Below are 70,148 nucleotides of genomic sequence, written 5' to 3'. Positions count from 1 at the left end.
CCTCTCCTCTTCCTCTCCTCCTCCTCCTCCTCCTCCTCCTCCTCCTCTCTCCTCCTCCTCCTCCTCCTCCTCCTCCTCTTCTCTCTCTCTCTCTCTCTCTCTCTCTCTCTCTCACACACACACACACACACACACAAATACACCCACACAGGCACACACACACACCCACACACACAAACACATCAGAAAATCTGCTTCTTCCAGGATTATCTGAAGCTGCTGCTGCAGGATATAAATCAAATAAATAAAAACTAAAGCAGTTTTTCATTTTGGTCACCAGCTGGTATTTCTTGGCTGTTTTAGAATCTTAACTTTGTTGTTGCCTCCTATTAGAATCTTCAGTGTTTAGAATACAGCAGATGATTTGAGTGGTTTGTGTATGTGTGTGTGCACGCATGCGTGCTGGGAGTTGTATTCATCTATGTTTGCGTTCATCCACCCACTCTCTGAAAATTGTAAGGAGTTTGCTTATTTTTTTTCCTTCCCCAATATTGGATGGATTGCTTGTTTTTAGTAAACAGACAACAAACTAGAATCAGCTAATGAGTGAGCAGGAAGGGAAAATAACATATTCTCAATGTGCTTGTATTTATTTGTTTGCTTGTTCTGCTAATTATGGTAAGTATTTAAGGAATTTGTGAACAAAGTTAATTTGTCTTTGTTTTTTTTTAAATGTCCCGGTTCTATTTTTTTCTCATTTAAATAACATAAATTAGATATATTAAGCCCATCAGTGATATGGATGTTATTTCTTCTTCTTTATCCCCAGAAAGAAACGCAGATCACATTCAGTTTTTTTTTCACTAAATTAGGAGGTGCTTTGAGAATAACCACTGAGTCCAAATACAGTGTCTGAAGCAGTGGTGGCGAACCTACGGCATGGGTGCCAGAGGCAGCACTCAGAGCCCTCTCTGTGGGCACGCACAGCGTCACCCCAGTCCTAGGCCTTCAGCTGAGTTTTATAAAACCTTTTCGCTTTAGGCCTCCGGCGCCATGTACAAAAAAAAAAAAGGTTCAATCAGTCAGTCAATTTCAACTTCTTGGGGAAAAAAAAAAGATCTTGCAAAGTTAGAATTGATTGATTGAACTTTTTAGTCCCACCCAGTCTACCGTTGCCACCGCAGCCATGCCCACCCAATGGGTCACACCCACCCAATGGGCCACACCCACCCGGCATCCGACGATGCATAAATGGGTTTTGGTTTGCAGTTTGGGCACTCGGTCTGTAAAAGGTTCGCCACCACTGAGGTCTCCTATGCTTCTGGGTATGAAAATTATAAAGCGAGGCCAAAGGACACCCCCCCCCACATCTGCAGAATTAAAGATACAAATAACCATCTGAAGAAATGTCATGGATTTGTTCCAAGTCAATGCATATTAACCATATTGGGGGGGATAAAAAATAGGAGCTGCAATCCAGTATAACTGCAAGGCACTAGGCACTATGCTAAAAAGCAAAAGACCACGAGTCCAAGTCCTGCCTTGAGGCATGAAAGCTGGCAGGGTGAACTTTTGGCCAATCGCCAGGAGATGTGATGAGTTCTAGTCCTGCCTTGGACATGAAAGCCAGCTGGGTGAGCCAGTCCCTCTCTTATACAGAGTGGTTGTTGTGGGGAAAAATAGGAGGAGGAAGTGTGTTGGATATGTTTGCCGCCTTGAGTTATTTGTACAAATAATAAAGGCGGGAGATAAATAAATGAAAATGAATTTTGTTTCCTACAGTGGCCAACTAGATGCCTTCAGAAATCTCCCTTCCCCCCTCCCCAAATGGTGACAGGAAAATGAAAAGCTCGTCCCTGCTGTTTACTCTGCTTAGCAACTGATTTCCCGAAGTCTGCTTCTTATGGATATGATTCCATTAATACTGAGAGGCAGAACCTCGGATAGAATAGCTACTTTCCCTTTGAAAACTAGGGAACCGCAGCTTACGTGATGTGTTTTTCTTGCTAAATGGAGCAGACTGTCCAGTTCTACTCTACTAGTCAATTAAAAGGGGGTGGGTGGTGGGATCAAACCCTGGCATTGTTCAGCAGCCATCTCCCTCCTCGTCTTCCTCCCATCCATCTCCACTTCTCTTACATGCCCTCTGCTTCTGAAGTAGCCTCAAGTACCTGTGTCTCTTGCATTGGGAATGCATAACAAGGCACTCAGCTGAGGGGAGAAGAGAACCAGCCAGTAGCCCACAAATGGATCTGAAGAGACTTCTAATATTTATCTTTTCAAAGGAGGGAAGTGGAGATTGAAGATGAGGAACTGAAGTGCAAGATAGATAGCCTTTTTGCTCCAGCGCTCTTGACTCCTGTTTCTTTTTCTTGTGATCCCTCTATTTCTGCCATCCCTTCCGAATGCAAGGCAAAGGGGGAGAAGAGGGGTAGGGGGAGAGCTAAAAGCTCTGGTGTATAATACTTGGATGAGGCATAGCCTGGAAAGTCCAGAGCTGTAGGTTAGAGTTGAAAAACAAATTACTAAGAAAACTCCATGGAGGTTGCAGGATCCAATCTGGATTGGTCACTTGGGGGCCAGAAGCTTTTGGACTGGTGCTGGAACTCATCCTCTCTAGCAGAATGACCAACCTAGATTGGATCCTACGTCATTATTCTGGGACACGTGTATAAGCCTTCATCCACTCCATGGATGTGTCCAAACGCTCACCAGGAACAAAGCTTGACTCAAAGATCGTATTACTTTGATCCTAGTTTCATATACATCTCAAATGAACAAACAAATTTGGGCATTGTCCTCTAAATTATGCTTCTCCAAGACATCTGCTATTCCACAAGAGAGATTCAGGTCCAAAGCGGGAACTGTGGAGAGCTGGCTAAGGAATTCTGGGAGTTGAAGTCCACAAGTCTTAAAGTTGCCAAGGTTGAGGACCCCTGCTCTAGACAAAGGATCTAGAACTGAAAAAGTCTTGCCCTCAAGAAATTATAATGAAAGATGGCACAATTTAGTCCTTGATTCACCATTGGTGAATAATGTGACACCATGGAAAGTATTATGTGGATCCTATCATCTGAATGTCATCTTCAGAAGATTGCTCCTTTTTTGGGCCCTAGAATGGAAGCAAATGGAGAGAGGGCCCATCAAAAACTATTCTGGTGGAACAAGGAAATGTGGATAGTGGTGTGAAGTATCTTATCTGTACATTACTGAATGGTGGGAAAACATCTACTGAAGTCATCCTTTGGAGTCATTCCTGGACTAACTTTTCTCCCATTCTCTACTTCTTTTTTTATTGTGCTTGGAAACACAGTTTCATATGTTTTATGATGAATAGGCACCTATGAATAGGTGCCTAAAGTAACTTATTCCCACTGGTTATGATAAGAGAAGACCAACCTGTAGCTCTGGCTTAGTATGTCCTGGTTAGCTTCCCTTCCCTTCTCCTTTCTCTTCTTGTCCCTGTCCCTGTCCCTTCCCTGTCCCTCTTTCCTTCAGCATCATCCCTTTTTCAGCAGCATTCCTACAAGTGGAGACTTTGTCTTATTGATGCTTGTGGATGGCTGAGAATGAGAGATCAACAGATAACAAAATTGTGACTAAGTGTACCGGTACGACTATGACTATTCCGAGGCATGTTTTTTTTTCTAGCAAAGTTGTTTAATGGTACGTGGAGTTAAGATGGTTTCACTGCAAGCCAGAGGGAACCAGATGTACTAAAGCCGAGACATAATCTTCAAGATTTCTCCAGACCAGATTTGCCTAACCCTCATCCTGCAGGTACATCGCACCGCAATCCTTCTGACTTCCACTGGGGAACGATTAGCTGTGGACAATGGGGACTGGAAGGCTCATTGCCTTCCTGGAAGAAGGAGTTAAGCTCAAGAAGTACAACCTTCATTTAAACTCAAAGAACAATGAGCCAAAACCAGTTCTTGGAAACTATTGAAGTTGGCTCCAACAATAGAAACACAGCCTCCGGATTCGGCTCACTTGGGAACAATGCAAACAACCAGTGGGCTGGCAATGCAGGTTAGAAACAGCTGAGAGGGGAAATCTGCAAAGAAATCAATGGATTGGGAAGCTACACTATCTGGTTGCCATGGGAGTTGGCACTGATACTCTTCTGTGGCAAATTTATCCCCTGCGTTGCCCCGCAGCTCATTTGTTCCTTGCACCTGTTCTAACAACAGCACTTATCTCTTCTTAATGCCCCCACCAATGCTATTGACTTGTGGGGTATTTGCCAACACAATTGGCCAAACACCATTTAGGGGGCTTGAGATTGTATGAATTGGAAGCCATTCAGTTGGCAGTGTCCCACAAGGCTCAAAACGCTGGTGTTTGTTACTGAACCTTCTGACGCAAAGGCATCTGTCCAAGGTAATTTGCGCAGGGATCTTTTAGGAGATAGGTAAACTGCACGGGCTGTACATTGCGGTGTTTGAAATTGCTTGGACTTTTTAACTAGCATCTACTCTATGCAGGACCTAGGTGCAAAGGCCATTTAATCTATGCAAGACCTAGGTGCAAAGGCCAAGTAAACACTGTTTAATGACAGTCCGTAAAGGAAAAGGAAGATCGGCACTGTGAGAATGGTTGCCCTGTGTTTGTGCTTTCATCTCAGAGCTTCTGCTCTTCTGTGTTAGAGACTGGGGGCAGAGTTGAGAGGGCAAAAGACACCCCCCCCCTTTTAAAAAGTCATCAAGCCCTACATAATTTAATGCTGCTACCAGCCTAGCATTTTTTCTTTCTGTTTAAAAAAAAACCCGCACTTCATCTGATTAATAGAGCTAACTTACGATGCGCGGAACTGTAAACTAATGAAATGGGCTAGATCTGTACAATGTTCAAAACACAAAATATTGAAAACAAAGCAATATGGATACAAAATGAAGACTAAGGGTGAACACAAACTTAACGCATTGTGCTTGCGTTCAACTGAGAAAGCTTTACCTGCTCTGGGGAAGGGCACTGTGCCACCATCATCAGCCCCAAGACCCTCTGACCAGGTGGTGCATGACATGATGAGGTGGAATTAAGTTGGGTTTTCTGTGCTCAGCTCTGTCCTTGAGAGGAGATATTCTCTGCTGGCTTTGATTTACTGAGAGAAAACTGGGGATGAAATGCATCAACAGGCAGCTGCAGTTTCTTGTATCCAAACAAAAGAATCCATTCTATAAGCTATTGGGGGGCGTTATTTGTATACCAATATCAAAAACTGCTCAAAGGGAAGTTTTCCAAACTAAGAAAGATCTAGGCTGATTTCCCCAAGTTTTGAAAATTAGAAATTATTCAGGTAGTGATTCGTTCCTTCTCCTCCACCACCACCACCCTTTATTTATTTATTTTTTTACCAAGATGACTACCAGTGCTGGTTGCTAACTTTATAACCAAGATTAACTTGAACTTTTCCATGAGGGCCCTCCTAAACCATGGTCCCCTGAATTGGAACCGCCATAGATAGGAACCCTTACACCTTTGATTTCCCTATAGTTTGAGACTGTCACAACTGCTGCTCCTTCAACACAGGGAACCGATGGGTCACTGTATTATGGATAACCATGAATTTGAGTAAACCTTAATTAACTGCAAGTAAGCATCTTCTGCAATTTGCCAGAAAAGCCTACAGATGTCTGTCATTTTCCCTGGTTATAATAATGCAGCAGCAGCAGCAGTAATACAGTTCAATATCCTTGGACTGTCTTTCTTATGATACTAAAATATTCTGCCTATGATAAACAAGAAAGTGCCTTCCCTTACTTTCCATATATAAAAGTCAGCAGATCTGCCAGTTTAATCTTTGTTTGATCATTGTATTGGAACAGAGTCTTTGCAATTCCAGAAATAGTGTTTGGGTTCAGTGGGCACATGACAAACTATAAAGTTCAGAGCTATTTCTCCTTTGGCATATTGGTATTGCTTTCAAAACCTGCCTCCTGAAGCAATTGTTTCCATTTGGCCAATGACAGGGTTGGTCTTATATCTGTTATCATTAATAGCTAATGGCCTCTGAGTGATGAATATGCATGCTTTTTGGTGCTTCCTCAAGGCCTGGATAGAGCTGTGATTTCTTAATTTTTTCTCTCCTTTTTTCCCACTCCATAGTCACTGTTTGGCCTTTTTATTAAGGGTGTGAAGATCAGTTCAGATCTCATTGGATAAATTGATTCAATTCAGGTCAGCCATTGATTTGATTTGGGCTTCCAAAATGGATGGTTGAATTCAGCAGATCTGATTTGGATTTGATAGAGAACCTTTCTTTGCACAGAGAGAAGACATCAAAGCCATCTGGATGCTACTAATTTGATTCAACAGTTTCATCCTCCAAATCAATGATCCAATTCAGAAAGTCAAGAGAGTTTGTAAAATATGTATCGAAACAAATCTTCACATGGACTTTTTTTCTTGCTCAGAAACCTTGTCATAATCCAGTGGGATCTCTTTGTCCTCTTGACTCACACGGTCACTTTTATAGGATCCTATATTGCAAGGGTCCCGAACCTTTTTCGGTTGATGGCCCAGTGGGAAAGGGAGGGGCAGGCACTTTATGTGCACATGCGCAAATGTGAACATGGTCACATGTGCACATAGGCCACAAGCATGCACACCACACAAACAGGGCTGCAAGCATGCGTGCGAGGCTCTCAGCAACACTGGCGCCTGTGTAAGGCCTGTGGCTCTGCCACCACATGAGGCTTGCGGCAATGCTACCACCAGCACAAGGATCCCGCCACTGCCCTGATGTGAGGTTTGCACTTGGCCCACAGTGATGCTGCCACTGGCGCAAGGATCGTGCCACTGCCCACGTGCAAGACTGGCAACATGGGCCGCCTGCCACTTGTGGCGCTGCCACAGACTGCAAAATTCATGGCAATGCCTCCACCTGCGTGTGGTGCACCTCCACTCACCTGCCATTTGCAGCGCTGCTGCCGCCCACACAAGCTTTGTGGCAATGCCATGATGATGTGTCCATCGTGGCAATAGTGGCATGAGGGGAGGGGAGCACACGCGCACATGCACTGCCCAGCTACTCACATGGCTCAGTGGCCAGCCCTTAGTTTGGGGACCTCTGCTATATTGGCCTGGCTTATTGTGAGGGGTAGCCAAATAAAAAACCTTGAGAATAAGGATGAAAGCATGCTGGTAGCTGCTTTGCCTTCCCTGTCCCCACACCACATGCTGAGAAGAAGAAAAGAAAGAGAAAATTTGCCTGGAATTTATGAGGGTTGACCTTTTCTTTCATGCCCTCTACCCATCTAATCTGCTTAAAGAAATCTTCCCATCCCCACATCCTTTGTATTACTTTCAAGTGTCATAATTTGTTAGAGTTCTCTCTCTCTCTCTCTCTCTCTCTCTCTCCCTCTCCCTCTCTCTCTCTCTCTCTCCCCCCCCCCAACAAATTCTCTTTAAGAAGAAAAAGTGAGGGAGATGGTATTTCCAACTTTTCATATTTGAAGAACAACAGAGGTGGAGACGTGGATTTGCAGCTGGGCTATTTATTCCCTAAACTGGACCCTTACAGTATTTTTTTTTTCTTCAAAAAATGCATCTTCCACTCTTATCAAAAACATTCTGCTCTGGCAGAGGGATGGGAGGCCTGCTTGAAACCAAGGACCCTTATTGTATAGTTTAGAGCAAGTTAGAAGTAAACAAGTGAGGTCAACTGTGACTAGATGGGCTCATCTTGAAAAACTATTCCAATGTCCTTGGCCCTGAATAAAAGAGGAGAGAAAGGAGTGAATTAAAGCTGCACGCATCCACAAGTAGTTCCTCATCTCTCTTCCTCCTACTCTCTTACTATTCAACTATGTTGTTGTCCATTCTCTTTTCTCCCTCTAATGGTGCATTGTTGTTGTTGTTAATTGCGAAGTCGTGTCTGACCCATCGCGACCCCATGGACAACGTTCCTCCAGGTCTTCCTGTCCTCTACCATCTTCTGGAGTCCATTTCCATTAGCAATCTAGTTTGGTGTAGAAGCCACAACTTTGCACATATGCAATTGTACTGGTTTTTCAGGTATAACTGAGAGCCAGTTTAAGGTAAGGGTTAAGGTGCTGACCTAGAAATCAGGGGGCTGTGAGTTCTAGTCCCATTTTAGGCATGAAAGCTGGTTGGGTGACTTTGGGCCAATTATTCTCCCAGCACAATCCACCTCAAAGGTTGTGAGGAAAATAGGAGGAGGAAGGTATATTATGTAAGTTTGCAACCTTGAGTTTGTTGTTGTTAGTTGCAAAGTTGTGTCCGACTCATCGTGACCCCATGGACAACATTCCTCCAGGCCTTCCTGTCCTCTGCCATCTTCTGGAGTCCATTTAAGCTCAGGCCTACTGCTTCAGTGACTCCATCCAGCCACCTCCTTCTCTGTCGTCCCCTTCTTCTCTTGCCCTCAATCTTATCAAGTAATAAATGTGGGATAAAAACTGAATAAGAAAGAAAGGAAGAAAGAAAGAAAGAAAGAAAGAAAGAAAGGAAAGAAGGAAAGAAAGAAAGAAAGAAAGAAAGAAAGAAAGAAAGAAAGAAAGAAAGAAAGAAAGAAAGAAAGAAAGAAAAAGATTCATTGCAGGATATTCCAAATCTAATTTCTTCAGAAAGCTGCTTCCTTATCCACTCTAGCTGATGGTAAGACCTCAAGAAGTGAACAACAAAACAGAAACACACATCAATAGCTCTCAAAAACTTTCTGAGGAATGTTGTTGACCTGACAGTTTTATACATGCATTTTACATAAGGTTCTCAAAACATTTATATAGTTTTCACATTAGGTATCCTTTTATGACAGATACATTTTGAACTATTTATATTCCTCAAGACATGCCTACATCACAGGTATCACATCACAGCTTTTAGAAATGGAACTGAAGCAATGTTGAAAAAAAGCGAAGTTTAGATTTTTTTTTTAGTTAGATGACAAGAAGGAACACTCCATAGTAGAGGTACTTTGGTGTATATGTGTGGGTATAAATGTTCTCTAATGTCCTATTTATTTCTCTGTACACAAAGAACCTATCTGTAAATAAACAGGTGTTAAAAATTCAACGCAAAAAAGGTGGCCATGGAACTAAAGAACTGTAGAATAGCAATCACATGATTCTTATTGGCTATTAACTTCATCTTGCTTTTTTATTTTGGATAGAATCAATGTTGATCAAACTGACATAAGTATAAAACACTGAATTAAGATTAAACATATAACTCAAACAATACATTTTCTAAAGAGTGGGGGAATCAATTATGTTTTCTTTGCTACTATGCCTGAATGTTCTATATAGTTGGTGTCCATAGACAATATTTTTTTTTTCTTTATTTGCTGTACTTCTGACCACACTTATCTTCTTTAAAGACAGGCAGTTATGCACTTAATAATGAGCCATTTGTATGTTTAGATAAATATAGGTGTAGAGAATCTCAAGTCAAGTGTAAATAGGCCATCCATTGATCTTTTAGAACACCTGTGGTTGGAGAATTAAATGACATGGATGAGCAGAATCTGACAGAGCAAGCTGGATCTAAAAATTGCTAGTTTGGGCTATCTGTAATATAAACCCAGTTCAATTGTTGTTTTGTTTCATAATATTTAAAAAAAATGGAAGTCTTTGATTTAAGTCACTTGTGATCAATGTAAGAGAACCCTGGTGTTTTGCAATTGGATTCTAACAGTCAATACACAGCAGGGATATCGATTCTGCTAACTTCACATGAAAACATATTTTCCAAACACTAACCTAAAACAAAATTTGATCTGTTTCATTGACAGATCAGAGAGCAAAGTGAGATATATTTTTTTTAATTTTGCCTTTCTTTTTCATGTATCTTCAAATACTTTGGGTGTTCAAGAAAACAGTAGAATTTCAGCAACTCTGAATCATGATCCCAAAATTGGTTTGGTAGACCTTTGGGGGGGGGCTTGCCTAAAATAAAATATTATATAATATAAAACTTAGCTCAAAAAAGAAGATATGAAAGATAATAACATTGTGAGCAACACACGATAATCAAATCACTTTTTTTTTTGCTGAATTTAAATTGCAATCCCAACTAAGTCACATTCATCTCTTAATACTTTCTTGATGCCTTAATTTGGGGGTTTTCTGCAGAGGTTATTGTACTATAGTGACAATGGTTGAGCTGTGTTTATAGTAAGTTCTTCAGTCTACATAAAGGAAACATGAGACTAGACTCTTAGAGTGCACTGATCACAATGGGAAAGGAGCATGGATGATAAAAAAAATGAAATATATTTTCAAGTCATCAAGCTGGGAGAGATATATTATAGTCCTCAAAAGCTTCAAAGTCCAAGTTGGCAATAAGCCTTGTGTAGTGTGGATTGTACCCTTCCATCACAGTCTGTTTACGTGTTACCGGTTTCAACTTTATGTTTCCATACTCAACATTTTCTAGTCTGCATAGCAACTACTGCAGAGGTTGGCAGGTGTAACATGTGGAAAATACTAGGCTGGTGTGCATGTGTTCATGTATGTATGAGATGTGGCCGTGATGCATTAGGTTGTCATGGTACCCTGCTAGGTAGCAGCTGTGGTGGCAAGGCATCCAACTGATGAGAGTGGTTGGCATGGCAACCTCAAGGGGCCTGTCTTTATTCTGCCCATACTTAAAGGTTGGAGTGGGGAAGGTCTTTCTTGGAGTGATTATCCAAGGACCACGTCTCTGGGTTTGTCTATTGCCCTGAAGCACATGATGAAGCCCATCTTCAGCCACTGAGGTGCCTTCTGGAGGAGAGGGCGGCTCCTTAGATGCCAGGAGCCCTCTTCCCTCCTAAGAAGCGGGTTGCCATGGCGCCAAATTCAACGAAGATGCGGTTGCCATGACAGCGATGCAGAAGGCGAGATGGAGGGAACCAACGCGCGTCGCGGCCTCCAGACGCCAGGGGACGCTGCCCGGTGCAGAAGAGACGGAAGCGTAATAAGCCGTAACGCGGACTGGTCACTCTATCATTCCCGTCCTTTACTCTATGGCATCTGTGCGAATTTCGGGCTTCGGAGTGGCGCGGCCGGTCGGCTGCAGCGGACTCGTTGGTGGGGTTAGACCCGCCTCCTCTGGCGGAAAGATGGCGGCGGCCAGCGCTGTCGACTGAACTGTGGAAGTTCGCCCCATGAGGAGCGAGTTGGAGCGGAAAGTATCGAGGTGGGGTTTTCTCTTGCCGCATCCTCCCGGGATACGCGTGGAAGCGCTGGCCCCGTTGTGTGGGGAGGGGGAATCACGCTTCTCCAGGCGTGGAGAAGCGTGTCTTTAAGAAGAGGGTGGACAGCCACTTGTCTGAAATGGTATAGGGTCTCCTGCTTGAGCAGGGGGCTGGACTAGAAGACCTCCAAGGTCCCTTCCAAGTCTGTTATTCTGCCAAGAGACTGGGCAGCCCCTTGTCTGATGTGGTATAGAGTCTCCTGCTTGAGCAGGGGGCTGGACTAGAAGACCTCCAAGGTCCCTTCCGGCTCTGTCCTGATTAAATTGATTGAAGATAGGGATGGATGGATGGATGGCTGTTGTGGGTGCTTCATCACTGGAGGCTTGAGCAGGGGGCTGGACTAGAAGACCTCCGAGGTCCCTTCCAAGTCTGTTATTCTGGCAAGAGACTGGGCAGCCCCTTGTCTGATGTGGTATAGGGTCTCCTGCTTGAGCAGGGGGCTGGACTAGAAGACCTCCAAGGTCCCTTTCAAGTCTGCTATTCTGCCAAGAGACTGGGCAGCCCCTTGTCTGATATGGTATAGAGTCTCCTGCTTGAGCAGGGGGCTGGACTAGAAGACCTCCAAGGTCCCTTCCAAGTCTGTTATTCTGCCAAGAGACTGGGCAGCCTCTTGTCTGATATGGTATGGGGTCTCCTGCTTGAGCAGGGGGCTGGACTAGAAGACTCTGAGGTCTCTTCCAGCTCTGTTCTGATTCTGGTTCTGGTTCGCTGTAGCCAAAGGGCTGCTCCTGCCTCTTTCACCTGTCCTTCAGGGAAAAGGGGCTTCAGCTGCCTCTTTTGGGCTCTTTCTTAAGACAACAAACTGGACAAATGTCGATTAAAGCCAATCCCCGAATGTCAGCATCTTGCGAGCCACAAATGTATTTCTTTCCTTATATATCAAACTTCTTAAACCACCCATCTCACTCATAGAAGTGCTCTGGGAGGTGTACAATTTAATTGATATAATAAAACATTTAAACCCAAAGAATTTAGGATTACTTTTTTTTAAAAAAAATGTAAAACAAAGTGATTGAAATGTCTTCCTAATCATTAAAATAACTGAAGGATGCCATGAACCCAAAGGACTTGTGGGAGTTGGCTTTTGTGGTCCTTAATTTCTCAGACCCAGTGGCCATGACATTTATATTTCTTCACCCTCATTTATATTTCTCTCAAGTGGGGGAATTCCCCTTAGTGGATTAGCTAGTTCTTTGTTAGTGGAACTGCCCACCTCTATAGGTGGCTACCTCTCTAAATTTCCTTCTTTCCACTTAGGTGGCATGAAGTCTGCAGAAAGGGGGAGTGCTGGCTGATTATTATTTTGTTTCTATCATTAAATTTGTCATTTGGATACGTTTGCCATCTTCAGTTACGTGCAAAAATAATATAGGCGGGATACAAATTAAATGAATACATTTATTTGCCACCTGTCTCGCACTTCGAGGTGACTATGAGCGGCTTACCAATGTGAAAAAAATGTATTAGGTGAGGAGTGAAGACCTTTGAATACAATGAATTCAAGAATGCCATTTATTTATCAAGCTTGTATCCTGCCTTGCTTCCAGGAGGTTAAAATGGCACAGACATTGCTTCCTCCTCCAGTTTTCCCTGCAACAATTACCCTGTGAGTAAAGTTGTGCTAAAAAAGAATAACTGGCCCAAAGTCACTCAGTGAGTTTCTGTGCTTGAGGGTGGACTTGGACCTCCATCTTTTTGCCTCATTAGCTTTACTTACCTACTTGCCTAAGAAATTCTCTTAGGCCAGATCAGCTCCGTATGGTCTACCCTGACTTAAAGCAGACTTTCAGACAAGGTTCAGAAATAGTCCAAATGTAAGATATGTATTCCACCACTGAGTTGTGACTGTTTCACATGTGCTTAAGAAAGAAAGGGGGAAAAGAAAAGAACAAGAAACAAACTAATAACATTCAGCTTAAAGTCAGCTGAGATGTACTGCATTCTGCCCCAAATTTAGAAATACTAGGTAGAATGGTTGGGCTTGGATTTAAACTTGTGTTCAGATTCGATTTCAGTCCTATCTACCTCACTTTGTTACAAAGGAAAAACAAATACAGGAAAAGCATCCTTAAAAGAAAGATGGAAATCAATGCTATTGCAGAGGCATTGCTACTATCTAAACCCACTCATTCTTGTATCAGATTAGATCATATTTCATAAGAGATTGAGTCAGTAGTTTGAACTGCTCTTTCTAATGGCCTTCTTGAATATATCATTGGTACTTCAAGTGGAATGGAATACTGGAATACTCCCCCCCAGTTCTCAGTTATTAGCTCTTCTGAGCAATTTATAATTTACATTAAATATTGCCTTGTTTCATTTGGGAAACAAATTCCTAAATTGTAAAGTATTTCCTTAATTGTTTAAGTGTGATATTTTAAGCTCAGTTCATGTGATAGTCATTCTGGAAAACAATACAAAGTATTGGAGAATCTTGTAGCAGCTTAAAAATAGCAATTTTTTTTGTATTTGTGTGTGTGCGTGGGGCAGAAACCAGACGCTAATTCATACTGCCATCACAGATTTGAATTGCTTTCCTTTTATAAGAACACTAATGTGTTTCATCTTAACTAATAATAATAATAATAATAATAATAATAGTAATAGTTCCTAAATAAGGTCGCTATTAGTCAATTGCAAAAGGCGGCCTTATTAGGAACTGCTTCCATCCTGCGACGATATCTGTAATACCATCAAACATCCACATCTGCCTATCCCAGGTCCTGGGTAAGGACTCGATAGGTAGACAAAATGCCAAATCCAGTCTGAACATCTGGCTGACTGTGCGATGATCCATAATAATAGTAATAGTAATAGTAATGGTGATAAAGTTGGAAGATACCTTGGAGGTCATCTAGTCCAAACCCCTGGTCAGGCAGGAAATCCTATACCATTTTGGACAAATGGCTGTCCAGTTTCTTCTTAAAAACCTCCAGTGTTGGAGCATTCACCACTTCTGGAGGCAGGTAGTTCCACTGGTTAATTGTTCTAACTGTCAGGAAGTTTCTCCTTAGTTCTAGGTTGCTTCTCTCCTTGATCAGTTTCCATCCATTGCTTCTTGTCCTGCCTTTAGGCACTTTGGAGAATAGCTTGACTCCCTCTTCTTTGTGGGATTTAAGACTAGATGTGGGTTTAAGACCGACGTCTCTTTTTCTTGAATGTCTCCCTTCTCTTCTACAGTTTTATCATCACCGCCTCCAAATGTTCCATTGCTGGACAACATGATTTGCCCCGTGTCTTCCTCAGAGCTCAGTATTCCTGGTATGTTCCCTGTTGGAAGAAATTAGGATGGAACATGACAACCCGACCATCAGACCTCGTCGGATCCAGAACCAGAACGTCATTTACCGTTTAGAACGTCGAAGGATCACCTCTGGCAAAATTGGGACACACTGGCACCAGGTCCGCATTTTTCACCAGAACATTTTCCCCAATTTTACCGTGGTCAACATTGAGAAGCCGCCCTGCTTCTTGCGAAAGTTTTCCCCCGATGGAAGGTACTTCATTGCTTTCTCCTCAGATCAGACGTCTTTGGAGATTTATGAATATCAGGGATGTCAAGCGGCAGAGGATCTCCTCCAGGGTTATGACGGAGAGATCTTGGCCAATGGCAACGATCAGAGGTCCATCAACCTCCGCGGGCGGCTCTTTGAGCGGTTCTTTGTCCTTCTTCATATCACCAACGTGGCCTCCAATGGGGAGCACTTGAACCGTGAATGTAGCTTGTTTACAGACGATTGTCGATACGTCATTGTTGGCTCTGCTGCCTACCTGCCCGAGGAGCCCCATCCGCCATTTTTCGAGGTTTACCGCAACAGTGAATCGGTGACGCCTAACCCCAGGTCTCCTTTGGAAGACTATTCTTTGCACATTATAGACCTTCACACTGGTCGGCTGTGTGACACCCGGACCTTCAAATGCGACAAAGTCATCTTATCCCACAACCAAGGCCTCTACCTATATAAGAATATCTTGGCTATTCTCTCCGTGCAGCAGCAAACGATTCACGTCTTTCAGGTAACCGCCGAAGGTACCTTCATTGATGTACGAACTATAGGGCGCTTTTGTTACGAGGATGACCTTCTCATGCTCTCGGCTGTCTACCCAGAGATCCAGCGGGATTCACAGACAGGGATGGCCAATCCCTACAAAGAGCCGTTCATCAATTCTCTGAAACACAGGCTGTTGGTCTATTTGTGGCGAAGGGCAGAACAAGACGGACGCGCCATGGCTAAGAGGAGGTTCTTTCAATATTTTGACCAGCTGAGACAGCTCCGCATGTGGAAGATGCAACTGTTGGATGAGAATCATCTTTTCATCAAATACACAAGTGAGGACGTAGTCACACTGCGAGTGACGGATCCTTCACAGGTAGGAATATAGTGATTTTATGGCGTGGGTTTTTTTTTTTTTTTTTTTTTTGGTCTGGTTGTACGTTGTACACGAGTCCATCTGATTGAGCGGTATGCGAAGATGGTAATAAATAAAATAATTTTCAAACTTAGTAGCCACTATTAGTCCTGTCTCCCACAGTTCTATCCAGTTTCCTTTCAAAACCATCGTTGCCTCATTGGATAGCAGAAACAAGTCTACAGTTTTTGTCTGTTGAACAAATAATTGTTTACAATTATTGTTTCTGGACCTCTCCACATTTATGAAGGACTACAAATTTTAAAGTAGGAGAGAAAGAAAAAGTCTTATCCACATTTTTGCATGTATATATTGTTTCTCTTCCTGCCAGAGAAACAATATATACTGTCTAAAAACCCTTCCAGTCTGTAATCTTTTTTTCCACAGGAAACTAATCTAGCCTGTTCATTGTTTTATTTTGCACCTTTTGTGCTTTGCCATTTCTCTTTAAATTAATGTGTTGATCAAAACTGTATGCATTGTTTAAACTAGGCTTTTGCGCATGCGAGCATGCTCTCACACACTATTGTAATAAAGTGTGTTTTATTTTCAGTTATGTTCCAACATAGATATATATTACTATAGTGATTGTTTTATTTTCATTATCTTCCACACGATTCCTAGCCCAGGTTTTGCCTTTCTATAGGGTTGACTTTTCCACTGAAGTACGATATTTACTATGGGTACAAAATCCTTTTCCTGATCAGTCCAGCTCAGATCTCATTGCTATAAATTTTGGTTGTCCAGAGTAAAAAACAATAACCCCGAGTCTAATATGGTTTGGATTCTTGAAACATGCATACAGGCATGCATCTCCCATAGAGCAAGAGATGTAATTTGCCAGGAGATCTTCTTACCATGCCTATAGGGACTAAGGCAAACAATGCTCCACCAAAGGACCAATACATTTTAGTCTTCTAAAGAAAGAAAACCTGATTGATAGGACTTCGTGAAGGCTTCATAAGATGATTGCAAGAATGCAGAAAGAACCTGACAATCAAATGGGGGACGGGGAGGAAATGAACGGTGCTGGATAGATTAACCCCAGTTTTAAAGAAACGATGGAGAAACATAACCTTAATTTTTCTTACAGTTTTATTAGCAGGTGTGTAACATTGACAACAATGTAAACTATAGCTTCTTTTAAAGAAGAAGAAAAAGATTCTCAAGAGGCAGCGTTCCAAAAACTTAAGTTACAAGTCTCTAGAGATGCAGAAATGTAATCAAGATTTTGGCTTCGTCTGCAACCTATTTTCCTAAGGAAAAAATTCTTTATCACTGCTTAGGTGACTCTGTAAAATCAAAACATACCTTTTCACCATTCTTAGATAAGAATGCCAGTAATTCAAAAGGAATAGTTAATGGCACTCATCCTTTTTATTCCAAACCAGCAGGCGATCCCAAACAGCGCAGTGTTTACAGGCGGCAGCAGAGCGCAGAATGCCATTTCAATGACTCATCTCGGCACGTTAGAAATATTAAGACAGCAGAAGAAAATTACTGCCCCCCCCAACCCCTTCCCAAACAAGTCCTACAACTCTCACCTTTCTGCATATACCGAAGGAATAATCAGCTGCCAGCTCACACCTGACTGGGGGGGAAAAAAATGAAAGGGAAAAAAAACAACCCATTTTCCAGCAGGAACTGAAATTAAATCTTCTTCGCTGCGAAGAAAAGCAAAATCAAGCTCTGTCCAGATGGAAAGAAACAAAGCCAGCCTTGGAGGAATTTCACCTGGCTTTGTAAAACGATTTGACAGTGGTTAATCGCCAAGTTAAATTTGCTCTCCTTTCAGACGATGGCAAACGCAAGGGATTAGTGACCTTGGCAGGGTGCTTCCTGGGCCCAGCCACAAAACAAACATCTCTTTTTGGTTGCTGGGGCAGGGGTTTTGGGAGTTGGTTCGTGCACCTGGTCGCTGCCTCTTCTACCCACCTGGCCTCCATTTCTGCTTCCTCCTTCCAGCCTTCCTTTTTTGTGGTGTACAATATGGTGACTACCGAAGTGATCGCTGTCTTTGAGAACACGTCCGATGAGCTGCTGGAACTCTTTGAGAACTTCTGTGACCTCTTCCGTAACGCCACTCTCCACAGCGAGGCCGTTCAGTTCCCTTGCTCGGCCTCAAGCAACAATTTTGCCAGGCAGATCCAGCGCCGGTGAGCCTCATGCTTTTCTGTTACCCCACCCCCCCTCGCCCCCCGCGAGGGGTTCTACAAAACCAGCAAAATGGAAGGGGCTGAAGCTAAACGTCAGGTTCAGCTTCCCCCAAATGAACTGGATCTGTCCTCATGTCTTCAGGTAAATGTATCTGAAGGGTGTCCCAGCCTTTGGGTAGCTGAGTCTTATTTATTATTTACTTTATTGGACAAGTGCTGGTCTGAAGTGGGATAGGATAATAGGGTAGGATAGGATAGAATAAGCAATAGGATATAGAATAGAATAGAATAGAATAGAATAGAATAGAATAGAATAGAATAGAATAGAATAGAATAGAGCTGGAAAAGACCTTGGAGGTCATCTAGTCCAGCCCCCTGTTCAGGCATGAAACCCTATACCATTTCAGACAAATGGTTGTTCAGTCTCTTCTTAAAAACTTGTTGGAGCATTCACAACTTCTGAAGGCAAGCCATTGCACTGGTTAATAGTTCTAGCTGTCAGGAAGTTTCTCCTTAGTTCCAGGTTGCTTCTCTCCTTGATCAGTTTCCACCCGTTGCTTCTCGTCCTGCCTTCAGGCACTTTGGAGAATAGCTTGACTCCCTCTTTGGGGCAGCCCTTGAGATACTGGAACACTGCTCTCATGTCCCCCCCTCGTCCTTCTCTTCATTAAACTAGACATACCCAATTCCAGCAGCCGTTCCTTATATGTTTTAGCCTCCAGTCCCCTAACATATTTCTCTCAAAGAGAAACCAAAGATTTGTCACAGTTAAACTTCAGTCCTTTTCTGAACTCACGATTCTTATTTGTCTGATTTCCTCCCCCCACAAAGCTAACTTATAGTACCAGGTGGGTGGAAGGGAGGAGATGTGTTTTGCATGTTGTTTCTTTCAGCTTTATAGCCCTCACCTTGTCTGCTTCAGTTTCAAGGACACCATTGTGAATGCAAAGTACGGGGGACACACAGAGGCTGTGCGACGGCTCTTGGGTCAGCTTCCAATCAGCGCACAATCATACAGTGGCAGCCCTTACCTTGACCTCTCTCTCTTCAGCTATGATGACAAATGGGTTTCGGTCATGGAACGTCCCAAAACATGTGGTGACCACCCAATCAGGTACGCACGATGCCTCGATTTCCATCGTTAACGTTAGAAAGAACAAGTCGTTGCACGTCGTTGGCTTCCCAGTTCGATAGGAGACAGGTAATCATAAGGTTTACGTCTCATTAATTGGGGAATTAATAGGGTGCTTGGCTTGATCCACCATAGGCTGCAGGTAGTCCTGAAATGACCACAGTGGAGCCCCAAATTTATGTTGCTAAGTGAGGAATTTGTCGGGTGAGTTTTGCCCCATTTTGCGACGGTTCTGGCCACACTTGTTAAATGAACCATGGCAGTCGTTAAGTTAGTCCCACGCTGGTTAAGTGAATCCGGCTTCCCCATTTTACTCGGCTTGTCAGAAAGTTGCAAAAGGGGAAATCCCGTGTGCCCGGGACACGTCAACCGTCGCAAATATGAGTCAGTGGCCAAAGTGTCTGAATTTTGATTCCTGTGACCGTGGGGATGCTGCAGCAGCCGTAAGTGTGAAAAACGATCGTGCAGAAGCCTTTTTTTTTCAATGCCCTCGTAACTTCAAACAGTCACTAAACAAACTGCTGTACGTCGAGGACTACCTGTATTCTTACGTTTAATTTAGTGTGGTTTTATTCAGCTCTTTGGTCAAAAAAAAAAAGGCTGCCAAATTTGTTTACCAATGGCCAAAGTGAGATGGGTCTTCTTGAGCTTCCAGATCCAAACATCCTCCCGTAGCGAAGGTTGGTGAGGAAGGAAAAGACAATAGATTCCAATGCCTTCCCTCCCTCCCACCCCACTCCCCCACCCCCGTTACAGTTGTCTGGTTGAAAGTGAAGCTGCGTAGCGAGTCAACCGTGACATTTGGCTTGACTGAAGAATTCTGGGAGTTGAAGTCCGCAAGTCTTAACGTTGCCAAGGTTGGAGACCCCTAGTCTAGAGCAGGGATGGCGAACCTTTTAGAGACCGAGTGCCCAAACTGCAACCCAAAAACCACTTATGCATTGTTGGGTGCCGGGTGGGTGTGGCCCATTGGGTGGGTGTGGCCCATTGGGTGGCCGTGGCTACAGTGGTAACGACAGACTGGGTGGGACTAAAAAGTTCAATCAAATCGATTCCAACTTTGCGAGATCTTTTTTTTCCCGCGAGAAGTTGAAATTGACTGATTGAACCTTTTTTCTTTTTTGCACACAGCGGTGGAGGCCTAAAGTGAAAATCTTTTATAAAACCCAGCTGAAGGTCTAGGACTGGGCTGACAGTGTGCGTGCCCACAGAGAGGGCTCTGAGTGCCTCCTTTGGCACCTGTGCCGTAGGTTCGCCACCACTGGTCTAGAGTCTTCCTCCCTTCCGATCTGCTTTCAACAGCTGCCGCTGTGGTTTTTCCTACCTGACGGAAGTTTATCCCCCCTCTTCTAGTTCAGAGGTCCCCAACTTTGGGGCACCAGGGACCGATTGCGTGGAGAGAGGTTTTTCCACGTACCGGAGGGTGCCTGGTTTTGTGTACTGCCTGCATCCTACGGATGGGGGCTTTGCTTGTTTGTGCGGACCGGTTGCTGGCATGCCGCAGCCCAATACCGGTTCACGGACCGGGGGTTGGGGACCCCTGTTCTAGTTCCCAGTTCTGTCGGTTCCTCATGAACTGCTCAAATGCCAATTCTCAACCCTTGTGGCACCCAACAAATGAGCTAATTGGATGGTCTCCTTTAGGCCTTTCTTTATTGACATGCTTGAGTTCCAGCACAGTTCTCCCATCCCCGAGGATGTTGGCCTTCTGCCTTTTTGCCACGCTTGGCTTAGTTTTGAGTTCTTCTTCCCTTTTTACGCCGGGCGCCAACTGCTAAAATAGCACCTCTCGTGCCGGGCTGGACGGAAGATGGCACACGCTCCCCACCCACCTTAAACCCACGGCCAGGAGATTTCTTAGCTGGGCCATTAGGATGAGCTGTTGACAGTTGAAGGGCCAAGACTTCAGTAGCCTGAAAAATGTCATGGGAAGCCTTTGGGGAGGAGGGTTTTAGAAGCCAAACAGTACGGCAGGTAAAGCGTTCCCATTTTTATAACAATTGGCCCCCCAGGGAGAAGTGCTCTCCATTACCATTCTTATTGGCAGGCGTCTTGCATTTCGGTATCTTTAATTTTTTTTTTTCTGCTGCCTGCAAGGCAGTGCAAATGGCCTCTTGATTGCAGAGCACTTTTCAAAAAAAAAAAAAAATAGATTTTAAAAAATTACGAGACAGAGCCCTATCTTGGGAGATTACAGGGCACTTTTCTTGAGTAGGGCAAATTGCCCTGAATTAGAATGGGAGGCAGAAAAACTCATGGAACGAAGTTTGCTCCCCTTCCCTTTTTGTGTGTGTGTGTTTGTTTTTGTCCCCCCACCCCATTCTCCTACCAGCTTCACTTCCTGGAGAGAAAGGATCCATTTAGAAAGCCAGGCTAGCCAGCTTGTTGCTCCTTCCCCCCCCCCTTTTTTTGTCTCTGAATTTGTCAGGCCAGCCGGAGGCTTTTAGGAGCAGAATATAAATAATGACTGTTTAGAAAGAATGTGCATGGATGAATGCAGCAGGCCACATTATGAAACCTGGAGGGTATATACTTATCGTGAGAGCACCCTCTTTCCCACCCTGTCTGCCTGCAGCTGAATAGTGTGTATATTTTGAGGGAAGGGGAGGTGTGGAACCTGCGCATTAAGGGCTTGAGCAGAGAGGAGGATGCTGTGAAAATACTCACCTGCAAAAAAAAAAAGAGAGAAGCAACCACGGGTCAGCCTGTCTCTCTTATCTCCGCTTTATGAAGCTGTATTTTTTTTAAAACCCAATTCCTCGTGGCGTCCTTCTCGTGCTGAGCTCTCCTGCAAGGGTCTAGCTGAATATTTGCTGTCGGAAGCCAAGGTTTGACAGCTTCCAAGCGCAGACTCGATTTGTATAGGACTGAGCTGGAGAGTGGACAGTTCCTTTGGCCTTGAGGTTCTCTCTGCTTCACTTGACTTTATTTTTTCCCTTAGTCCAACATCGCTCACAGTCCTCTTATCGGGGGAGGGAATTTTAAATACGCTGCCTGGAGCTGCTAGAGGAAAGGCAGAATCTGAGGAACAATTGATAGTAATGTACTTAAATTCCATCCCCAGCTCGTCTGCTAAAAAGGCAAACTTTTTCTTTTTTAATTGCAACTTTTTAAATAGAGGTGTTTGAATGGTCTTGTCCCCTTCCCTGTTTTATGTCTTTACCTTGGTCAAAATAGCATGGTGTCTTTCTTTGCTTACTGAATTACACGAGGTTGATGTTTATTTAGTTCCATGTGCCTAAAGACTGGCCATCCAGCATCTTCTCTCTTTCTCTCTCTCTCTCTTTTCTTTCTTTCTTTCTCTCTCTCTCTCTCCCTCCCTCTTTTCTTTCTCTCTCTCCCTCTTTCCCTCCCTCCCTCTCTCCATCCCTCCCTCCTTCCCTCTTTCTCCCTCACTCTTTCTCTCTCCCTCTCTCCCTCCCTCTATCTCTTTCCCTCCCTCTCTCCATCCCTCCTTCCCTCTTTCTCCCTCACTCTTTCTCCTTCCCTCTCTCCCTCCCTCTCTTTCTTTCCCTCCCCCTCTCTTTTCTTTCCCTCCCTCCCTCCATCTCTCTCCCCCACTCTCCCTCCCTCCCACCCTCCCTTTCTCTCTCTTCCTCCCTCCCTCTCTTTTCTTTCCTTCCCTCCCTCTCTCTCTCCCGCCTTCCCTCCCTTCTCTCTCTCTCTCTCTCTCTCTCTCTCTCTCTCTCTCTCTCTCTCTTTCTCTCTCTCTCTCTTTCTTTTCCCATTCACAGATTTTATGCCCGAGATTCTGGTCTGCTGAAGTTTGAAATCCAAGCGGGACTTCTGGGTCGACCCATCAACCATACTGTCCGGCGCCTAGTGGCATTTACCTTCCACCCTTTTGAACCCTTTGCTATCTCTGTGCAGCGGACTAACGCAGAATACGTTGTCAACTTCCACATGAGGCATAGCTGCACGTAGTTTTGCTCCGCTGTGGACACTGAATAGAGACATTTTATTTTTTTTCATGGATACCCCAAAGCCAAAGTCAGGCTGAAGGAAACCAAAACACTAAGCCTCTTTGGAGGGATGGTGTTTCAGCCCTGTGATGTTTGAATCTCACGGGAACGATGGTGCTGATGAATCCATAGCCGTCTCAGAGTTCTTTTTTCTCAGGTGTTAGTCATTCTATCATTCAGCACAAACCAAACAGATTATTTTTTAAAGTTCTCTGCTCTGATACTTGACTTGTTACTACGTCTGTTCCTCCTCCTGCCTTTTAGTGGGGTGGGGTGGGGTGGGAGCTTCAGCTGAATAACCAACAGGAAACCCATTGGTAGCAAAGCATTTATTATTTTCCCCTCTCTTGTAATAGAGCAGTGATGGCGAACCTTGTAGAGACCAAGTGCCCAAACTGCAACCCAAAACCCACTTATGCATCGTTGAGTGCTGGGTGGGTGTGGCCCATTGGCTGGGCATGGCCAATTGGGTGGGCGTGGCTGCAGTGGTAACGGCAGACTGGGTGGGACTAAAAAGTTCAATCAGTCAATTCCAACTTTGCAAGATCTTTTTTTTCCTGCAAGTTGAAATTGACTGATTGAATCTTTTTTTTTTTTTTTTTGCACATGGCGCCGGAGGCCTAAAGTGAAAAGGTTTTATAAAACCCAGCTGAAGGCCTAGGACTGGGTGACGGCACGCGTGCCCACAGAGAGGGCTCTTCTCTGCCTTTAATCGACTCGCAGCCAGGTTGAAGGATGGGCCCGTTTTAGGTACGTATCTTAACATTCCTCTTTACTTAAATTCGGTGCCAGTGCTACTCTCTCTCTAGGCCAGGGGTAGGCAACCTTGGACTTCAACTCCCAGAATTCAACTCCCAGTATTCTTCAGCCAGCATGGGGGAACTATGGCCCCTTCATGACTCATGGACTTCAACTCCCAGAATTCCTGAGCCAGCGTGGCTCAGCTTGGAAACCTCTCCCTTTCCCTTCAGCATGGCTGGCTCAGGAATTCTGGGAGTTGAAGTCCACGAGACACAAAAGAGCCAAGGTTGCCTACCCCTGGTCTAGGCAGTTCTCAGCAGGAGACAAGAATTTCAAAAATTACACCCGTGAGGACATTTTCAGATGCTCGAAATTATAGGCTTTTGTCTTTGACCCAGAAGTTCGGGAAAATAAAAATAACACGAAGGTAGAGGTTAGTTCTTTGAGTGCCTTTTCTTTCTCTTGCTGCGTTTCAAAGGAAACAGTTGAATGGACAAAGGTGGATGGACATGACATGCAAGGAGGACTTTGATAGCTTTTGGCTCTTACAAGCACTTGAAAAGTTCCCGTGAAATCTTCTGAAGCAGGTCGACTCCAACATTTCTTCACCAATGTTAAGCTCCCAGTTTTAAAATTGCCTTGTGAGTTGAGTCACCTGGTAAGGCAAGTCAAAACAGATGTCTGGTTGGATGCCCATGGACATCACATGCTAAGCTTCTCCACAGATAGTTGTAAAGATACAAAGATTTCCTTTGACTTCAGCGTAATTCCCAAGGACTACCCAAATATGTTTACATTACTTTCTTAGCAACAGTATGATTCATTCTTCTAGGATTTTTTTCTCCCCCCCTTCAGCTTCAAGTTCTGAGAACAGCTTTGAAATTTCCTGGGGATCTCTTAATTTAAGCCCTAATTAGTTATTGGCTTTTTTTTCCCCGCTATCACTTGGGGTTGGCAAGGTGCTACCTCCCGAGGTTTAACGTTGGGTTAAATAAGACATAATTGCCTTTATCTAATTCCACACAAAAGGCAGCAGCTTAAAAAAAAAAGAAAGAAGAAGAAGCGCTAAAAGGAAATCAATATAAATGCATTTGGGTTTGCAAATTGGACGAGATTGTAGTGTGCTGAAGAGTGGCCGAATCCCAGTCAGCTGTAGAACAACCTATAAGTCACTGTTTTACAAAAGATAAAGATTTGAGTTCACGTGAGATGTACATTGGAAATTAAATGAGACAAATGACAGCTTCGATCACCATTGGTTGACTCCGTGTTATTTATTATTTTGTTTTTACTGTTGGTTGGAGCTGAAAAGACTAAAGCAGTGAGGTGGAATGCTATCTTTCTAAGAAGCCCAAACAACTGCTTTTGGAAAAGGCATGAGGTGAACAAAACCCGCTGTTCAAAACTGGAGCTTATGGTCCCCTAAAGAGATAGATGTTCTGGGAGATTTCTCTTTAAAATGTGCTTGAATTGGTTTTGATTTTTAAGTGGTATTATTAAGAGGGAGTTGCTTATATCTCCTCTCCACACGCTGGCTTGCTGATCAAAACCAGCCTCCAAATATTTCCAGCTTCACATGTTTGTCATAAAAAACTCAGGGGAGGGTGTCTCTTGAGGTCTGCTCTTTTTTCTTTTCTTTTTTTAAGAAGGAACTTCATTCATTTTGTAGGCACAATGAATTGATACAGGGTTGAACCGTGGGGTCCTTGGTGCTCTCTGAGCTTGTTGGTTTTCTTGCCCATTACCCAACTTGGTAACATCATCCGTGCACTGATTAGGTTACCAATAAAGGAGAATATTTGTAGCTCAGGGTTGAAATGAGGGGTGGCCACCGAGGATGCTACTTAGTCTGGGTAATGAAACGTCTGGAAGAAAACAAGCAAGCTCAGAGAGCAACCAGGACCTCACAATCCTCCCTTTCCTCTTCCTCCTCCTCCATTCTTCAAGTCCCACTCCTGTCTAGCACTGATGATGTTACCTAGTTGGGTGAGGAAACGTCTGCAAGAAAACAAGCAAGCTCAGAGAGCACCAAGGACCCCATAGTTATTCTTTTCCTCTATCTCCCCCCTCCTCCTTCTCCTTCTCCTTCTCCTCCTCCCAACAAACCCCACTCCCGTCTAGCACTGGTGATGTTACCTAGTTGGGTAAGGAAACATCTGCAAGAAAACAAGCAAGCTCAGAGAGCACCAAGGACCCCTCGCTGATTATGCTACCTAATTTGCTAATGAAACATCTGCAAGAACACCACCAAGCTAAGAGCACCAAGGATCTTTCGATGTAGTGAATTTTGGATTTGTTCTATTGCTGTCGCACTATAATCCAAGGAAGGGGACGTGGATGAAGAATTCTGAAGGCAGCCCTTAGTGCATGCTGACCTGGTGATTTAAACAGCAGCGTAAATGCAAAGTACAGATAGCCCTCATCTTAACAACCATAATTGTATTCCAACCCAGTCCTTTCCCCGTTGCTGTGATCGGGGTTTGCGAAAGAGCCACGACACTGGCTGCGTGTACAAAAGAGAATAATAAATTTCGCTTAACAAAATATACCTCTTCCCCTAACGTGATGATGAAACAAACTTGTGGCTTTCTATGAGGACCTGATTCACACAACATGGAAGGTAATGGGTTCCTACAACGTGCTGAAGTACAAGCTACTCAAATCTCTTTTAGTCTAGTCTAGTGAACTGTTCACTCTTGTTGGCTGAAGGCTTACAACTTTGTAGAAAAACGGACCTCCCTCTTCTACTGTCTTTCCACACTGCCTTCCTGGGATTAAAGATACAGCTTTCAAGTCAGGTAGCCCTCTCCTCCATAAGCCTGTTAAGCCCTCGCTGAAAATTGCCTATAATCGCCTTTGTTGACAATGAACTCTGAGGCTTCACTGTTGTGTCTGTTGATCTTGAATTTGCAAGGAGCAGTGATAAGGAAGAGGAACGCCAGTAGACGCAGTAAACACAGCAGATAATGTAAGCAGGTTCTAAAACCTGATGCTGATAGGACCTGGAATAGTTCATTCAGATGTGCAATTTGTCTCTTGAGCCTGCTGTCATTAAGCAACGGACCTGCTTACATGAAAATCTTTATAGGTGGAAGGTTGGAACTGGTCCGTCTGGAACCTACAATTTCTAGGATGGAGAGAGACCCTTAGTAAAAACATATTCCAGCTGCTTTCAAGGGTTATAGATAATTAGATATTAAGTGTCTGTTAGTCTGGAACATCAGGAAAACACAAAGCCAAGCCAAGCATAATTATATAAACTCCGGTTTCCTTCTGCTACGGGTAATTAACTATTGTGTTGGAGGTTTTATTCTTGTCAGTGATGAAGTTTCTACTCAAATCATCTCTGAGAGTTTTCTGCCAAGACTAGAGAGCTATGAAGTTTTGTTCATCCCAGGTCTTTCAGCTGGTAGTAAAGAACATTTAGACAAGTTCTTGCTGTCCATACTAGTGACTGTCCATTTAAATCTCCAGTTGATTTTTCCAAACACCAACCGCAGAAGTGAATTGAGCCGGCACAAGTCGAAGAAGGCCTGGACTGAGTCAAGGTGACTTGGGAGCACCTGCAAAACCCTCAAACTGACTCAGAAGATCAATTAAGAAGAGGCAAAGCTGGCAGGGGCCTATCTGAACAACGGTCCTGCCTCCCATTGAGATGGCAACTCGGAAAATAAGTTGCTTTTAGAAAGTGCCCTGGGAGAGGATCAAGGAAGACTGTGGTTTCTTTACTCATGCCGATGCTGGCGTGGAGCTCTTGACAATTGAGTATCCATGGCAACGGGAAGAGAAAGCCCTGCCAAATCCGCTGTCCAGACGGAAGAAGTGAGGTGTTGGTGATGTTGGTAACTGTAAAGCGAAAACAAAACAACAACACAGTCAAGGTTACTGGTCTATTCTCTTTGTCTGAAAAAAAAAAAGGCACATTTCTGGTACACATCCTCACTGTGTTCCCCAAACGTGCTTAAATCTAGTTGTTGACCGAATTCATTGAATGGCTTTGCCCATTATATTCAATCGTAAACTAACCAAGAAGAAAGGGGCTGGTGATTGTCAGCTGCCGGAACGTCCACCGTGGGTAAACATCGGAGACTCCCTAGCCCTTTCCGCCCTACGCTAAATAAAAAATAATAAACGAACGATCTTAGATTAGGTCCACCAGACAGACTACAAAAACCTAACCAGGTTTAACCAGGCTTAGCCTGTATGAAAACAACAGCCAGGTGCAGGCAGTCCTCAATCCTCACTCACATTTGAGTGCAAAAGCCACGTTGCTAAGTGAGAAATTTGTTTAGTGAGTTTTGCCCCATTTTAGGACTTTTCTTGCCACGTTGGTTAAGCCAATCACTGCAGTTGTTAAGTTAGTCACATGGGGGTTAAGTGAATCTGGCTTCCCCATGGACTGTGCTCGTCAGAAGGTCATCAAAAGGGATCATGTGACCCCCGTATGACACTGTAACCCTCATAAATGTGAGTCAGTGGTCAAGCATCCGAATGTAAATCACGTGACCCAGGGGATGCTGCAGTGGTCGTAAGTGTGAAAAATGGCGATAAGTCACCTTTTTTCAGTGCTGTTATAATTTCGAACGGTCACTAAGCAAGCTGTTGACAGCCAAGGACTATCTGTACTCTACTTCAGGGGTCCCCAACCTCCGGTCCGTGGACTGGCACCAGGCCGTGGCATGCCAGCAACTGGTCCGCACAAACAAGCAAAGCCCCATCTGTGGGATGCAGGCAGCACACAAAAGCAGGCACCCTCCGGTCCGCAGAAAATTTTTCTCCACGGAACCGGTCCCTGGTGCCCAAAAGGTTGGGGATCTCTGCTCTACCTGACCTGGTTAAACAAGGTCTGTGACCATGACTATAGCCAAGCTTGGAACTGCACGGACTACATCCTGTACATTCTGCATTTTAAAACTAGCCACTAACCAACTGCAGACCTTTCAAATACAGGTCTAACGATCTGCAACAGCCTCATTTGCTACGATTAATGAAAAGTGGTTCCTCTAGTCTCAAAACATGGTTGGATAGTGCTGCAAAGCTCTTACTAAGTGGCAAACCTGGTGATCTACTCCAAGTGAAAGCCCAAAATTGTACTGTCCCTTTGTTTAATCCGAAGGTGTGTGACTGCTTTGAAGCTAAGGACCACCTTTAATTCTTGAACGATAGGCAGTGGTTGCTCCCCAAACACTAGGGGGGGAGGGCAAATTGATTTAAATTTAAATTAAACTAAGCCAAACGCAGCTGATATGTTTATTTCCCAGGTATCCAGTAGTTTTCCTCTTTTATCACATAAAAAAAACCCAACAACATCCTAGTGACAACGATTGGAGAAGTTCCAAGAGCTGGAGCTATATATAATTTTGATCTGAGTGTATCCAGCCTCAGGATTTCAGATCGTGCACCTTTGAATTAATTAACTCTCAAGATCTCCGGGCAAGAGCAATTAGATCACCAAATAATTGATTTCTTGGTTCTGATGTGTAACTTAATGGGGCTCCCCACCCCAACCCTCTGCCAAATTTAAGAGAGGGATTTTGCTGATAATTACGCTTGGCAAATAGGAAGCTCCTGAAGGATGCGGTAGATGGCAAAACATATACGCTTCCTGCAATCCAAGTTAATTGGAAAAAAACATTTAAATGAGGAAAGTCTTGAGAACAGCTTCGGAGGTTGATGAGATCATGGACGAGGGGCTTATCTGTACCTTGGACACAATGGTTTCTTTTTCCAGAGAGAAATGGCAAACATCTGCCTACCTTCTGTCCTTGTTCCGAATTATCCAAAGTAGGGAGGTGTTTTGCAATACGTATCTGGGAGACGAAGGCAGAGGCTTCGTTTGTTTAATAGTGAAGAATAACACAGCCCGGCTCTGAGGTTCACCTTACAAGTTTATATATATGCTTATATGCTTTACCTCCAGTTCCTTATATATATATATACATATAAGGTATATATATATACATACATACATACATACATACATATATATAGGGTTAGAAATGTGGGTAAAAATTCGACTCCTGGGTATATTCATATTGTAAAGCAAATAAATAACGATCACCAAGAGGATAAATAGAAAAATATTTAATAAACCTAGCTTTCGTCGGGCACTCCCGACATCGTCAGGGTTAAAAGCGGTCATTGGGAGAAAGCTTATATACGATCGCTAACTGCCTGCATCCGGCTTCTAGATCGCGTCACCGGTCCCAGCTGATCATGCTGTGTTCTAAGTGTATCTCTTGCGTCAGCGAGTGGTTCTTTTCTATCCCCTCTCCGTACTCCACTATGCACAACTCCATCGTTAACTCTGGGGCTGAGTAGGGTCCTTTCACCTCCCTTTCAGGTGGTAGTTATTTCCATCCTCCCACATCGTTAACAGAGTTAACGATGGAGTTGTGTGTAGTGGAGTGCGGAGAGGGGATAGGAAAGAACCACACGCTGACGCAAGAGATACACTTAGAACACAGCACGATCAGCTGGGACCGATGACGCGATCTAGATGCCGGATGCAGACAGTTAGCGATTGTATATAAGCTTTCTCCCAATGACTGCTGGATAGTCCTCGACTTAACATTTCATTTACTACTACTACTACTACTACTACTACTACTACTACTACTACTAATAATAATAATAATAATAATGTTGAAAGACCTTGGAGGTCTTCTAGTCCAACCCACCTGCTTGGGCAGGAAACACTACACCATTTCAGACAAATGGCTGTCCAGTCTCTTCTTAAAGACTTCTAGTGTTGGAGCCTTCACTGCTTCTGGAGGCAGGTTGTTCCACTGGTTAATTGTTCTGTCAGGAAGTTTCTCCTTTGTTCTAGGTTGCTTCTCTCCTTGATTAGTTTCCACCCGTTGCTTCTTGTCCTGCCTTCAGGTGCTTTGGGAAATAGCTTGACTCCCTCTTCTTTGGGGCAGCCCCTGAGATACTGGAACACTGCTATCGTGTCCCCCCTCGTCCTTCTCTTCGTTAAACTAGACATTCCCAATTCCAGCAACCGTTCCTTATATGTTTGAGCCTCCAGTCCCCTGATCGTCTTTGTTGCTCTTCTCTGCACTCTTTCTAGAGTCTCAGCTTCTTTTTTGTATAGTGACCAAAACTGGGCGCCGTATTCCAAGTGTGGCATTACCAAGGCCTTGTAAAGTGGTGTCAACACTTCACGTGATCTTGATTCTATCCCTCTGACCGTTCAAAGTTACATCGGCACTGACAAAAATCAACTTACGACCTTTTTTCACACTTACGACCATAGCAGCATCCCCATGGTAACACGATCAAAATTCAGATGCTTGGCAACTGGCATGTACTTCTGACGGTCGCAGGGTCCCGGGGTCAGGTGATCCCCTTCTTTGACTTCCTGACAAGCAAAGTCAATGGGGGAAAGCCAGATTCATTTAACGGCCATGTGACTAAATGAACAAGTGTAAGGTCGTAAAATGGGACAAAACTCACTTAACCAATGTCTTGCTTAGCAACATCGATTTGGGGCTTCCGGCATTTGTTTTCTATTTGTTTTATTTTAATCCCACCATTATTATTTCTTAGGAATAACTCGTAGCAGTGAAGCTGCCTAATGCAGCTTCCTCCTCTTATTTTCCCCACAACAGCAACCCTGTGAGTTGTGTTGAGCTGAGTGGAAGTTCCCATTCTACAAAGAGTGACAAAAATAGCCCTTCCTGACAATTGCACCGGAAAGTTGGTGACTTTGGGGCAGTGGGAAGGGAAAACGGCCATCAAAGGCACAAGTACAGATGGGACGAGATCCGGCTTAAGAACAGCAACTGTGAGAGGGACCTGCGAGTCCTAGTGGATGATCGCTTGACTATGACACAGCTGTGTGCAGCAGCAGCCAAAAAAGCCAACACAATCCTGGGTTGTATAAACAGAGGCATAGAATCAAGATCACGTGAAGTATCAGTACCGCTCTACAAAGCCCTAGTAAGACCACACCTGGAATACTCCAGCCAATGTTGGTCACCATATCACAAAAAAGAGGTTGACAGTTTGGAAAAAAAATCAGAGAAGAGCAACTAAGAGGATTAAAAGTCTGGAGACTAAAATGTATGAAGAACGGCTGCGGGACTTGGGTTTGGTTAGTCTAAAGAAAAGAAGAAATAGGGGAGACATGAAAGCAGTATTTCAGTATTTGAGGGGCTGCAACAAAGAAGAGGGGGTCACGTCATTCTCCAAAGCACCAGAGGGCAGGACAAGAAACAATGGTTGGAAACTGACCAAAGAGAGAAGCAACCTGGAATTAAGGAGACAGTTCCTTACAGTGAGGACAATTAACCAGTGGAACAGCTTGCCTCCAGAAATTGTGGGCGCTCCATCACTGGAGATTTTTGTAAGAAGAGGCTAGCTAGAGAGTCACTTGTCTGAGATGGTATAGGTTCTCCTGCTCGTGCAGGAGGCTGGACTAGAAGACCTCCAAGGTCCCTTCCAGATTCTGTTCTATTATATTCTATATTATGTTTTCTCTTTATCCAGAGACCTGCCACTACAGAGCCTGCAACGAACTCGGAGCTAAGCCATGAACATTTGAGCATACAAAACACCGATGTTTTCCAGTTTGCACTTCACAAGTAAGGTTGATTCCTTTAAGCTTCCAGGTCTCTGACTTAAGCCAAGCCCTGTAATAGGGAGCAGGCTCAGTTGTTAAGTTTTATTGTATTTTTCCATTCTCCTGTTTTTCAACCACAGTTTAATCGGCAAACGCTAACAGGTGGCCCTATGTGTAATCCTCCGTGCAATGCTTGACTGATTGTGTTTGCAGGACACGGTTAACTACGGTTTACTGAACTAATTCAATTGCTCGGGTCTGTAGAACACCCTGAGTCACAAACTAGCCGGATCCCATTTTAGACTCGCACGTTGTGAGAATATGGCTACGAGGCTAGTTAGTTAGTTCAGGGAAATGACACTGCTGTTCAGTGTGCCAGAAGAAAGAATCAACAAGCCCTTAGACTGAAGAAACAGAATCTGGAAGTTACATTTGCAAGCTGGTGAAGAACGTACTGCTCATCTTTAAGACTTAGCCCCAATTTCTACTTTTTGTTTTCATTTTTGGGGTAGGCACCGACACACTATTCTGCTAATTATCAATCGCTGGTGGAAAAAAGAAACTGGGAAACATCCTTTCATGTTCCTTATGTAGAATATAGTGGAGGTATCTGAGTTGGATGGCGTGTGGGAAAGGGGGCAGCCTTTGATCTCACCTAATAGCTGAGCTAACCAGAGCTTAACCAATTCACACGCCAGTCTATCTTAGCCTTTCTTTGCTCAAATGTGAAAGTAAGTTGTTGGAACTCTCCTTTGCCCTTCATTAGCCACATGTCCAGCGTTTATTCTGCTTTGAATGGTGTGTGTGTGTCTCTCTCTGTGTTGTTTAGACTGATGGGAGTTTGTTTGCAAATCCTTCTAAAGGTTATGCTGAACTGCAGGATTGAGCAAAGAAACAAACATGTCGAGATGTTCCCTTTCCGTGACCTAATGGGCAACTGGCAAAATAAAAAGCTACTGCTTCCAGGCTAGGTGAATTTCAAGTGCAAAACCAACATAGATCCAGAAAAACACCGAGACCAGATTGTGCCAGTGGGATGGGGGCGGGGGGGGGGGGAAAGAGAAGAGGAATCGTGCTCCTTGTAGTAGCAAGTCAGTTTTTCTAGACTAATTTTACAGCTATATAGATTTTATTCGAATGGTGTGGATTTGAAACAGGAGACCTAGGAGATGGGCCTTTAGAAATGGGAAATATAAATAAGTAATTAAGCAAGCAAGCTAAACAAACAAACAAATAAAATATACTATCTATAGGTCAAGCACCTCTTAAAACTTGGAGAGAAGCAACCTGGAATTAAAGGAAAACTTCCTGACAGTGAGGACAATTAACCAGTGGAACAGCTTACCCCCAGAAATAATGGGTGCTCCATCACTGGAGATTTTAAAGAAGAGACTAGACAATCACCTGTCTGAGGTGACAATCACCTGCATGAGCAGGGGGCTGGACTAGAAGACCTTCAAGGTCCCTTCCAGCTCTATCGTATTCTAATCCAGCAATGCTCTTACAATCTATGATGCTTAGCTGTTTAATGATCCATAGTTCAGCTCTCACCATAGATGTGTTAAAGGATGAAAGAAGTACACACACCAATGTCTAAATCAATTCCCCCTAATTCTGAATATGATATGAATACATAGAAAAACCGCAGTATAGGCTGGGCAGGGTGAATTCCTCATACAGCTAGGGCTACTTCCATGGGTCTTTCCAAGGACACCAAGAACTCAGAATAGTTGCTTTAACCTACATGGACATTATTGGCATCAGAAGTGAAATTAACATCACCTACCATAAGGCATCAGCTCCTAAACTCCAGTCATATGCTTTATTACAGGGGTCTTCAAACTTGGCCCTTTTATGACTTGTGGACTTTAACTCCCAGAATTCCTCAGCCAGGCACGCGTGCCTGGCTGAGGAATTCTGGGAGTTGAAGTCCACAAGTCATAAAAGGGCCAAGTTTGAAGACCCCTGCTTTATCACATCAAATGCTTAGGAGGAATTTCCTAACGAGTACAGTTGATCAGTGGAACAATTTGATTCCGAGTTGTGGGTGCCCCCATTGCTGGAAGTTTTCAAGAAAACAATGGGCAGTTCTCTGATAGGACTCCTACCTTGCAGGGGGTTGGAATATAAGACCTCCAAGGTCCCTTCCAGCCTTATCATTTTATGATTGTATGAGTGAGATACACCAACGATCTTGAAAGCAGAGAACTGTTTATCTTCTAGGTTCCATGTTTCTTTCCATAACGTTGTCCACCCTTGGCGACGGCCGTTGTTTCACAAAATAAAGGGAGAAGCTGCCATTGCTTTTGATAGCGGTGCTTAGCAAAATGCAACTAAAAATTTGCAGCGGGAAGGGTGGGGGAAAAAAAAAGCCTACATCCCATCAAGATGATTAATCTCACACGCTTTTTAAAAAACACCCTGTAAATTAAAAACTGAAGGGCTATGATACCTGCGACAATTTAACTCCACTGCAAAATTATTCCCCGTTTCCCTTATTGTGAGAGGTAAATGGAACTCTAACCAGCCTTCCCACACACTGTGCATTTCAAATTGTTAGCGGAATAATCACTGTAATTGTGTGTGTACGTGCAAGGGTGCGTTCCCGCCTCTAGCTGGCCGTCTCCCACTGTACAGGCTTTCGGAAGGCGCCTTAGTAGTCCACGGTCCCTGGCGCGCCATCCTAGGCCTGATTTGCTCCCTTCGCTTAGAGAGGGAAACATTTATCCAAATCTCGTTTGGGAAAACGGTTTGAATATCTAAAAGCATTGGAAGCAAAAGCTGGGGGGTTTTTTTGGGGGGGGGGGCGAAGGGAGAAAGAAACAAGAATCCCGCTTTATTACATAACCGAGCCAGGAAGGAGTTAAAAAATAAAAAAAGAGGAAAGCTGTCTGGTTGCTATGGTGCCCTTTTCTTTTAAAGAAGAGCAGAGTTGATTACAACATTAGAAACCAGAGGAGCCCCCAGCCCCTTCCGAAAGGGGAATAATGGAATCAAAGGGAGGGAGAGAGGAAGGCAGACATGGCACACTCTTTTAGTTCTGACAACTGGACCAAAAGGAACAACGTACGGTACGGTCTGTTAGTGCTCCTGGCTAAGGACAAAGCATGCTTGCTAACTTCAAGCGTCTCGTTCTTGGTTCTTTCCGGGATGGCTGGCCTAATTTGCCAACCTTCTCAGCAGTTGACGCTTGACCCTGCCAGCCTGGGAAGTGGTAACATTTTGGGGATGCAGGCTGTTTATGATTGACTTGCCGTCCCAGGTTGCGGCTCCTTTGGAGCAGAAATTTGGGGATGTTCCAATGCTGCTCGTTGGGTTTGCAGGAGAAAAGCCAACAGCTAGTTACTCTTCTGAAGCGGCAGAGTTACTATCTTGGATCAGCTTCCCAAGGGAAACACAGCCCGTGCACCTCACCTGGCTACGGCTTGTTTAAATTGTGGCTTATTGCAGGGCTTTTCAACCTTTTCACCCATTTTACCACTTTTAGGATATGGCAATATCCGAGGACCACCAGTCGCCTAGCAAGGTGTCAAAAACTTGATGACCAAAAAAAAGAAAAAAAGAAAAAAGTGATAAAGTACAGGTAGTCCTCAACTTACAACAGTTCGCTTAGTGACTCTTAGAAGTTACAATGGCACTGAAAAAAGTGCCCCCCAAGCCACAGCCGAGCAAGACACCTGCCTGCCCACCCGGCCGTGCTCTTCCTCCTGTCTGAGGTTTTCACTGTTGTGAGCATTTCTGTTGAGGATTGGCAGCGGGGGTGGGGTGGGGGGTGTTTGGCTTTTATTCCCCCATCTGCTGGGTGATTGCAGCAGATTTTGGTCACTTCACATGACCCTGGGACACTGTGACCGTCATAAATATGAATCAGTTGCCAAGCATCTGAATGTAAATCACAAGACCCTGGAGAGGCTGCAACATTCCAGCTGATCGGCGCTTCTTCTGGGCTCAGCAGAAGTGTCAGGATCAGTGCTGCTTTCCAGCTGATTGGTGCTTCTTCAGGGCTCAGCAGAAGCACCAGGATCAGCGCCAAGCTCCAGGTGCAGGCTTGTGTGGTGCTGCCATTGGTTCAGCTCATTCTCCTCTGCTACCACTTTTCTAGGATGGTCGCATACCACCTGCCAGGTGCCAACGTACCACAGGTGGTACCTGTACCACTGGTTGAAAAGCCCTGGCTTATTGGATGAGCTACAATCCATTGGGTTCAGACTCTCTGCATTAAGCAAAAGCAGAACAAGCTTCCTTGGGGTCTACAAGCCAGTTTATGCCTGTGTTGTGTGAGATGAACTATCATTACTTTTCTAAAATGGCAGCAGAGCGAGAGAGATTCTTGGCAATCATGAGGCTGACTCTTGCCAGCTTTCCGTTGAGGCACTCGGGATCCCAGCTGTATGTTGTGTGAGCTGAACAAGATAAAAGAGCTCTGCTTTCTTTCAAGGCCCCACATCACTGCTTCCCCAGAATAATTCCTGATGTGTTGTGTCGAGTCATCAGCCATCTGTAGTTTTGCCACTGAGGGTGAAAACCGTCTCTGGAACAAACTACAGAGACATAAAAAAAAAAATAGACTTCTTTTGATTGTAAGAAACTGCCGGAATAAATTGGCTAGAACAGGGGTCTTCAAACTTGGCCCTTTTTATGACTTGTGGACGTCAACTCCCAGAATTCCTCAGCCAGCCTGCCAGTCATAAAAGGGCCAAGTCTGAAGACCCCCGGGCTAGAACAATGCTCACCAACCTTTTCCCTTAATTACCCAAAACCACTAACCAGAAAATCTTACTGAAATTCAAGAACCAGTTAAGTCTCTTCCTTCAGGGCTGTTGTAATTTCAAATCGTCGCTGAACAAACTTGAGAATTGTCTTTATTATCACTGAATGATTTCAATGTAATATCAACAAACGGCTGTCGGTAGTTCCATAAATTTTCAGCTTAAAAAAAGGTTGCAGGAGATTTGGGAGTATATTTTAGTACAGCTGACAATCTTTAAGTGAATTTAAACGACCCTGCTTTGATTGGGTAATGGGTTTCATTTGTCAAAGAACAAAAATATATACTTTTGCCCAATTTTGGATACTTTACTGAGATTTGGGAAGCGCTGAGTTATAAGGTCCGGAATAAAAGATATTCATTAATGTTGGCTTGCTGACAACCGTTTTTCGTTCTTCCTACTGAACTGCTCTGGAGTCCCTGCTTTTTCCTGACTGACTAGTGGAGAAATTCTAGTAGAGATGAAATCTCTGTACTTGCTAATGAGCAATAAATATTCCCACCCGGGGAAGTAGATCTGTTAACTCTTCATATAAGAGACATGGAGTTGGATTCCCAAATGGCAGAGTGGGGAATTTTGTAGGTGGTGGAAAGGAGTTTCCAACTGACCCTTTGCAACATCACCCTGCCAACAAAAGTGTGTATAGTCAAGGCCATGCTTTTCCCAGTTGCAAGGTATGGCTGTGAAAGTTGGACCATAAGAAAGGTTGAGGGCCAGAGAATGGAGGCCTTTGAACTATGGTGCTAGAGAAGACTCCTGTGAGTCCCCTGGACTGCAAGGCGATCCAACTGGTCAGCCCAAGAAGAGATCAACCCTGACTGCTCTTTAGAAGGCCAGATCCTGAAGTTGAAACTCAAATACTTTGGCCACCTAATGAGAAGGAAGGACTCACTGGAGAAGAGCCTGATGCTGGGAAAGATGGAGGGCAAGAGAAGAAGGGGACGACAGAGAAGGAGGTGGCTGGATGGAGTCACCGAAGCAGTAGGCCTGAGCTTAAATGGACTCCAGAAGATGGTAGAAGACAGGAAGGCCTGGAGGAACGTTGTCCATGGGGTCGCGATGGGTCGGACACGACTTCGCAACTAACAACAACAAACTGGAAAAAGACCTGCTCATCGCAACCAGCCTGGATCTGGTTAAAAAAGGATGCTAAAAAAACAATTCTGTCTATCACAAAAAAAGCAGAAAGCAGCCCCAAGCAAAAAAAATGTAATTCAACGGGCCCCCGTGAGGTGGAGGCAACTTTTTTTTTTTTAACATTCACACTTTATCAACATAGTCTCTGGCTTGCCTTCCTGTGGGCAAAGTCCCTAGCCTGTCTTTAGTTTCTCTTCTGAAAGTTGCAGAAAGATGAACAGCTGCCTGAACATGGCCCCCCAAGCTTTTGGAGAAGCAGTCAGAATCTCTTCTTTTTCTCTGTCTCTCCTGCTTCCATTCCTCAGAGCCTTCGCGCTTTCCGAGGACGGCAGCCGTTGTGCGGTACCGGAGTGTTGTCTGTGATGGAGATCACTTCCAGCCCCCCTAAGGCTAAGCCCTGGATGGCGGCCTGCAAGGGAAAGAGAGATATCAACCCAGGGCTCATGGAATGCTAAGCCACGGTTTGTTGAAGCACAGCTGGTAGGATAAACCACTGCTGCTTAGCTTTGGATAAGCTGCAAAGCTCTAAGCCTGACTTTGCTACATGTAATTAGCCAGCTATACGAGAGCTTCGTGAAATGTGGGAAGCCAGCGCAAGACAGAGAGCTTTTGAGAACTTGCTGTTTTTGCCAAGAATTTAGGGGGCTTCAGAGAGTTTCAGCATCTACCCTGCTTGTTGATGGCTCGGATTCAGCATCTTACCTTTCGTGTGCAACAGAATTGTATTTACTTTCTCTCTCTCCCTTTTTAAAAAAATTACAAAACAATTTAGAAATCAAAGGAGGCTGCCTTATATTTAGGGAACAATTGGTTAATCTTGTGGAGCGTTACCTACTGGCGCTTCAGATTCCAAAAGTGGAAGGCGGAGGTGTACATGCTACATACACCCCTCTGCAGATCCTGAAACCAAATTTGTCTTACATGAAAGAAAGCTTCTCCCAGGATTATGCGGCCACTGCAGAGAGTGGCCACGTAAACTGGGGTGGGGTGTTGGGGGGGGGGGGAGAGATGTAGCTGCTTTAAGAAGTTGCAGACAAGGGCTCCTTTAGCAGCCCTCCAGTTAGTTTTTCTGCTTCATAGCCAAGGAGCTGCCAAGCCTGATGATCTCCGGCAGCCATTTCCAAACTGCTGGTCCTCGGGATGAGCTGGATTTTGATTTCCACCGCCCCTGCCAGCATGGGGAACGCCAAGTTGTTGAGAAAGTTTTGCCCTTCCGGACAAACACAGCTGGAGGACAGCAGATGGGGAAGGGCGTTTGAAATTGAGAACAGGTTTCCAGGGCTTGTAATTTGTGTCTTCTTGGCTTGCCTGCATGGCATTGCTGATCCCACTTAAGGGACACCCCTCTACCACGGTGGCCCTTGATAAAGGCAGGAGTCAGCCAGTAAAGGCTCCCTTCCCTCCAGCAGAAAGAAGAGAAAGAAACAGGAGGTGCTTACCAACCGCCCAGGTCCCAGGCCTTTCACAACAACTCGTACGTGGTGCACGCCCTTCTTAGCTGCTTTCTGGACAGAGAGAGAGAGAGAAAGAAACGCGTTAGGCGATGAATCAGAGTATAATGGCTGCTACTCATGACATGCCACCTAGATCCTATTGCCCCTTTCATCTGAATAGGAGCTTCTGCTCGTTGGGACAAAGACGGCGATTTGAACAAAATACGTTATTGATTTTGATGGTGCTATCTTTGTTGCGAGCTGCCCAGAGTGGCTGAGAGCCGGGTGGCAATGAGAGTTTAATACGTTATTATTATCTGTTCACAGCAATGTGAAATCACAGCTGCCAGTCCTTTTGCTGGTATTGGCCTTCTTCCCAAGAACCTGCGATATGTTGGTGTGGTAAAGGAGTGGATCCAAGCCGTGCGGCCTTTTGCAATTGATAGATGGAAATTCTGTCAACGCCCAGATTTTCTAACTTGCTGCCCAAGACTTTTTGGTCTGGCATCCAGCGTACCGATAACCACGGAGATCACCAGAGCCGGTTTATGCCATAATCCTTCAATTTTGGTTTTTAGATCTTGATACTCTGTGATCTGTTTATCACCATCAAGAGCCGTGGTGGTGCAGAGGTTAGAATGCAGAATTGCAGGCTAATTCTGCCAACTGCCAGCAGTTCAATCCTGACCAGCTCAAGGTTGACTCAGCCTTCCATCCTTCCAAAGTGGATAAAATGAGGACTCAGATTGTTGAGGGCAACAGGCTGACTCTGTAAACCGCTTAGAGGGGGCTGTAAAGCCCTGTGAAGCGGTATATAAGTCTTAAGTGCTATTGCTACTGACTCAGCCTTCCATTCTTCCGAGGTCGGTAAAATGAGGACCGAGATTGTTGGGGGCAAGATGCTGACTCTGTAAACCGCTTAGAGAGGGCTGTAAAGCACTGTAAAGCGGTATATAAGTTTAAGTGCTATTGCTATCATCCCCATCATCATCCTAGCTGCTTATTTTTCCCAGTAAAACCACTTGTGGAAAAGGCACATGGGGAAAAGGTAGCAATGATGGAAGGTGCTTTGCAGAAATCTAGGATCTCTGTCCGTATAGATAGGAAGGCTGGAATCTTTTTCTAGTTTGTGGCTGAGCAAAAAATAACTCACCAGCCTTGTTTAACTAGCCCCTCTCACAAATGGATTGGCTATTCACTTCCAGACTTCCAGCCAAAGCACCCACTGGGTAATCTTGGCTGAAATGCTGGGCACTGAAGTCCTGCACGTCCAGAGGTTTGGTTTGCTCTTTGTCATCGTTTTCCAGCCCTGAAAACGCACGCAAGTTAAGAGTACTTACAAAAGTCATTTACATTCAACCCACCAATGGAAGAAACGGCTGACTTGCACTACGCAAGAATCTTGTTACATTTAGAAAGGGAAAATTAAAATTCTCAGCTGGAAACCTTCCATTTCTGCTATGCCTTAGCTCTTTTAAATGTTTCCTATATCCAAAGTGATTAATGTGAATTTCCGGAGGCCTGACAGTGGTTATAGTAAGTCTGCTGGGCTAAGACTGCCATCTAGCGGCTATTTAAAGACACTCCGCCTGGGTCCAAGGAGTCCTTGATTTACTATATTTTCTTTCCCTGACACCTTTTAAAATACAAGATTGTGTTTTATAAATACTGTTGTTTTGCATCAATCTGTCTGCACAGGTAGTTCTCAGCTAATGAGTGCTTCATCCAGTGATTTGTTCAAAGTTAACAGCAGTGCTGAAAAAAACAACTTTATAACCAACGTCAGCATTTATGTCCTTGGCAAGGTCTCTTAGTCACATCAGGATTGCCCTTACAGCTAGTGTGCATCCTCCTGTGCGTGACCTGTTTCCTCCCCCCTCCCCTGCAGAGGAGAGAGAAAGGGGAGAGAAAGGGATCGCAAGAGAGTAAACAGACACACAACAGAGAATTCACTGGGCTGTTTGTGTCCAGGGCTTGTGGCTGTTGGTGCCGTTGCATTCCAAAGGAGAGGGGAGCGGTTAGGAGGCAGGTGTGAAACTGACTAGTTTGATCAATTCTGAGTAGGAGAGCAGTTGCTTAAAGATGGAATTCCCAGTCCCAATTATGGTCCTTAAACAAAGACTAACTTCGTATAAATACCCTGCTCATACCCCTGGAATCCCTTTGGAGAGAGGTCTCCTTTAGGGAGCATATGTGAACCTAGCTATTGTGGATTAGCAGTGTGGATGAACCAGACTAGAATATTTGTCTTCCCCTCCAAAAGTACAGTTTTAACCCTTTCTTCACCCACTCTCTCTTTTTGAGAAAGGATCAGAAAGTGACTAATAGTTAGTCCCTAAGAAGGAGCAATGTGGTTCGTCTGGAGCAAGAGAATGCTGCTCATTGGTTCCTTTGCAAATTTTATTCCCCACTGCTTGGTACAGGTTATAAGAGGGAACAAATTTAGGATTAATAAGATTGTGTCCTTTTACTGCACCAAGCCAAAAACTATACAAATCTTTCAGATTCTAGAGCAGTGGTTCTCAACCTTTTTAATGCCGCGACCCCCCCAACCGGTCGTAAGTCGAGGACTACTCAACTGGTCATAAGTCAAGGACTACTCAACTGGTGCAGCACCGTTTGCAGAATGGGACTTTTGGCGGGCTCAGCAGGGCAGAGACAGCCTGGACAATTCCTATTGGCTTTTGAAAGCCAATAGAATTAGACTCTATTCAAGAGAGTCTATTCTATTGGCTTTCAAAAGCCAATAGAATAAAAGGGAGTAGCACAACTAAGGAAAAGGGAGAAAAAAATGGCGGACTGCTTTGTTTGGCGACCCCCGTGAAATGGTCGTTCGACCCCAAACGGGGTCCCGACCCACAGGTTGAGAACCACTGTTCTAGAGTTAATATATAAAAGCAAGCATTCCCTGATCTTGGTCTCTGTTCATTTGTGATCGTTCGTTCGTGATCGTACCCTGATCATGACCTTATCTATGCATAGGCAATTGGATTCTAGAATCCCACAAAAAGGATTCAAAGGGGTGGTGCCTCAAATAGCAAGGAAATATTAGGGATGAAAATAATAAAGATTCCTTGGAGGTAAAATAAGAGCCGCGGATTTAAGAAGCCTGATTCCAGCCCGTTCTGGTCAGCCTGATAAGTCTTTGCCCATTTCAACTTGGGGAAAAGATTAGTTCCAAGATCGGAAAGAACAGGATTATTGTCTTACGTTTCCCGCTGCAATTCCAGTTGTCTGTGCTGCAAGAGCTGTGGATTTCTTTGCGTTCTTGAACCCCATGTAGCCACAGGTTAGTAGGACGAGAGGGACTTTCTCAGCTGTGAAAACCTGGATGTGAGTGCTAAAGGAATCGTGGGATGACAGGAACAATGTTAGAAATCCATACGCTGTGCTATTTTTCAATTGCCCTGTACATTGTCTGAAAACCAACTCCTAACGTTTTCTTTTCAATTTTTTTTTTGTATCCCAATTAACTCAGCTCTTGCATTCTCCCATGGGGAGACGGCAAAGGCGTGAATTGGGATACCCCAAAAAAAAAAAAAAATGAAAAGAATTACTGCCAGTTTGAGACACACTGCTTGCCCCCAAATGGACTCAAAAATAGGATAATTCTTCCCAACTTGGTGCCCTCCGGATGTGCTCAGACTGCGGTTCTCAGCAGATCCAGTCAGTCTGTTTGCTGAGCATTCAGTGAGTTCCAGTTCCAAGGTCTTTGGTAGGCACCACCAGGTTGGACCAGGCTGCTTTAGACATGTAGCAATTTGGAAGAAGGCAATTCATCCTGAAAGGGGTGTGGGGAGGTGAACTTGTGGCCACTGAAACTCTTCTGTCACCTTCCAAAGTTTCATCATCATAATCATATTATTATTATTAACAATAATAATAATTGGAAGGGATCTTGGAGGTCGTCTAGTCCAACCCCCCACTCAGGCAGGAAACCCTATGCCATTTCAGACAAATGGTTGTCCAGTCTCTGCTTAAAAACTTCCAGTGTTGGAGCATTCACTGCTTCTGGAGGCAGGTTGTTCCACTGGTTAATTGTTCTAACTGTCAGGAAGTTTCTCCTTCGTTCTAGGTTGCTTTTCTCCTTGATTAGTTTCCATCCGTTGCTTCTTATCTTCTTTGGGGCAGCCCCTGAGATATTGGAACACTGCTATCATGTCCCCCCTCATCCTTCTCTTCATTAAACCAGACATTAAACATTCCCAATTTCAGCAACCGTTCCTTATATGTTTTAGCCTCCAGTCCCCTAATCATCTTTGTTGCTCTTCTGTGTCCTCTTTCTAGTTGTACTTTATTGCTTATTATTTAGTTGTACTTTATTGCAAAGCTAATTAATACATCCTAATACATCTTGCAAGACCTGTTGCCCTTGAATCACCCACCCACAAAACTTCTAGCATCAGATAATTAAAAGAGCCATGGTGGCCCAGTGGCTAGAGTGCTGTATTACAGGCTAACTCTGCCCGCTGCCAGTTCGATCCTGGCTGGCTCAAAGTTGACTCAACCTTCCATCCTTCTGAGGTTGGTAAAATGAGGACCCAGATTGTTAAGAGCAATATGCTGACCTTGTAAACTGATCAAAGAATGCTAAAGGGCTCTATTGGGCGTTATATAAATCTAAGTGCTATTACTAACGGTTCTGCATGAAGAATCTCCAGTCACTTACTTATTGTAAGTAGCTTTGATATGAACTATTGGAATTTCTTCAAACTTCTTTCCATCCCAATGCATGGAACTTTCTGCTCCCGGCGCTGGAGGCAGATAGCTGAAAACAACGAGAGAGAACATAGCCACATCAGGCACTTCCACAACTCAGGCAGCCCACCAATATTCAAGAGATCTAAGGATTATTTTATCAGATTATCAATGGGTATCTTTGGTCAAGGATGCTCACACAATAGGGTTGTACCAATATTCAATTTCCCCCTCTTAGCATCTGCGCTCCAACATACTAAGCCAGTGACGGTGGACCTTTTAGAGACCGAGTGTCCAAACTGCAACCCAAAACCGACTTATGCATCGTCGGGTGCCGGGTGGGTGTGGCCCATTGGCTGGGCGTGGTCCAGGAGGTATCGGCAGACTGGGTGGGACTAAAAAGTTCAATCAATCAATTCCAACTTTGCAAGATCTTTTTTTTCCCATGAGAAAATGAAATTGATTGATTGATTGAACCTTTTTTTTTTTTGCACACGGTGGCGGAGGCCTAAAACTAAAAGGTTTTATAAAACCCAGCTGAAGGCCTAGGACTGGAGCGACAGTGCGCGTGCCCAGAGAGGGCTCTGAGTGCTGCTTCTGGCACCCGTGCCATAGGTTCGCCACCACTGGACTAAGCCATAAACCACTGTTCATAAACTCAAAGGCAGTTAGTTTCACACAATACGGTAAGCCAAAAATCAAATAAATAGCATCATGGTGTAATGCAATATATACTCATCTAAAACCAAATAAAAGTAATCTCTCATTCTGGCACAAAGTGTTCAGGAGGAAGAGAGTGGTTTGTTTTTTTCTTAAATGTTCAAATTCCTTCTCTTGAAATTTGATTGACCACCTTTGGATGCAGCTCTCATCCAAACTCAAATCATTAAAAATATGAATCAATAAAGCCCTTGAAGCTTTTAGAAACATGGTTAAAAAAAACCCTGGCTGTTCCATTAAACTAATGAGTTGGATTGTTTTGACTGCCTCTTGAGTCACGAGATTGAGCTTTTCATGTTTTCATTTGTGATTTTTGCGTCCATTGGAACATGTTTCAGTAGTTGCTTTTAAATATCTTGTAGAGTTTTAGTCCCAATTAAAAGTCGGGAGTTGTATATTGCTCAGTTCATTACAGTAGCCTAAAAGCTCCTGAAAATAAAGGAACAGGTGATCCAGCAGGGGCAAAAATTATAATTCTACCATGGCAAAGATCATAAATAAATTTCTAAAAAAATTAAATGTTTTCAAAACTGGAAAAAAAACCCAAATATTGTGAATTTCATTTTTGCACCTCACATTGGCAAAGTTCCTTGAAGCAACCTAACCCCCATTTTACACACACCGTCACAAACTGCCCAATGCTTGACGCAATCTGAGGCAAACTTGACTATTTTTTTCTGTCTTGTTTCTTTCCTGGACATTTTTGATGGTTAAAAAAAAAGAAAGAAATCTTGCAAATATGCAAGAACATGAGACAAACTAATATCTTGTTAAAGGATTTCTTAGAATACAGCTTTTGAGAGACGCATATTGGTCTGATGTGTTACATTTCAAAATTTGTCTCTTTCCTGCCCCCAATATGTGGAGTACCCTATTCACAAAATGCCCCATCACCCTTGCAATCACGCACACCGTACTTTTTTCAGAAATAAGCATATTCCTGCATCTCAGAACATGCAACATTAACTAACCTGAAGCCCTTTGACTGTGTGGAATCTAGCTCTTTGTCTGTTGCTGAATCTGAGTTTTCCAGTAATTTTTGAAATCTCTGGATGCCCGTCTGTATACTCCTAGGAAAGGGGATGCTGAAGCAGCTGAAAAGAAAGAAAAAAGCAAAAGATCAAAATTGTAAGAACTGCATGTTGAGGAACGAGTGCAGAATTTGTACGGACTGCCAGGGTTGATCCATTTGCTTCCAGCTGCCGAGAGGATAATTTTACAACATGTGACCTTCCAGATGTGGGTCCTGCACACTCAAGCTACCTGGGCAGTGTGAATGGATGGCTGCGTATCTCCTTGACCTCCCTCTTTCAGCTGGAACTAACCTTGGTGCCCATAGCATCCAGGCTTCCACAGCAAAACACGCACAAGTTAAAACATTTCATTGAGCCTAACGACAGCAATTCAGCAAAAGTTTTGTCAACCAATCCAATAAAACAAGCCGCAGGAAAAAGGAATAAGAATTGGGCACATATATTGGTGTCCTGTCAATTACCTTTTCTAATGCTTAAAGCTTTTTTGGGGGGGGAGTCTTTCCCCCCCCTTGCAGATGCCTGGTGCGATGTCTAATTGTGCTTATGCAGCCCCCTTCTTTCGGGGGGCAGCAAATGGGCATTCAAATCCTCATCAGCCAGCTCTTGCAGGCTTGCAACCCATGATTCCCAGTTAGCATGGAGATTGTAGTCAAAAGAGTAGAAGACGCTTCCCTGTGAAAGGCTGCCTGAAGCCTCCTCCCCTCCCCTCCCAAGTGGTCCTCGCCCCCCCCCCCACGACAAAAGAGTGGGGATTAAGACCACTCGCCCTGGGTGGTGGGCGGGAGCAGGATGTTGGGAACTGTAGTCCTCCAACGCCTTTGCAACGCAGGGGACTCGGTGCATGCGCAGATCATCCTCGCTGAAGCGTTCTGGGATCCTGAAGCCACCTAAGATCATCGGTGCAGGGAGGCAAAGGTGGGGGGGGGAATGGGAAGAGGCAGAAATGCAGCAGGAAGGCTGGACCGGTTGGATTTCCGCCTTCCTCCGCTGGAAAGCGGGAACCCCCAGCCTTTGCAGCCGTAGAAGACGGACCGGCCACCCCACTTTTTTCCCCGGCTTACCCCGAGCCACCCCCCAAGAGCCCCCGCCGGGCGATCGCCAGCGCAGCCTGCATGGCTCCGCCGTCCGGGACCCCAAGGAGGCTTGCAAGGGGAAAGGGGCGGAGCCTCCTCCGCCGCCGGTCAAATCTCGCGATACGCGGCTGGCGAGGAAAGATGGCGGCGCCCAGTCTGTGTGTCTGCTCTCGAGCAGGAAACGTCTTTATCCGTGGGAGATTTAAGCCCGCCCGCCTCCCCCGTTTTTTAAGGCTCTTGTGGCGCTTCCGCGGGGTTAGCTTCGGGGAATTGCCTGCGGGAATGCAAGCCGCTCAAGGAAGCCGTGGGTTTCGGGTTCCCTTGACCGAGCAGGGGGCTGGACTAGAAGACCTCTTGAGGTCCCTTCCAAGTCTCCTCTTCTGCTTTGCTTCTGTTCTGTTCCATTTTCTAGGCCATGCCATGCCATATTCTATTCCATTCCATTCCATTCCATTCCTTCCGTTATATATTCAAGATGGACAGTATTTAATATTTATTTGCTACGTACATGTAGGGTTGTGGGTCTGTACATATGTTGTTCATAGTATGTTTAGGTGTGCGTCATGTATGTGTTTCACTCTGAGAGCGGGCAACTAAATTTCATTTTTGATGCGTGCTGTTGTGCCCACAGTAAAAAAAAATGTCAGTAAAGGTTATCTTATCATTCCATTCCAATTTTCTATTCTATTCCTATTTCTACTCTCTATTAATTCAGCCTGACAGGGGATTGGACTAGATGACCTTCAAGGTCCCTTCCAACTCTTATTGTTATTATTACTACAATTACTACTTCGGGTGGGGGGGAATGTAGATTTTTTGGGGCCTTTGTCTTTCTAATCCCATCAGCTCCAAGCTTTCTGGCTCTAGTCTAGTCTTTCTGAATAGGATGATCAAATCTGTATTTCTAAAAGCTGGTTTCTGCTTGGGGCAGAGAGACTTGAGGGGGGGGGAATGGTTTCTGCCTAAGTTTTTATTATTACTTTGGGGAAGTACAATATTCCGCCTTTTTAATATTCCCCAAAATATTTCTTTCTTGGATGTGTGTGTGTGTGCTGTCTTCCTACACTTTGAATAGTGTTTTTTCTTCTTCTTCTATGGATCTTGGCTGAGCCCAGAGAGCTTGTCTCGGTCTCTCAGGTGCAAACGCTCGGAGGGAGGCGGCATTGAAATGAAGGTCTCTGGAGATGCTCGGTCATCCAGGTCACGGTTGTCCCAAAGGTGCTTTTTTTCCAAGAAACAACTGAACTTTCTTGTTTCTCTTTGAAGACATTTTGCTTCTCATCCAGGAAGCTTCTTCAGCTCTTGACTGCATGCTAACTCCATTCCCCCCACCATCCACTCAGAGCTGAAGAGGCTTCTTGGATGAGAAACGAAAATATCTTCAAAAAAAGTCCAGCTGCCTCCTGAAAAAAAAAACACCTTTGGGACCTATGAAAACGAAGCCAGGCTTCCAGCAAGGCGGCCACAACGAGCCTCTTGTCCAGGGATCTTCCAACTTGGCCTTTTTATGACTTGTGGACTTCAACTCCCAGAATTCCTCAGCCAGGCACGCTGGCTGAGGAATTCTGGGAGTTGAAGTCCACACCTCTTAAAATGGCCGAGGTTGAGAAACACCAGTTTAGCTCTTTCTGAGTTAGCATTATTTTTCCCTTACATTATGTCAGGGGTGTTCAAACTTGACCCTTTTATGACCGGTGGACTTCAACTCCCAGAATGCCTCAGCAGGAATTCTGGGAGTTGAAGTCCACCAGTCATAAAAGGGCCATGTTTGAAGACTCCTGCTCTTCTCCGCACCCCCCCCCTTCGCGGAAGCGCCTCCGAGTTTCGAAGTTTACCGGAAGCGGAAGTTTGCATCCGCCGGCCAGGCGGGCGCCGCGCGGCATTGTGGGCCTTTGGCGGAAAGATGGCTCCCCTCAGCCGGGCGCTGCTCGCCGTCCGTACTTGGAGCCGCTTTTGCGCCGGCCGGCGGGCGCTTTCCGACGGGCCCAGCGCCACCTCGGGATGGAAGCTCTACGGGGCGCTTTGCCTGCAGCGGAGGCCGCTCCTCGCGCAGCTGCCCAGCCCGGAAGAGGAGGAAATGGCCGAGCTGACCCAGCAGGTGGGCGAGGCGTTGCTGGGGCTGAGCGCTGCCCGCGGACGTGGGGAGGGAGGCGGGCTGGGTTGCGAGGCTTCCTTGGAGCCGAGGCCTTGGAGGGGCGGGAGGAAGACCCTCCCTCCTTTTGTTTGGGGAACCGGGCAGCCCCAGTCCTTCCAGAAGCCGTTGGGGTCTCAGCCCTAGAAGGGAATGAATGGGGGAGCCCGGCGATGGGGCTTTGGGGGGGGGGTTCCTGCTGCGGGCATCTGGAGTCCTAGAGATGGGAAGGCCAGGAAAAAAAAACCCTTGAAAAATGGGGAGGTGGGACAGGATTTTTTCCCCGTTTTTTTTTCCCAACGGCTTTGAAAAAAAAACCAACAGAAAAATACTTTATTCCTCTCCCCCCCACAATTTTTTCAGTTTTTTTTCCCGCTCTGTTTCCCCCCTCCCTCCCCCAATTTTTCTGGTTTGTTTTCCAGGCCTTCCCATCTCTTAATTCCTGGACCACCGGCTTCAAGCAAGGGTTCAGTTTGGGGTTTCTTTGGCAGTCTTGACTCCTGGCGACTGTTGGGAGAAACAAGAGAACTCTTGGCGAGATTCCAGAAGGGGCTTTTGCCATTGCCTGCTTCTTAGGCCCGAGAGAAAGGGACTGGCCCAAGGTCACCCAGCTAGATCCAGGCCTCAGTGAGGACTAGCACTCAGTTTGTACCTCCTTACTAGCAGTGATGATGTTACCTAGTTAGGGTAATGAAAGGTCTGCAAGAAAACAAGCAAGCACACCAAACTGGCTCCCAAGGGCTCATTTCATCTAGTGATACCCCCAAATCACCTTTGTGGGTTGAAATCCCCTTGGTCCATCTGGAAGAAGCCCAAGAGTGCAGGATTCCCAGTGCAGAGGCCAAGAAACTGGGGCATCTTAGAGAGCTTTTCCCAGAATATGGACTTGGAGCAGGTTTGGCTCCCAGATCCTATTGTTTCATCATGAATGAAGGCGGATATACATATCCCAGGATAATGTTGCAGGATAATAATTGTTTCATCCTTATTGACTGTCTCATGATGTTTGGGGGAAGGAATTGGGGGAGGTTGATCCCACAGAGGCCAATGTGACTTGAAACCCAATTAGCTGTCATTCTCTGCTGTAAATCGATGTTTCGTAAAGTGTGTTTCAAGAACCCCTGGGAGTCTGTGAAATCAAAATTATTTGTCAGATATTGAAGGCATTTTCAAAAACTTGAAACAATGTCACTATTTTGCCACTCATTATTTTGTATTAGTTAAAAATACAGGCATTTTTCATGAAATGTATTTCATTGTTTATGTAAATACCTAATGGGTTTAATGTTATTTTTACAGGAGTCTGTGAATGTTTCAATTTTAATTTTTGATATGATAAATGTTGATAAATATGATCCATATAAATAGAAGCTCAGGAAAGGGGTCCTGGGAGCAAAAGGTTTAAGAAGCACTGATCTAAACTACAGTAGTATTGTCAACATTGTGTTCCTAAAGCTTTCCATAACTGGAAAGTACAATAATGCCTGTAAACATATCTTTCTCTGAAGAAAGGGCCTTCTAAGTTCTTTGGTAGAGTGACAAGTGAGACTTAAAATATGAAAGCATGAGAACTATTGCTGTGGAGATTCTCAACCTAGATGGACCAATATATAGTGCTAAGCCATAATTTATTTAATTGTGATTTACTGAACTAGGATCACATGACAGGTTGTACCATAAACAAATGTCTGACTTTGGGATGGTCCAGGTTTGTAAATATTACTCTAAGGTGTGTGTACAAGCAAGCTGGAATCTACAACTTGTTTTTCTTTTCAGATAGAGGTAGAGAAAAGCTTGTATTCAGACCATGAACTCAGATGTTTCGCAGAGGATGAGCTTCTGCGTGAAAGGAATAAAGAAAAATACGATATTCCGGAGAAGGTTGTCCTGGTCCAAGATATTGAAGATGCATGGGAACAGAAGTTTCAGAAGTTCAAACCTGCCCCACGGATAACAGGTTCATATCCATGCTTTCCCCCGCTAACTTTGCTGAATATGTTTAGTTATAGCTGAATGTAAATTGGGAGAACTATGTGCTCCAGAAGACCATTGAAGGAGAAATCAGCATTTTTCAAGTCAGGTGCAAATATCACAGTCTTTTTTTTTTTTTAATCATTTTAGAGTACAACATTCCACAAAAACTTAAATTACAGAAAGGCAGATTCTGGTTTGAGAATTCGGTAGAAAGCTTCTTGGGCAATCCAATTTTAAGCAAGTCACTGGATGGGAATTGGGTGTTGAAATTGTCTCCATTACTACTTTCTAAAAAATAACTATAGATGCTGTTGCTATCACCTGAAGTAGGAAAGCATTGTGCAACCAGTTCAGTTTGTAATTACATCTGTCTTCCGTCTCTTGGTCATTTGTTCTTAGTGTAGCTCCTTTGGGCTGTTGAGTAGCTGAATACTTTTAATACTAAATTTCTTTCTGAGCAGAGGCTGACCAAAATGATGACCGGACCTCTTTGAACAGGAAGTTGGACCAGAATTTGATGCTGCTGGTTAAGCAGAAATTTGGAGAGGAAGATATATGGCTGTTGCCCCAGACAGAATGGCAACAAGGAGAGACGTTGCGAAACACAGTAGAACGGGTCTTAGTTACCCTTCCAGGTCAGTGACATATCTATATTCTTTAAAAATTTCTCTTCTTTTCCCTTCTCTTTCTTTATGTACTTTCAGTTTCCACATCTGTGTGTATTTTTAAGTTGTAAGCTTTTTGGGACAGAAAGCTATCCTTTCGTTTTGAAGGATCTTGTATATAGTGCTATCTGAATAATAATACCTCCGTAACTTTAGCAGTAGTTGCTTATTAAACGGTTTTGGATCATGGTGAAAGTTCGCTAACTGCCTGAATGTGTATTTTGTCTGTGAGAAGAAAAACAGATTTGTAAATGTTTGATGAAAAAAGCATTTTAAAAGGTCCCTACTGCAGTAAATCATTGATCTATAATCTCGACGTCGTGTTCTTAAATATATACTGTGTTTCCCCGAAAGCAAGACCTACCCCCCAAATAAACCCTATCTTGATTTTGGGGGGTGGGCCTAATATAAATCATACCCCAAAAATAAGCCCTACTTTGGGACGAGGCACACACCTAAAAATCAAGCTGGGGTGGGGGTTGAGCTGCCCCACGCACCCTGCACCCGCTTACCTGGCAGTCAGGCCTCTCCTTGCCAGTCCACCTCTTCTGCGGTGTCCCCAGGCTTGCATTACACGGTCAGAGGCCTTTCCAGAAGGCCTCTGCAGCCGAGAACCGAGCTATGGATTGAATCCATTACTTGGTTATTGGCTGCAGAGGCCTTCTGGAAAGGCCTTTGACTGCGAAATGCAGGCCGGAGCTCCACTCTCGGCTGTAGAATGAAGCTGCTCCTTTGGCCGCAGAAGAAGTGGACCAGCTAGGGGAGGGGCTGTCGGTGCCAGAGGTGAGTGGAAAATTTGTTATTTGTTATTTGTCTGTTAACCTCTTGAGAACCCAGCTATTGTGCATCATGAGCCATGGTTTATGAAACAACATGATGTGTGAATCCTATTCAGTTGCAGTGTAACCATATTAAATAGCAATAGCACTTAGATTTATATACCGCTTCACAGTGCTTCACAGCCCTCTCTAAGCGGTTTACCGAGCCAGCCTCTTGCCCCCAACAATCCGGGTCCTCATTTTACCGACCTCGGAAGGATGGAAGGCTGAATCAACCTTGAGCCTGTCAGGATGGAACCGCTGGCAGTGGGCAGAGTTTGCAATAGCACTCAGACTTATATACCGCTTCACAGTGCTTCACAGCCCTCTCTAAGCGGTTCACAGAATCAGCATATTGCCCCCAACAATCTGGGTCCTCATTTTACCAACCTCAGAAGGAAGGAAGGAAGAGTCAACCTTGAGCCGGTTAGGACCGAACTGCTGGCAGTGGGCAGAGTCAGCCTGCAATACTGCATTTTAATCACTGCACCACCATGGCAGAATGCCTTAGTACAATAGGAACTGTCAATATTTACAACTAAAGAAGCTTGGATGAGGAGCAAAACATCTTCAAAGAAAAACAAACAAACCAAGAAAGTCCGGTTATCTTTTGGAAAAAATATCTTTGGGACAACCATGGTCTGAATGATTTGAGAACCTCCATAGTCAATATTAAAAAGCATGTTGGAATTGAAGGGAAACGCTTTAAAGAAAGGGGGTTGTGGTAGGGGACAGGGATGAAAATATTGTTTGCTTTCATTGTATTCACCCGGTTGCTGCCTTTGTTTTTTTTCTTACCCATCTTCTGAACCTACCAAGGAATCCGGATGCAGGCCAAGTTCCTAGGAAATGCACCCTGTGGCTTTTACAAGTTCAAGTTCCCCAAGGCCATCCGCAGCGAGACCAACCCTGGAGGAAAAGTGTTCTTTTTCAAAGCCTTCTTGGAGGGCAACCCCCAGCTTTCATCCAAGGAGACAGTGGACTACTTGTGGGTCAGCAAAGGAGAGCTGGGGGACTACTTGAAACCTGCCTATCATTCCCAGGTTTCTCGGTTCTTAGTGGATATCTGAATCCTAAAGCTACTATTCCTCTTCTGTTCAGCATCAGGGTGGAAAGTAATGGGAGTGCCGTCACTTGAGTGGAGGAGACGGCACCACGTGCGCTTTGTATGTGTAGAAGCCACGTTGGGCCCAGGATAATAAGGATAATAAAATAAATGCTAAACAAGCAAGCCAAGAAATGGCAACATCTATGTTTTAAGCTGTCTGGTGTCTTCCTTTCTGCACAGTGCAAACAGCGGCCCACAGCTGGTAAGACTGCAGATTAAAGCTAGGCCAGGGGTCAGCAACCTTGGCTTTTTTATGACTCGTGGACTTCAACTCCCAGAATTCCTGAGTCAGCCATGCTGAGGGGAGAGGCAGAGGTTCCAAGCTGAGCCATACTGGCTCAGGAATTCTGGGAGTTGAAGTCCACGAGTCATAAAAGAGCCGAGATTGCCTACCCCTGCCCTAAAGGGTACCTCAAATTGTAAGCTTTGGGTATGCTCTCCTATTGTTTCTATGCTGACTCAGGAATTCTGGGAGTCAAGAGGACAGGCTATGCCATGAGGCAGGTGGATTGGAACAATCTAGCAGATGGAGAGATGGAATGGGCAGTGTGCCCTCTTCCTCCATAATTTGCTGGATTTAATGGTAGGCCACCTGTTTTCAATCGAGAGGGGCATCGTTTGATTTATGCACCATCCTGGAGCTGATCATGGCCTTTGGAGCATTCCCTCCGTAAATGAGTAACGAAAGAAACTTTTGCTGCATTCACACATCCCTGTCAGCTGAACCAAGCTCTCAGTTCTCGTTGGATTTGCAAGTGAATCTGAATCACAAACTATAGTACTTGATCAAATGATACACATTCAGGGTGTTTTATGTTATTTTGTCCCCCCCCCCAATCATCCTCCTGTGTTTGCCAGGTTGTTTGCGGATGGGGACTTCTGGAAAGTGTTGCTACCACAATGGAGTAGCATACAGTGTGGGCTTGCATAAGTCGAGCTGTGTGGCCATTGGAAGGGAGAGATCTCACTCCCTTTCCTAATATGCCATTGTGCCAAGGGAAGGGCGTGCGTGCCTGTCACAGTCTCCCCTGGTGCGTTGCAGACTATGGAGGGAAAAAGTCCAAATATAAGGCATCCACTTGGTTGAGCACAAGGCAAATTTGAGATTGAGTTTTGTTCTTTACAAGGAAGCAGGGTATGTTTTCGGTAGAAACTCAGGTGCTCTTTAGCTGGCAAATGAGAACTGATTAGTGGATGCATTTTTGGTCTGATTGGTCTCCTTATTAAGGAGCAATCTCTGGTAGGTTTGCCAACTGTTTCCAAACCTTGTAGACTTGCAAAGAAATCACTTCAACAACATCCTTGTTACCTGAAAGAGTCGCCTGTTTAGTTCCTACTAAGAGCTGTGGTGGCACAGTAGTTAGAATGCAGTATTGTGAGCTAATTCTGCCCACTGCCAGCAGTTCGATCCTTGATTCAGCTTTCCATCCTTCTGAGGTTGGTAAAATGAGGACCCAGATTGTTGGGAGCAACATGCTGACTCTGTAAACAGTTTAGAGAGGGGCTGCAAAGCACTAGGAAGCGGTATATAAGTCTCAGTGCTATTGCTTTTTCTTTTTTCTTTAAAAAAAAACCCCACCATAGTTAAAAGATCTGGTCTTGAGATAGATAGAAGATATCATCTGGAACTGCAGAGGGAGACATGGCCAATTTTATTTGTGCGACCAAGGTTGTCTAGAGTACTGTTGTAATAATATCGAAACTCCAGGCTTATTGCTTCCTCTGGACAGTGGTGCAGAACAGAACATGATGAGTCTCCTAAAATGGATTCAAAGCAGAAGATGTTTATTCATAGTGGAATAGTATAGTTTGGGATCTCCTTTAATCATGAAACAACATCTTGTCTTCCTCCAGTAGTCTTTGGCCCCCTATAAATCAAATAAATTACCTTTTAGTGTCAGCTTCATCTCAGATTTGCAAGCAATAGGAAACAAAACAAACTCCCAGCTCTTAAAATAGGATGTTTGTAATCAGCACAGACATTTTTTGTCCTTTTTTTTTTTTGGCAGTAACGTGTGCACACACATACAAATAAAAAGGTCCACGATTCAATTACTTAAGTACCATTGCAGGGACTCCAAAAATAATGGAGTAATTGGCAGAGACATTAGATCATCCACTTGGGAGTTTGTCTTGCTAGTGCTCCCAGATTTTAAAAGAAGAAAAGGGGAAGAAGAAAAAAAAACACCCTTTAACCCATCCCCCCCATGCTGCAAGCTATCTAAAGTGCAGCATGTCAGCTTTTTATTTTGTAAAAACCAGCCTGCTGTTGCCAAGCTGTAGGGTTGCAATAAATAAAATAGACTTCTACAGCCTGCCGGAGCCCAGCCTTCCTGTGTTCTGAAAACACCCCGGGAGATTCCTTAGGGAACTCTGCTCAGCTGCTGAGAGTTGGACAGGCAGAGCAATTGCAGACTGTGGAGGAAAAATAAAAAGAGGTAAGGATGGATTTGAGCCAAAGAACTATAAATTAGTTTCCCAAGGTCTGCTATAACTAAAGCCTCTCCTGATGGGTGGGTGAGGAGAAGGAGGTTAAAAGCAGCAGTTAAGGGCAGGACGTGACACAAGTTTGTTTGTGTGCGTCCCCCCTGGCTTGGTTTGAGCCCTGATACAGTTGAGTGTGAAGCCTCTGGAGTGATACCAGATTTGGAGAGGGGTGAACAATGACTGTTGAGGCTTGACTAACTTGTGCCCCTTTTCCACTAGCTCAAAGTCACCCTGCCTGCTTTCATGTCTACAGTGGTAGAACTCTGTCTGTGTGTCTGTCTTTCTATATTTCTATCTCTATCTAGAGAAGGATGATTAGGGCAGAGGTCCCCAACCTTTTGGGCACCAGGGACCGGTTCCGTGGAGAGAGGTTTTTCCACGGACTGGAGGGTGCGTGGTTTTGTGTGCTGCCTGCATCCCATGGATGGGCCTTTGCTTGTTTGTGCGGCCCGATTGCTGGCATGCTGTGGCCCGGTACTGGTCCACGGACCAGGGGTTGGGGACCCCTGGATTAGGGGACTGGAGGCTAAAACATATGAGGAACGGCTGCTGGAATTGGGTATGTCTAGTTTAGTGAAGAGAAGGATGAGGGGGGACAGGATAGCAGTCTTCCAATATCTCAGGGGCTGCCCCAAAGAAGAGGGAGTCAAGCTATTCTCCAAAGTGCCTGAAGGCAGGACAAGAAGCAACGGATGGAAACTAATCAAGGAGAAAAGCAACCTGAAACTAAGGAGAAACTTCCTGACAGTGAGAACAATTAACCAGTGGAACAACCTGCCTCCAGAAGCGGTGAATGCTCCAACACTGGAAGTTTTTAAGAAGAACCTGGACAGCCATTTGTCCGAAATGGTGTAGGGTTTCCTGCCTGAGCAGGGGGTTGGTCTAGATGACCTTCCAACTATTATTATTATTATTGTTGTTGTTGTTGTTGTTGTTGTTGTTGTAGTCTCACCATAGGTATGAAAGTAGTCTGGGGAACCATACATAGACACTTTTGCCTCTCTGTGTTCAGGATTATGTATGTCTAATATCCAAATTTTCGATATTCAGCTGCCCGCAAAGCTTTATCTTCTTTTTCAAAGATGTCGGCCTTTTCTCTGGCTTTCCAAGATGAATTTTAGCCAGATCTCTTGCATTCCCCCCCCCTTGCCTCATCTACTTATAAAAAGCAGGGCTTATTCAAATCAAGCCCCATCTGTTATGTTTGCTTTACTGCACTCTTGCAGGATTGAGGAAAGTGGGGGAGAGAGTTAGTTATCTTGGCAGCCTTCTCCACATTTAAAATACACCGAGACTCTTTAAATAATAATAAAAAAAGTTTGGGTTGTAAATTCTTCCCTATCGGAAGCCTGCAGGCTTTTGGATGAGATATTTTTTTCCCCTTTCTTTCTTTTGCTGACCATTTCTGAGAATTGGGGCTTGTTTCCTTTCCTTTCTATAGTTGGCATCCGCGCTCAGAAAGGGGCCAGCGATGGAAAAAGGAATTCCATTCACGGGGGCCAGATGGCGCAGCCGTTCAAGGCAGGGATGCTCAAAAGCTTTCAAGCATCTCTTTCCCAGATTAAATATGCCTAATGAGGAATACCGGGTTGGCTGCCAAGGAACGCTTGCATAGTGAAAAGGATTGTGAGAAGTGTGTCACATTCCGTTCTGTTTCTGGAAAGCTTGGTCTAGGTGGTTTGACCTTCAATTATCCATGGGAACATTAGCCTTTCCCAAATTTGATGCCCTCCAGACACAATAACTCTTAGAATTCCCCATTCAGGATTAATGCCTCTCTGTCTGTCTGTCTGTCCGTCGGTCCATCCGTCCGTCTGTCCGTCCATCCGTCGGTCATTGGTCGGTCCGTCTGTCCGTCCATCCATCCATCATCTCTCTCTCTCTCTCCCCTCTCTCCCTCTCTCCCTTCCTCCCTCCCTCCCTCTCCTCCTCCTCCTCCTCCTCTTCCTCTTCTTCTTCTTCTTCTCCTCCTCCTCCTCCTCCTCCTCCTCCTCCTCCTCCTCCTTCTTCTTCTTCTTCTTCTTCCTCTCTCTCTCTCTCTCTCTCTCTCTCTCTCTCCCCCCCCCCCTTGGAATTGATCCCTCTGGTTCTAATGTTAGTAATTTGGTCTTATATTGTCTAGGGGATGGCTCCTCCTATATTACTTCTCAGGTTTCTAAATTTCTTTTAAGAGCTGTAACTATTAGAAGAGAACGTTGTTGTAATTCCCTTTAGCCAAGGCTTCTGGTGTTAACTGTTTGTGATTGTATTTTTCTTGTGTTTTCTTTTGTTGCACTTGCGTTTTGGTCTGTGACTGTAAAATAAAAATTATTATTATAAATGCTGATCCTGGATTGGTGGACAGTGGAAACCTGGGGAAGGAAAAAGAGGCTTTTACTATGCTGTGCTTTGCGCCAAAACCTCAGAAATGGCTTCGCTTCTGTGCCTGTATGGATCTGTCAGTAAAGTTTTACTCTTGGTAATAAAAACGTCCCAGGAGTTTTATTTCACTGTGCATGCCAACGGGATGGTTGACAGCTTGTCTGCCAATTCTGACTACTAAAGTTTACCCAGGGAGCTGGACTCTTTATTGGACAGTGACAGATTTTGACACTCAGTGGGAGAAATGCTGAGAAGTCATTGGCAAGAGCCATATCTGTCTTCTTCTTTTTTTTACAGGGGACATCAGGAAAGTGAGCCCTAACCTTCACATACGGTTTCAGCAAACGGAGAAAGGAGAATGTTGTTCCTCAAATCTGGTCCCAGGCTATTCCGAGGTGGCACAGCGGTCCTTCATATGCTCATTCTCCTTATTATGTTCCACCTTGGAGATTCAGATTCCCCCTTGCATTAAATTTTGGGAGCCCAGCTGAGATCTTGGCTTTCCGAAGGCTGGTGGGCTTTTGCAGCATCAGATACACTTCAGCTTTGCTGCCTGGTTTCCTCCTTTCATTTATCTCCTGCTGGGTGGGCTCCCTTCCTTTCATCTATCAAAGTAACGGCACATCATATTTATCAGGCCAGGAGCAAAAAGCAACGAAGTTGTCAGAATCCAATCATATTTCATCTTTAATTATCAAATATAGAAACTCCCAATTCTGCCTTCTCTGGATTCTGCCATAAGAGGGAGAGAAGGGGGAGAACAAAGGGGCTTTATGGCCCTCACTTCCTTCAGTAGACTTCAAAGAGCTGAATGCTGAATGTGTGTTTATTGTAACCTATTGTAACCTCAAAGTGTTAGCATCCAGAGAACATTAGCATTAACAAAGAAGAGTATTTGCCTTTCATGTAGTTATCTGAAGTCTCCATCCAGACGGAAGAAAGAAGAAACGGGGTGGAATTGGGATACTTGAAACTATCACTGGAAGGGGGGTTGATGGGTGGGACTACTGGGGAACCCCTTAAAACCTTGAATGGGAGAGCTTGGACCCCAAGTCCTGTCTAGCATGCCTGCAACCATTTTCTCTTAATAAAGGATTCCTGTTGGAAGAATTATTCCAAGAGTTCTGTCTTCTTAAGATGCAAAGTGGGGTGGGTCCTTACAGAAGTATAATTCTCATTTAATAGGGCAGATCAGACCCTCACGGTCCTCTGCTTCTCAACAACAGAAGCCTTCTTCTGATGGGTTTATCCAGAGTGTATGTTAGCACACTGCATGGGCTTCCTAGTTGGTGGGAGGGGGGGGGTGTAACAATATATTGAACTTGCAAAATAGTCTTTTGTGCCCAGATCCTAACTTGCAAAAAAAAAAAAAAAAAAAAAATAGCTTGAATTGGACACCAGGCCAAAAATAACAGAAAACAAAGTTGGAAAAGGCCTTGGAGATCTTAAACCCCCTGCTCAGACAGGAAACCCTATACCATTTCAGACAAATGGTTGTCCAATCTCTTCTTAAAAACCTCCAGTTTTGGAACATCCACTAATGTTACTATTTTCCTATTTTCCCTATAAAACAAACCCCTGTGAGATAGGTTGGGTTGAGGAAGAGGGATTGGCTCAAAGTGTCCCAGATAGCTTTGGTGCCTAAGGCAGGACTAGAACTCACCGTCTCCTGGTGATTGGCCCACCCAGGTGACTTTCATGCCTAAGATGGGACTAGCACTCAACGCTCTCCTGACAATTGGTCAAAGTCACCCAGTTGGCTTTCATGCCTAAGGTGGGAGTAGAACTCACTATCTCCTAGTCCAGTGGTTCTCAACCTTTTTAATACCACGACCCCCAACCGGTCGTAAGTCGAGGACTACTCAACCGGTCGTAAGTCAAGGACTACTCAACTGGTGCAGCACCGTTTGCAGAATGGGACTTTTGGCGGGCTCAGCAGGGCAGAGACAGCCTGGACAATTCCTATTGGCTTTTGAAAGCCAATAGAATTAGACTCTATTCAAGAGAGTCTATTCTATTGGCTTTCAAAAGCCAATAGAATAAAAGGGAGTAGCACAGCTAAGGAAAAAGGGGGAAAAAATGGCAGACTGCGTTGTTTGGCGACCCCCGTGAAATGGTCGTTTGACCCCAAATGGGGTCCCGACCCACAGGTTGAGAACCACTGTCCTAGTGGGAGGCCAGCATCTTAACCACTGGGCCAAACTGGCTCTCTTATCTTATGCTTCAAAGCCAGCTCAGTCATTAGGCAAAAAGAGGCAATTTACTGGAAAACTGGAAAAATTGGTTAAGGGGATCTGTGGGAAAGTAAAGAGGAAGCAGAGCCTCTCCGTTCTACTGTGAAAGCAGCAAGGTTTGCTTTGTGTGATTTTCACTGTTTATTTGATTGTTTGTTTGTTTATTCAATTTATAAGACTGCCAATTTCAAACAAGCGACTCTGAGACCTTTTGTTCCAGCTGAGTTTACTTTTTCCTCCTTCTCTTTTTCTTTATGTCCACATTTTTTTTTGGATTGTACACCTGAGAGCAAGGGCAGCCTTGTTACTGATCTTTATAAGCCACCCTGGGAACATTTTTCATCTGAACAGCAGTGTAAAAATAGTTTAAACAAATACAATCTTTCAGACGAGGCCATATGTTCCAATTGTCAGGGATAGTTCCACGTTCCAGATACCTTTTCCGTGAAACACACAGTTTTTCTTCATTTATCCCTATTTTTGCCTTGGGGATGCCTTTTAAATCTACATCTGTTGCAAGAGCTATCCTTTCGCAAGTTGCGATTTCATCGCCTGGGTCTCTCGAATTTAAAACTCTGAAAAGAGAAGGAGCACTTGATCTTGTTAATCACAGCCAGCTCCCAATTTTAGCATCCCCTTGGCATGGTTTTGGGGAAGCCAAGAAGGAAAGGAGAACGCCAACAAGAATGTTTTGCAACTTTTAGCCTACAGTTACACAAAATAAACACAAGGCAAAGCATAAAATACGTTGTTGCGGTGGGTGGAAAAATGTGCAGTTCAAAGAAGAGCAGATCAACAAATTGCATTAAGCTAGCTGGCGTATTAAATGATCGATTGCCATGGAAAAAAATAAGCTGGGTTGTACCCGTCTCTCGAATAGGGATCAAGTACATGCTTCAGATCGGCGTTTCTTTTGAGGATATAAAAACAAATATAGAAAGACTGCAAACACAGGTAGCGCTCGGCTTACCACCACAATTGAGCCCAACATTTCTGTGGCTAAGTGAGACATTTGTGAAGTGCGTTTTGCCCCATTTTATGACTTTTTCTCCCACAATTGTTAACTGAATCACCGCAGTTCTTAAGTTGATAAGATAAGATAAGATAAGATAACCTTTATTGTCATTTTTTTTACTGTGGGCACAACGGCACACATCAAAAATGAAATTTAGTTGCCCGCTCTCAAAGTGAAACATACATGACATACACCTAAACATACTATGAACAACATATATATAGACCCACACCCCTACATATACATAACAATAAGTATTAAATCCTGTCCATTTTGAATATATAATGGAAGGAGGAAGCTTGAGAGTTTGCAAGGTTAATGCCGTGTGGAATGAAACTCTGGCTGAATCTGGATGTTCTGCTACGGATACCACGAAGCCTCCTCCCAGAAGGGAACAAGGAAAACAGGTCGTGGAGAGGATGTGTAGCGTCCCAGACAATCTTACGGACCCTGCTCAAGCAACGCTTCTGTGCTATGTCCTGGATGGGAGGGAGGGAGCTGCCAATGATCTTTTCGGCCATCCTTACCACTCTCTGCACCGCCTTCCTGTCTGAAGCAGGGATGCCTCAAAACCAGACTGTGATGCTGTATGACAGGATGCTCTCGATCGTCCCCCTGTAGAAAGTGGTCAGGACAGGGGAAGGAAGATGTGCTTTTCTCATGCGACGCAGAAAATGCAGATGCTACTGTGCCGGCTTCCCCCATTGACTTTGCTTGTCAGAAGGTCACAAAAGGGGATCATATGATCCAGGGATAGCTGCAACTGTCATAAATATGAGCCAGTTGTTAAGCTTCTGATTTTTGATCACGTGACCATGGAGATGATGCAATAGTCGTAAGTGTGAAAATGGTCGAAAGCCACTTTTTTGAGTGCCTTTGTAACTTCGAACTGTCATTAAACAAACTGTTGTACTGTTTTTAATGGTCCTCTGGATTGTTTCGGACATGATGCAGTTGGTGCACTAAGAAGTGGGCACCCATTTTGGCCATTTCTGGATAAGGAGGCCTTGCTCTTGGTGACTCATGCCATTTTGACCTCGTAGCTGATCTACGGCACTGTAGTCTATTTGAGTCCACGCTTGAAGGCCAATACTTGAAAGTTTCTGTTCAGCATTCGGCACCCTGTGTAATTTCTGGATTTATTGGCATGACACCGTCACTGTGGGAGCCGTACTGGCTGCCAGTTGGTTTTTGGTTACAATTCAAGGTATGGGTTGTCACTGTTAAACATATGTATGGCTTAGAGTAGGGGTAGGCAACTTTGGATCTTTTATGACTCATGGACTTCAACTCCCAGAATTCCTGAGCCAGCCATGCGGAGTGGAAAGGGAGAGTTTCCAAGCTAAGCCATACTGGTGAAGGAATTCTGGGAATTGTGTTCTCCTTTGAGGAATTTAACTATCTTCTTGAACACATGAACACAGCTTGTGAACCTTAAATATCTATTTTTATGCCATTGGATGGACATGGTTACATCCATCATCATTTCCTTCTTATTTGAGAAGTGCCCCTGACCCAGTGTTCTGTTGAAGGTTATGACTTCAACTCCCAGATTCAGTATGTGCATTAACTCTATACCTCTAGATGGTGACAAGAGTCAACTGGTAAATCTCAATTATCTCATCCTTAAATACTACCACTACTACTAAATTGTAAATGTTCAGCCAAGTTTTGGTCATATTCTCAATGATTACTGGATTAAGAGCATATGACTCGAACTAGGATGCCATTATCAAATTTCCCAGCTTGTCGGTGTGATGGTGATTGGCGCACCGTACATGGCAAAGCTAGCATGTAGAGCACTTGACAAGAACCAGATCGCAATTGTCTGTCAGTTAGATAATGGAGTATAAACCAGCCGGCGTGTTTACCCAGGCCTAAGCCAGCATCCTACATTCCATCTTCTTCCTATTTCGCATTCTGCTCCTCTTACTTTTTTGGTGTAATATGGACACTTTCCAAAATTAATTTCAGCACTGACACATGGATAGTTTCCCACAGTGCTTACTAAGCAACTTTTCCCTGACAAGTTACTTTTGTTCAAATACTAACACAGTGCACCCAAGAGGAATCTAGAAGCTGCGAAGCCATCTCTGGATAATTGCTCTTTTGTGTGAGCTCCTGGGCAACAGTGACTTGCGAGGAAGGAAAACAAGACACGAACAGAAAGCTGTGTGATATTGTGCATGCTCTGTGTTCTTTACAAAGATCAAGCTCTGGTAATGCTACACCAGGGAAAAATTCAGAAAGGAAAATGTTGTTAGCATATAAATAGTGTCTGCTTTCATATATGACACAGATTTTTTTTTTAAAAAAAAAACCTGATTTGTTCCCTATACCATAATTTGCATGGTTCACATCGACTAATCCGTAACCATTATGGGTTTATAGATTATATATTACATACCACAATGACAGATTATACATTATATACAGATTACATATTATATACTTAATATATAGATTATAATAGATTATATATTATACACAGTGATGTGCTTTGGGTTTGCACGACAAAGTTAACTCCAAACAAGCAATTCTTTGATTGACGTGATATACGCTATGAATTCATCTATGGAATCCAAGAGCTGGTTTACATATCAATGGATCATAGTTTATTTGGGAAGCAACAATGAAATGGATCTTGTACATTAACCAAGCCAGAAATATCTGTGCTTCTTCTTCTTCTTCTTCTTCTTCTTCTTCTTCTTCTTCTTCTTCTTCTTCTTCTTCTTCTTCTTCTTCTTCTTCTTCTTCTTCTTCTTCTCTTCTTCTTCTTCTTCTTCCTTCTTCCTTCTTCCTTCTTCTCCTTCTTCTTCCTTCTTCTTCTTCTTCTTCTTCTTCTTCTTCTTCTTCTTCTTCTTCTTCTTCTTCTTCTTCTTCTTCTTCTTCTTCTTCTTCTTCTTCTTCTTCTTCGCACCTATTCAGGACATCATATAACATTCCATGGCAGAAAGAAACCATCTACAGTGTAATTTCATGGACTGTGTTTATCCAGGGATTAAATCACTGATGGTGCGTTAAACAGGTGTGTTGGTGATTAGCGCCCTACAGTATGCTAAACCATACCATAGTTTATTTATATCTGACTTAGTACCACCTGACCCCAACAATAATCTATGGCTTTGAGTCTAATATGAACCAATTTAATTGTACATTGAGAAAATTATAGTTCAGGAATGCATAGGTTAGTATTTTGTCTGAACCCCATCAGCAATTCTTAAAAGCAGCCATTCAGTTTCTGCTTAATATCGTGTCATCATCACTTTCTGGATGTCACATGCAAAACAACTTCCACTACGAAGCTTTTAATGTTACTCAAATCTTTTCCTTGTACTTTGAATCCAAAAAGTGGCCCCTTTCTTCACAGTCTGTTGATACCCAAAACTTTCTAGATTCTAGAACTGTGATATTCAAACTGTGTTCCATGAAGTACTTGGTGCTCTCTGAGCGTGGTTGTTTTTTTTTGCAGATGTTTCATTATCCAATGTGAGAATCATCAGGTGTTCCACAGGGCAGTTGCTGTTTATACTGTATAAAATGTACAATGTTATTGCAACATTAAGTGTCCCATTTTCTTCCAATGAAATATATGGGTTTTTTTTACATTGAGAAGGATTCCTCAGGTATCTCAAGTCTGAAGACCAACCTTCTAGAGCAGAGGTCCCCAACCCCCAGTCCATGGACCAGGACTGGGCCACGGCATGCCAGCAACCGGTCCACACAAACAAGGAAAGCCCCATCCACAGGATGCAGGCAGCACATTAAACCACGCCCCCTCTAGTCCACGGAAAAACCTCTCTCCACGGAACTGGTCCCTGGTGCCCAAAAGGTTGGGGACCTTTGTTTTAGAGCAAAGAAAGTCTGACTACGTGACCAATCCGGTTCTCATGTGCAATCAGATTAGAACAGCAAAATTGGTTTCACTGACCCAAGATTTTGCAAGTTGTTTCCATGGCATTCAGAGTAAGTACTGGCAGAGGAATAATTCAGGTTGAGCATCTCATGTGACAGAGGTAAGAATGGGTTGGAATCCACCACATGCATGTTCTCCCTCTCTTCTGCTTGGTTTGTTTGTACCATTTTAAACAAACAAGATTGAGTTGGTGTTCGGTGCTTCTCCAGGAACAAATAACTGGAAATCTCTGGGCCATCTCTTGCTGCGGAATAGGTGGCCCAGATAAAAAGCAAGCAAGCAGCTATGGAAGGAAAGGGCAATCAATTAAACAGGCCAGGAAATCTTTCTTTTTGTGCAGAACTTTGCCAAGCTTGCTATTAACTCTCTAGCCTTGGAACCTCCAGTGTGATGGGCACTTATCTACCTGATTTCTCATACAGTTTTACAGTTTCTTGTAAATAAAGTGTATTTATTTATTTATTGAAATTATCTGAAAGCAAAGTGCTAGCTTCCGGCATCAACTTCATTTCCAAAGTCTGTCTTAAGTGTTGTTGAGATAAATAAAACAATGATAACATATCATCTGGCAAGATTCCTTCAAGAAGGACAACCTGAACAATGGAATTAAAAACAGCTGAATCCAGAACGGAAAAGGCTGTTTCATTTATCTCCCCAAATCTGTATTGTAGACTAAGGTGAGGAGTAAAGTTTTGTCCGGAGTTATCTGTGTTCATCGTTGCTTAGCCACTTCCAACACTTTGTGATCCAATGAATGTCATTTTGTCAGAGCTGTCTTTTAGTTTATTGTTATCAGGGACAGCTTCTTTTGAGTTCCTTTAAGATCAAGTTTGTGACAGTATCTGGCTATTTTATCTTCCATTGGTCTCTCTCTTTTTTTTTTTGATTGCCTTCGATTCCCCCCCCCCCAGCATTAGGATCTTCGCCAATTACTTTTGCCTTCACATTATGTGTCTAAAATATCTAAGTTTTAACTTCATTATTACCACTTATCGTGAGCTGACTGGTTTTATACCTTTTGAATGATTAGTTCTTTTTGCAGTCCATCATTCTCTCAACAATTTTCTCCAGCACCACAAATCTTTTGTCCTTGCTCTTCTCTCTTCCAGTCTCTTAGTAATTTCGGGAGCTTTTCATTTTGTTTCTCTTTTTACAACCCTGCAATCCATTTAATCGGGGTGGAGTCATGGCAACTGAATGGTGCTGAGCATTTGCTGACTGGATACCCTTCCTGATGCCTATGCAGAGTTCACAGCAAATGTTTGCAACCTGATAAACATCTATCGCTGCCTAGGATTTCCAGTGGGGGGGGCAAGTGTCTTCACCTCTAGGCCGCCATTTTGCTCATTTCTGGGCTTTCCATACCATGCAACTTTGTTGTAGCAATATTTTCTAGAGCCTTTTCACACTTCACTTCCAGGATGCTCAGGTTTAATTCACTGATCAAACTTTTATATGTGTTATTTCTTCAGGGATCTTTTTGTACTGTTCCTCCATCTACACCTACTTTCGTTCTTGTTCTGATATATCTTTGCCTTCTTTATTTTTTACTAGGTCCATCTTTGTCTTCCTACTTCTCTCTTGAACATTGTTTGCCTTGGCTAATTGTCTTTTGCTTTCTTCAGCTATTTTCAATATGTCAGCAGGCAGCTACGGTGCCTTCTTTTGCTTTTTAAAGACTGTCACAAGTTTTGAGATTGAATCCTTTATATCTATTATTTACCTTTGCTGCCTAATCATGAAAATATCCCCGAGGCCCAATCTTGTTGGCCTGATGATTTCATTTTCCCCCCTTTAATTTAAGAGCAATTTTGCAAGTACGTGATATGAACCATAGTCGGCATCAGGTTTTGTTTGTCATGACAAGAACAGAAATTCTCCAATTTTACTTGCACTTCATATACTCAATTTCATCCCCATATTTGTCCAATGATGTCCATGTGTACAGCCATCTCCTAGGCTATTGGAAGAAAACATTTGCTATAAACACTGAATGTTCTTGGCTGAGCTCTTTTAGTCTGTCTCTATTTTCATTTTTACACCGTAAGTAAATTTCCCCATTATTCCAGATGTTTCCTCAGTTCCAACTTTAGCATTCCAGCTGCCTATAATTAATACATCTTTTTTTTAATCGTATCAATAAGGTACTACAAGTCATTGTAGAACTGCTACACTGGGACTGAACCATATTTTAGGTCATCATAATATTGATGGATTTATCTTGTACCAAGATTGGTTTGATTTTGAAGGAGGTTTCATCTGAGCACTGACTCTGATACTTTTTTGTATGTGATGGTTACTTCATTTCTTCTGTTTTTTTGGTCCATAGTAATAAAATAAAATAAAATAAAATCTGATGTTCATCTGAGTGAAGTGATTAATTCTAGTCCATTTTAGTTTGCTGGATCCCAGAAAGTTTGTGTTCAATCTTGAGATTTGTGCTTAGACAACCTCAAGTTCTTTCTTGGATCATGGTCATGACATTCCAGTGGCATATATCCTGGGTTGTATAAACAGAGGCATAGAACCAAGATTACATGAAGTATTAGTACTGCTTTATAAAGCCCTAGTAAGACCACACCTCGAATACTGCAGCCAATTTTGGACACCATATCACAAAAAAGAGGTTGAGAGTCTGGAAAAAATTTAGAGAAGAGCAACTAAGATGATCAAAGGCCTGGAGACTAAAACATACGAAGAACGGCTGCGGGACTTGGGTTTGGCCAATCTAAAGAAAAGGGGAGACACAACAGCAGTATTCCAGTATCTGAGGGGCTGCCACAAGGAAGAGGGGGTCAGGTTGTTCACCAGCGCACCAGAGGGAAGGACAAGAAACAAGAAGCTGATCAAAGAGAGAAGCAACCTGGAATTAAGGAGAAACTTCCTGACAGTGAGGACAATCAATCAGTGAAACAGCTTGCCTCCAGAAATCGTGGGCGCTCCATCACTGGAGATTTTTAAGAGGAGACTGGACATTTACCTCTCTGAGATGGAATAGGTTCTCCTGCTTAAACAGAGGGCTGGACTAGAAGACCTCCAAGGTCCCTTCCAGATCTATATTTCTTTGCTGCCTCAAATTTTCATTTTGCCATCATCAGCAGCTAGACATCCTTTCAGCTTAAGTCTAGCTACATCATAAAACATTACTGTTATTCATGCTTGCTCTCTGCTTGTTAGATAACTTATGACTGAGGAAAGGGTACTCAAAATTACATTTTGACATTCTCAAGTGTGAATATCTATTTGGGGTTCCTTGGCCAAAAGTGAGTTTCCATTTCTTACTTCAGTGGACTGTGTTTAGTCTTATTCCTCATCTACGGACCTGCTCATCAAGGATACGCCTTCTGAAATGTATACTTCCAATCATTTAGTTCATAGCATCATTGGAAGCTCAAACACCATCACTACAAAGTAACATTCATATATCAGATTTAATCTAGTGAAGTCAAAACTCCTAACAATTTCATTTGTACCACTTGTTAAATATTGAGCTTCATTAGTTTCCTTAGTGTATTGCATAAATTCAACTTGTTTGTTTAATTGAGGGTTCAATAATTGCACAATTCTGGAGACTGGGTTCAACATGTTACGGAATTACAACTCTGCTCTTGAAGAAGAGACAATGAGACATTCCTTATGAGAAGGTAAGAGCTGCAGAAGGGTATTTAATGGGATTTAGCCACTACGACTTAGATTTGAGGTTTTAAACTACTAGCTTCCCAATCCTTTTGTTAACGTGACCTGATGCTAAGGATCACTGGATTTACGAACAAGAAGAGAAAGGTTCATGGTGGTTTTTCATATTATGTAAATTGTGTTTGCAATTCAAAAGCTATGGTAAATGTGATGCCCCAACATAGACATTGCTGTTATATTCAAGCCTAGTGCAAGGCTTGGAGTGCTCTCTGTAGCCAGCCAGTAGTGGCTTATTTAATTATCATTCTTAAAACTCAATATAACCAGGAATTGAGCCCCACTCACAGTTGGGTGAATCTAAGTGGCCTTTTTCTAAAGTTTCCATCTACTTTTCACCTGAGGATCCGCAGACCCAGAGTGTAGCAGTCATCAACGGACAAAACAGCCCCACGACTGTGGAATTTTTGCCTTTGCCAATTTCTTCTAAGTAGTTTTCAGCAAAAAAAGGGGGGGATTACCAGGAAGTTGTCAGAGGAAGGGGAGAATTAGTCTCATGGCTCAGAAATGTTCTGTTCAGTGGGATTACACAATAATGCATATGGAACAAGGTTGCCCTCAAGCCAGGTTTATGGATTATTTCAAAATGAAATTTCCTATAATCTCCACTAACTGGCATCTCTAACCGGGCTGCGGCCAGCCAACCTTTTGCAAGAGTGAGGTGGTGAGCAACTTGCCAGCACAAGGCTTTTTGGCCAGAGGTCCAAACCAGACCTTATTCAAAAACTTATTCTACAAGAAGAATGTGAATCAGTTAGGGGGTCCAAGCTGC

General features: G+C 44.0%; 3 protein-coding genes across 8 annotated transcripts; 2 read left to right on the top strand and 1 right to left on the bottom strand.

Annotated features, from left to right (window-relative positions):
• The first annotated feature begins 10,946 nt into the window (after positions 1-10,946).
• DET1 (DET1 partner of COP1 E3 ubiquitin ligase) lies at positions 10,947-40,178 on the top strand. 6 transcript variants are annotated; one of them, XR_005558605.1, is made up of 6 exons: positions 10,947-11,085; positions 14,324-15,514; positions 17,519-17,709; positions 18,632-18,823; positions 32,038-32,132; positions 39,777-40,178. XR_005558605.1 is itself a non-coding variant. In XM_039358916.1 (5 exons), the coding sequence occupies exons 2-5, from the start codon at positions 14,432-14,434 to the stop codon at positions 32,075-32,077; spliced, it is 1,506 nt and encodes a 501-aa protein (XP_039214850.1). In that variant the 5' UTR covers positions 10,947-11,085; positions 14,324-14,431; the 3' UTR covers positions 32,078-33,133. The 6 variants fall into 6 exon arrangements, 3 of the variants coding, with proteins under 3 accessions (XP_039214850.1, XP_039214849.1, XP_039214848.1); XR_005558607.1 differs by lacking the exon at positions 39,777-40,178 and adding an exon at positions 35,598-35,614; XR_005558606.1 differs by lacking the exon at positions 39,777-40,178 and adding an exon at positions 32,974-33,133.
• On the bottom strand, positions 38,073-47,054 carry MRPS11 (mitochondrial ribosomal protein S11). Its single transcript, XM_039358917.1, has 7 exons — positions 46,963-47,054; positions 46,668-46,788; positions 45,839-45,961; positions 44,119-44,217; positions 42,660-42,789; positions 39,456-39,521; positions 38,073-38,425 (listed from the first exon to the last, which is right to left on the bottom strand). Exons 2-7 carry the CDS (start codon positions 46,742-46,744, stop codon positions 38,318-38,320), a joined length of 603 nt encoding a protein of 200 aa, XP_039214851.1. The 5' UTR covers positions 46,745-46,788; positions 46,963-47,054; the 3' UTR covers positions 38,073-38,317.
• Positions 47,055-48,846: 1,792 nt separating this feature from the next.
• MRPL46 (mitochondrial ribosomal protein L46) lies at positions 48,847-53,814 on the top strand. Its single transcript, XM_039359257.1, has 4 exons — positions 48,847-49,072; positions 50,882-51,062; positions 51,541-51,714; positions 53,382-53,814. The coding sequence occupies exons 1-4, from the start codon at positions 48,878-48,880 to the stop codon at positions 53,630-53,632; spliced, it is 801 nt and encodes a 266-aa protein (XP_039215191.1). The 5' UTR covers positions 48,847-48,877; the 3' UTR covers positions 53,633-53,814.
• The last annotated feature ends 16,334 nt before the right edge of the window (positions 53,815-70,148 follow it).

This window comes from Crotalus tigris, unplaced genomic scaffold (assembly GCF_016545835.1).
Source record: "Crotalus tigris isolate CLP2741 ecotype Arizona unplaced genomic scaffold, ASM1654583v1 scf7180000019068.10715455, whole genome shotgun sequence".
NCBI lineage: Eukaryota > Metazoa > Chordata > Lepidosauria > Squamata > Viperidae > Crotalus > Crotalus tigris.
This window is presented reverse-complemented; position numbering and strand designations above follow the sequence as displayed.

What these genes read in the sequence shown, in the direction of transcription:
- MRPS11 (XM_039358917.1), bottom strand. Translation starts at nt 46,744, where the DNA reads ATGCACCGAGTCCCCTGCGTTGCAAAGGCGTTGGAGGACTACAGTTCC. An exon ending in GCTCCCGCCCACCACCCAGG is followed by an intron (nt 45,962 to 46,667) that starts GCGAGTGGTCTT and finishes CTTTCTTTTCAG; the next exon opens with CTGCTTCAGCATCCCCTTTC. An exon ending in ATCAAAGCTACTTACAATAA is followed by an intron (nt 42,790 to 44,118) that starts GTAAGTGACTGG and finishes CGATTCCTTTAG; the next exon opens with CACTCACATCCAGGTTTTCA.
- DET1 (XM_039358914.1), top strand. Translation starts at nt 14,432, where the DNA reads ATGGAACATGACAACCCGACCATCAGACCTCGTCGGATCCAGAACCAG. An exon ending in GAGTGACGGATCCTTCACAG is followed by an intron (nt 15,515 to 17,518) that starts GTAGGAATATAG and finishes TCCTCCTTCCAG; the next exon opens with CCTTCCTTTTTTGTGGTGTA. An exon ending in GCCAGGCAGATCCAGCGCCG is followed by an intron (nt 17,710 to 18,631) that starts GTGAGCCTCATG and finishes TGTCTGCTTCAG; the next exon opens with TTTCAAGGACACCATTGTGA.
- MRPL46 (XM_039359257.1), top strand. Translation starts at nt 48,878, where the DNA reads ATGGCTCCCCTCAGCCGGGCGCTGCTCGCCGTCCGTACTTGGAGCCGC. An exon ending in TGGCCGAGCTGACCCAGCAG is followed by an intron (nt 49,073 to 50,881) that starts GTGGGCGAGGCG and finishes TTTTCTTTTCAG; the next exon opens with ATAGAGGTAGAGAAAAGCTT. An exon ending in ACCTGCCCCACGGATAACAG is followed by an intron (nt 51,063 to 51,540) that starts GTTCATATCCAT and finishes CTTTCTGAGCAG; the next exon opens with AGGCTGACCAAAATGATGAC.